Raw genomic sequence first — 72089 nt, forward strand, 5'->3', positions numbered from 1 at the left:
AGCAACATGAGTCACTGAAACAACATGAGCAATGTAAACAACATCAACAACATGAGCAACATGATCAATGTGATCAAAATAAACAACATCAACAACGTAAACAACATGTACAACTTGAGCAATGTGAACAACATAAACATTACGAGCAACATGAGCCACAGAACAACATGACTAATGTAAACAACATGAACAACATGAGCAACATGAACAACATGAGCCACATGGGCAACGTGAACATTATGAGCAACGTGAACAACATGAACAACATGAGTAACGTGAACAACATGGACAACATGAGCAACATAAACATTATGAGCTACATGAGCAACGTGAAGAACATGGACAACATGAACAACATGAACAACATGAGCAATATGAGTAAGGTGAACAACATGAACAACATGAGCAACGTGAACAACATGGACAACATGAGCAATATGAGTAAGGTGAACAACATGAACAACATGAGCAACGTGAACAACATGGACATTGTGAGCCACTGAACAACATAAACAATGTGAACAACATGAAGAACATGAGGAACATAAACAACATGAGCCACATGGGCAACGTGAACAACATGAACAACATGAGCAACATGAACAACATGAGCAATGTGAACAACATAAACAACATGAGTAATGTGAACAACATAAACAACATGACCTACAGGAACAACGTGAAAAACATGGACAACATGAGCAATGTAAACAACATAAACAACATGTACAACTTGAGCAACATTACGAGCAACATGAGCCACAGAACAACATGACTAATGTAAACAACATGAACAACATGAGCCACATGGGCAACGTGAACATTATGAGCAACGTGAACAACATGAACAACATGAGTAACGTGAACAACATGGACAACATGAGCAATGTGAACAACATAAACATTATGAGCTACATGAGCAACGTGAAGAACATGAACAACATGAGTAACGTGAACAACATGGACAACATGAGCAATGTGAACAACATAAACAACATGAGAAATGTGAACAACATAAACAACATCACCTACAGGAACAACGTGAAAAATGTAAACAACATAAACAACATGAACAACATGAGCCACATGGGCAACGTGAACATTATAAGCAACGTGAACAACATAAACAACATGAGTAACGTGAACAACATGGACAACATGAGCAATGTGAACAACATAAACATTATGAGCTACATGAGCAACGTGAACAACATGAACAACATGAGCAACGTGAACAAAATGGACAACATGAGCAATGTGAACAACATAAACAACATGAGCAATGTGAACAACATAAACATTATGAGCTACATGAGCAACGTGAACAACATGAACAACATGAGCAATGTAAACAACATGGACATCATGAGCAATGTGAACAACATAAACAACATGAGAAATGTGAACAACATAAACAACATGAGCAACATGGACAACATGAGCAATGTGAACAACATCGACAACATGAGCAATATGAGTAACGTGAACAGCATGAACAACATGAACAACATGAGCAACGTGAACAACATGGACAACATGAGCAATGTGAAAAACATAAACATTATGAGCAACATGAGTCACTGAAACAACATGATCAATGTGAAGAACATAAAAAACATGTGCAACATGAACAACATGAGCAACACTAACATTAACAACATGAGCAATGTGAACAACATGAACAACATGGACAACTTGAACAACATAAACAACATGATCAATGTCAATAACATAAACAACATGTGCAAGATGAACAACATGAGCAACGTGGGCAACATGAACAACATAAACAATATGAACAACATGAACAACATGAGCATTGTGAACAACATGAGCAACGTGAACAACATGTACAACTTGAGCAATGTGAACAACATGGACAACATGAGCAATATGAGTAACGTGAACAGCATGAACAACATGAACAAAATGAGCAACATGATCAACATGAGCCACATGGGCAACGTGAACAACATGAGCAATGTGAACAACATAAACATTATGAGCAACATGAACAACATCAACAACATGAGCAACATGAGCAATGTGAAAAACATGAGCAACGTAAACAACATGTACAACTTGAGCAATGTGAACAACATAAACAATACAAGCAACATGAGCCACAGAACAACATGACTAATGTAAACAATATGAACAACATGAGCCACATGGGCAACGTGAACATTATGAGCAACGTGAACAACATGAATAACATGGACAACATGAGCAATGTGAACAACATAAACATTATGAGCTACATGAGCAACGTGGACAACATGAGCAATGTGAACAACAAAAACAACATGAGCAATGTGAACAACATAAACATTATGAGCTACATGAGCAACATGAACAACATGAACAACATGAGCAACGTGAACAACATGGACAACCTGAGCAACGTGAACAACATGGACAACATGAGCAATGTGAACAACATAAACATTATGAGCTACATGAGCAACGTGAACAACATGAACAACATGAACAACATGGACATTATGAGCAATATGAGTAACGTGAACAACATGAGCAACGTGAACAACATAGACAACATGAGCAATATGAATAACGTGAACAACATGAGCAATGTGAACAACATGGACAACATGAGCAATATGAGTAACGTGAACAGCATGAACAACATGAACAACATGAGCAACGTGAACATTATGAGCAACATGAGCAACTAAACATGAGCAATGTGAACAACATAAACAACATGGACATTATGAGCAATGTGAACAATACGAGCAACATGAGCCACTAAACATGAGCGATGTGAACAACATAAACAACATAAACAACATGAGCAACGTGAACAACATGGACAACATGAGCAATGTGAAAAACATAAACATTATGAGCAACATGAGTCACTGAAACAACATGATCAATGTGAAGAACATAAAAAACATGTGCAACATGAACAACATGAGCAACGTGGGCAACACTAACATTAACAACATGAGCAATGTGAACAACATGAACAACATGGACAACATGAACAACATGAGCAACGTGAACAACATGGACAACCTGAGCAATCTGAACAACATAACAACATGAACAACATGAACAACATGAGCCACATGGGCAACGTGAACATTATGAGCAACGTGAACAACATGAACAACATGAGTAACGTGAACAACATGGACAACATGAGCAATGTGAACAACATAAACATTATGAGCTACATGAGCAACGTGAACAACATGAACAACATGAGCAACGTGAACAACATGGACATTATGAGCAATATGAGTAACGTGAACAAGATGAGCAACGTGAACAACTTAGACAACATGAGCAATATGAGTAACGTGAACAACATGGACAACATGAGCAATATGAGTAACGTGAACAGCATGAACAACATGAACAACATGAGCAACGTGAACATTATGAGCAACATGAGCAACTAAACATGAGCAATGTGAACAACATAAACAACATGAACAACATGAGTAACTTGAACAACATGGACATTATGAGCAATGTGAACAATACGAGCAACATGAGCCACTGAACAACATGACCAATGTGAACAACATGAGCAACATGAACAACATGAGCCACATGGGCAACGTGAACAACATGAGCAACGTGAACAACATGGACATTATGAGCAATGTGAACAACCTCGACAACATGAGCAATATGAGTAACATGAAGAGCATGAACAACATGAGCAACGTGAACATTATGAGCAACATGAGCCACTAAACATGAGCGATGTGAACAACATAAACAACATAAACAACATGAGCAACGTGAACAACATAAACATTATGAGCAACATGAGTCACTGAAACAACATGATCAATGTGAAGAACATAAAAAACATGTGCAACATGAACAACATGAGCAACGTGGGCAACACTAACATTAAAAACATGAGCAATGTGAACAACATGAACAACATGGACAACTTGAACAACATAAACAACATGATCAATGTCAATAACATAAACAACATGTGCAACATGTGCAAGATGAACAACATGAGCAACGTGGGCAACATGAACAACATAAACAATATGAACAACATGAACAACATGAGCATTGTTAACAACATGAGCAACGTGAACAACATGTACAACTTGAGCAATGTGAACAACATGGACAACATGAGCAATATGAGTAACGTGAACAGCATGAACAACATGAAAAATATAAGCAATGTGAACAACATAAACATTATGAGCTACATGAGCAACGTGAACAACATGAACAACATGAGCAACGTGAACAACATGGACATTATGAGCAATATGAGTAACGTGAACAACATAGACAACATGAGCAATATGAGTAACGTGAACAACATGGACAACATGAGCAATATGAGTAACGTGAACAGCATGAACAACATGAACAACATGAGCAACGTGAACATTATGAGCAACATGAGCAACTAAACATGAGCAATGTGAACAACATAAACAACATGAACAACATGAGCAACATGAACAACATGAGCCACATGGGCAACGTGAACAACATGAGCAACGTGAACAACATGGACATTATGAGCAATGTGAACAACCTCGACAACATGAGCAATATGAGTAACATGAAGAGCATGAACAACATGAGCAACGTGAACATTATGAGCAACATGAGCCACTAAACATGAGCGATGTGAACAACATAAACAACATAAACAACATGAGCAACGTGAACAACATAAACATTATGAGCAACATGAGTCACTGAAACAACATGATCAATGTGAAGAACATAAAAAACATGTGCAACATGAACAACATGAGCAACGTGGACAACACTAACATTAACAACATGAGCAATGTGAACAACATGGACAACTTGAACAACATAAACAACATGATCAATGTCAATAACATAAACAACATGTGCAACATGAACAACATGTGCAAGATGAACAACATGAGCAACATGAACAACATAAACAATATGAACAACATGAACAACATGAGCAACGTGAACAACATGTACAACTTGAGCAATGTGAACAACATGGACAACATGAGCAATATGAGTAACGTGAACAGCATGAACAACATGAAAAATATAAGCAATGTGAACAACATGAACAAAATGAGCCACATGGGCAACGTGAACAACATGGACAACAAGAGCAATGTCAACAACATAAACATTATGAACAACATGAGCAATGTGAACAACATCAACAACATGAGCAACATGATCAATGTGATCAAAATGAACAACATCAACAACATGAGCAATGTGAAAAACATGAGCAACGTAAACAACATGTACAACTTGAGCAATTTGAACAACATAAACAATACAAGCAACATGAGCCACAGAACAACATGACTAATGTAAACAATATGAACAACATGAGCAACATGAACAACATGAGCCACATGGGCAACGTGAACATTATGAGCAACGTGGACAACATAAACAACATGATCAATGTCAATAACATAAACAACATGTGCAAGATGAACAACATGAGCAACGTGGGCAACATGAACAACATAAACAATATGAACAACATGAACAACATGAGCATTGTGAACAACGTGAACAACATGTACAACTTGAGCAATGTGAACAACATGGACAACATGAGCAATATGAGTAACGTGAACAGCATGAACAACATGAACAAAATGAGCAACATGATCAACATGAGCCACATGGGCAACGTGAACAACATGAGCAACGTGAACAACATGGACAACAAGAGCAATGTGAACAACATAAACATTATGAGCAACATGAACAACATCAACAACATGAGCAACATGAGCAATGTGAAAAACATGAGCAACGTAAACAACATGTACAACTTGAGCAATGTGAACAACATAAACAATACAAGCAACATGAGCCACAGAACAACATGACTAATGTAAACAATATGAACAACATGGGCAACGTGAACATTATGAGCAACGTGAACAACATGAATAACATGAGTAACGTGAACAACATGGACAACATGAGCAATGTGAACAACATAAACATTATGAGCTACATGAGCAACGTGGACAACATGAGCAATGTGAACAACAAAAACAACATGAGCAATGTGAACAACATAAACATTATGAGCTACATGAGCAACATGAACAACATGAACAACATGAGCAACGTGAACAACATGGACAACCTGAGCAACGTGAACAACATGGACAACCTGAGCAATGTGAACAACATAAACATTATGAGCTACATGAGCAACGTGAACAACATGAACAACATGAACAACATGGACATTATGAGCAATATGAGTAACGTGAACAACATGAGCAACGTGAACAACATAGACAACATGAGCAATATGAATAACGTGAACAACATGAGCAATGTGAACAACATGGACAACATGAGCAATATGAGTAACGTGAACAGCATGAACAACATGAACAACATGAGCAACGTGAACATTATGAGCAACATGAGCAACTAAACATGAGCAATGTGAACAACATAAACAACATGGACATTATGAGCAATGTGAACAATACGAGCAACATGAGCCACTGAACAACATGACCAATGTGAACAACATGACCAATGTGAACAACATGAACAACATGAGCCACATGGGCAACGTGAACAACATGAGCAACGTGAACAACATGGACATTATGAGCAATGTGAACAACCTCGACAACATGAGCAATATGAGTAACATGAAGAGCATGAACAACATGAGCAACGTGAACATTATGAGCAACATGAGCCACTAAACATGAGCGATGTGAACAACATAAACAACATAAACAACATGAGCAACGTGAACAACATGGACAACATGAGCAATGTGAAAAACATAAACATTATGAGCAACATGAGTCACTGAAACAACATGAACAACATGAGCAACGTGGGCAACACTAACATTAACAACATGAGCAATGTGAACAACATGAGCAATCTGAACAACATAACAACATGAACAACATGAACAACATGAGCCACATGGGCAACGTGAACATTATGAGCAACGTGAACAACATGAACAACATGAGTAACGTGAACAACATGGACAACATGAGCAATGTGAACAACATAAACATTATGAGCTACATGAGCAACGTGAACAACATGAACAACATGAGCAACGTGAACAACATGGACATTATGAGCAATATGAGTAACGTGAACAAGATGAGCAACGTGAACAACTTAGACAACATGAGCAATATTTGTAACGTGAACAACATGGACAACATGAGCAATATGAGTAACGTGAACAGCATGAACAACATGAACAACATGAGCAACGTGAACATTATGAGCAACATGAGCAACTAAACATGAGCAATGTGAACAACATAAACAACATGAACAACATGAGTAACTTGAACAACATGGACATTATGAGCAATGTGAACAATACGAGCAACATGAGCCACTGAACAACATGACCAATGTGAACAACATGAACAACATGAGCAACATGAACAACATGAGCCACATGGGCAACGTGAACAACATGAGCAACGTGAACAACATGGACATTATGAGCAATGTGAACAACCTCGACAACATGAGCAATATGAGTAACATGAAGAGCATGAACAACATGAGCAACGTGAACATTATGAGCAACATGAGCCACTAAACATGAGCGATGTGAACAACATAAACAACATAAACAACATGAGCAACGTGAACAACATAAACATTATGAGCAACATGAGTCACTGAAACAACATGATCAATGTGAAGAACATAAAAAACATGTGCAACATGAACAACATGAGCAACGTGGGCAACACTAACATTAAAAACATGAGCAATGTGAACAACATGAACAACATGGACAACTTGAACAACATAAACAACATGATCAATGTCAATAACATAAACAACATGTGCAACATGTGCAAGATGAACAACATGAGCAACGTGGGCAACATGAACAACATAAACAATATGAACAACATGAACAACATGAGCATTGTTAACAACATGAGCAACGTGAACAACATGTACAACTTGAGCAATGTGAACAACATGGACAACATGAGCAATATGAGTAACGTGAACAGCATGAACAACATGAAAAATATAAGCAATGTGAACAACATAAACATTATGAGCTACATGAGCAACGTGAACAACATGAACAACATGAGCAACGTGAACAACATGGACATTATGAGCAATATGAGTAACGTGAACAACATGAGCAACGTGAACAACATAGACAACATGAGCAATATGAGTAACGTGAACAACATGGATAACATGAGCAATATGAGTAACGTGAACAGCATGAACAACATGAACAACATGAGCAACGTGAACATTATGAGCAACATGAGCAACTAAACATGAGCAATGTGAACAACATAAACAACATGAACAACATGAGTAACTTGAACAACATGGACATTATGAGCAATGTGAACAATACGAGCAACATGAGCCACTGAACAACATGAGCAACATGAACAACATGAGCCACATGGGCAACGTGAACAACATGAGCAACGTGAACAACATGGACATTATGAGCAATGTGAACAACCTCGACAACATGAGCAATATGAGTAACATGAAGAGCATGAACAACATGAGCAACGTGAACATTATGAGCAACATGAGCCACTAAACATGAGCGATGTGAACAACATAAACAACATAAACAACATGAGCAACGTGAACAACATAAACATTATGAGCAACATGAGTCACTGAAACAACATGATCAATGTGAAGAACATAAAAAACATGTGCAACATGAACAACATGAGCAACGTGGACAACACTAACATTAACAACATGAGCAATGTGAACAACATGGACAACTTGAACAACATAAACAACATGATCAATGTCAATAACATAAACAACATGTGCAACATGAACAACATGTGCAAGATGAACAACATGAGCAACATGAACAACATAAACAATATGAACAACATGAACAACATGAGCATTGTTAACAACATGAGCAACGTGAACAACATGTACAACTTGAGCAATGTGAACAACATGGACAACATGAGCAATATGAGTAACGTGAACAGCATGAACAACATGAAAAATATAAGCAATGTGAACAACATGAACAAAATGAGCAACATGAGCCACATGGGCAACGTGAACAACATGGACAACAAGAGCAATGTCAACAACATAAACATTATGAGCAACATGAGCAATGTGAACAACATCAACAACATGAGCAACATGATCAATGTGATCAAAATGAACAACATCAACAACATGAGCAATGTGAAAAACATGAGCAACGTAAACAACATGTACAACTTGAGCAATTTGAACAACATAAACAATACAAGCAACATGAGCCACAGAACAACATGACTAATGTAAACAATATGAACAACATGAGCAACATGAACAACATGAGCCACATGGGCAACGTGAACATTATGAGCAACGTGAACAACATGAATAACATGAGTAACGTGAACAACATGGACAACATGACCAATGTGAACAACATAAACATTATGAGCTACATGAGCAACGTGAACAACATGAACAACATGAGCAACGTGAACAACATGGACAACATGAGCAATGTGAACAACATGGACAACATGAGCAACGTGAACAACATGGACATTATGAGCAATATGAGTAACGTGAACAACATGAGCAACGTGAACAACATAGACAACATGAGCAATATGAGTAACGTGAACAACATGAGCAATGTGAACAACATGGACAACATGAGCAATGTGAAAAACATAAACATTATGAGCAACATGAGTCACTGAAACAACATGAACAACATGAGCAACGTGGGCAACACTAACATTAACAACATGAGCAATGTGAACAACATGAACAACATGGACAACATGAACAACATGATCAACGTGAACAACATGGACAACCTGAGCAATCTGAACAACATAACAACATGAACAACATGAGCCACATGAGCCACATGGGCAACGTGAACATTATGAGCAACGTGAACAACATGAACAACATGAGTAACGTGAACAACATGGACAACATGAGCAATGTGAACAACATAAACATTATGAGCTACATGAGCAACGTGAACAACATGAACAACATGAGCAACGTGAACAACATGGACATTATGAGCAATATGAGTAACGTGAACAAGATGAGCAACGTGAACAACTTAGACAACATGAGCAATATTTGTAACGTGAACAACATGGACAACATGAGCAATATGAGTAACGTGAACAGCATGAACAACATGAACAACATGAGCAACGTGAACATTATGAGCAACATGAGCAACTAAACATGAGCAATGTGAACAACATAAACAACATGAACAACATGAGTAACTTGAACAACATGGACATTATGAGCAATGTGAACAATACGAGCAACATGAGCCACTGAACAACATGACCAATGTGAACAACATGAACAACATGAGCAACATGAACAACATGAGCCACATGGGCAACGTGAACAACATGAGCAACGTGAACAACATGGACATTATGAGCAATGTGAACAACCTCGACAACATGAGCAATATGAGTAACATGAAGAGCATGAACAACATGAGCAACGTGAACATTATGAGCAACATGAGCCACTAAACATGAGCGATGTGAACAACATAAACAACATAAACAACATGAGCAACGTGAACAACATAAACATTATGAGCAACATGAGTCACTGAAACAACATGATCAATGTGAAGAACATAAAAAACATGTGCAACATGAACAACATGAGCAACGTGGGCAACACTAACATTAAAAACATGAGCAATGTGAACAACATGAACAACATGGACAACTTGAACAACATAAACAACATGATCAATGGCAATAACATAAACAACATGTGCAACATGTGCAAGATGAACAACATGAGCAACGTGGGCAACATGAACAACATAAACAATATGAACAACATGAACAACATGAGCATTGTTAACAACATGAGCAACGTGAACAACATGTACAACTTGAGCAATGTGAACAACATGGACAACATGAGCAATATGAGTAACGTGAACAGCATGAACAACATGAAAAATATAAGCAATGTGAACAACATAAACATTATGAGCTACATGAGCAACGTGAACAACATGAACAACATGAGCAACGTGAACAACATGGACATTATGAGCAATATGAGTAACGTGAACAACATGAGCAACGTGAACAACATAGACAACATGAGCAATATGAGTAACGTGAACAACATGGACAACATGAGCAATATGAGTAACGTGAACAGCATGAACAACATGAACAACATGAGCAACGTGAACATTATGAGCAACATGAGCAACTAAACATGAGCAATGTGAACAACATAAACAACATGAACAACATGAGTAACTTGAACAACATGGACATTATGAGCAATGTGAACAATACGAGCAACATGAGCCACTGAACAACATGAGCAACATGAACAACATGAGCCACATGGGCAACGTGAACAACATGAGCAACGTGAACAACATGGACATTATGAGCAATGTGAACAACCTCGACAACATGAGCAATATGAGTAACATGAAGAGCATGAACAACATGAGCAACGTGAACATTATGAGCAACATGAGCCACTAAACATGAGCGATGTGAACAACATAAACAACATAAACAACATGAGCAACGTGAACAACATAAACATTATGAGCAACATGAGTCACTGAAACAACATGATCAATGTGAAGAACATAAAAAACATGTGCAACATGAACAACATGAGCAACGTGGACAACACTAACATTAACAACATGAGCAATGTGAACAACATGGACAACTTGAACAACATAAACAACATGATCAATGTCAATAACATAAACAACATGTGCAACATGAACAACATGTGCAAGATGAACAACATGAGCAACATGAACAACATAAACAATATGAACAACATGAACAACATGAGCATTGTTAACAACATGAGCAACGTGAACAACATGTACAACTTGAGCAATGTGAACAACATGGACAACATGAGCAATATGAGTAACGTGAACAGCATGAACAACATGAAAAATATAAGCAATGTGAACAACATGAACAAAATGAGCAACATGAGCCACATGGGCAACGTGAACAACATGGACAACAAGAGCAATGTCAACAACATAAACATTATGAGCAACATGAGCAATGTGAACAACATCAACAACATGAGCAACATGATCAATGTGATCAAAATGAACAACATCAACAACATGAGCAATGTGAAAAACATGAGCAACGTAAACAACATGTACAACTTGAGCAATTTGAACAACATAAACAATACAAGCAACATGAGCCACAGAACAACATGACTAATGTAAACAATATGAACAACATGAGCAACATGAACAACATGAGCCACATGGGCAACGTGAACATTATGAGCAACGTGAACAACATGAATAACATGAGTAACGTGAACAACATGGACAACATGACCAATGTGAACAACATAAACATTATGAGCTACATGAGCAACGTGAACAACATGAACAACATGAGCAACGTGAACAACATGGACAACATGAGCAATGTGAACAACATGGACAACATGAGCAACGTGAACAACATGGACATTATGAGCAATATGAGTAACGTGAACAACATGAGCAACGTGAACAACATAGACAACATGAGCAATATGAGTAACGTGAACAACATGAGCAATGTGAACAACATGGACAACATGAGCAATGTGAAAAACATAAACATTATGAGCAACATGAGTCACTGAAACAACATGAACAACATGAGCAACGTGGGTAACACTAACATTAACAACATGAGCAATGTGAACAACATGAACAACATGGACAACATGAACAACATGATCAACGTGAACAACATGGACAACCTGAGCAATCTGAACAACATAACAACATGAACAACATGAGCCACATGAGCCACATGGGCAACGTGAACATTATGAGCAACGTGAACAACATGAACAACATGAGTAACGTGAACAACATGGACAACATGAGCAATGTGAACAACATAAACATTATGAGCTACATGAGCAACGTGAACAACATGAACAACATGAGCAACGTGAACAACATGGACATTATGAGCAATATGAGTAACGTGAACAAGATGAGCAACGTGAACAACTTAGACAACATGAGCAATATTTGTAACGTGAACAACATGGACAACATGAGCAATATGAGTAACGTGAACAGCATGAACAACATGAACAACATGAGCAACGTGAACATTATGAGCAACATGAGCAACTAAACATGAGCAATGTGAACAACATAAACAACATGAACAACATGAGTAACTTGAACAACATGGACATTATGAGCAATGTGAACAATACGAGCAACATGAGCCACTGAACAACATGACCAATGTGAACAACATGAACAACATGAGCAACATGAACAACATGAGCCACATGGGCAACGTGAACAACATGAGCAACGTGAACAACATGGACATTATGAGCAATGTGAACAACCTCGACAACATGAGCAATATGAGTAACATGAAGAGCATGAACAACATGAGCAACGTGAACATTATGAGCAACATGAGCCACTAAACATGAGCGATGTGAACAACATAAACAACATAAACAACATGAGCAACGTGAACAACATAAACATTATGAGCAACATGAGTCACTGAAACAACATGATCAATGTGAAGAACATAAAAAACATGTGCAACATGAACAACATGAGCAACGTGGGCAACACTAACATTAAAAACATGAGCAATGTGAACAACATGAACAACATGGACAACTTAAACAACATAAACAACATGATCAATGTCAATAACATAAACAACATGTGCAACATGTGCAAGATGAACAACATGAGCAACGTGGGCAACATGAACAACATAAACAATATGAACAACATGAACAACATGAGCATTGTTAACAACATGAGCAACGTGAACAACATGTACAACTTGAGCAATGTGAACAACATGGACAACATGAGCAATATGAGTAACGTGAACAGCATGAACAACATGAAAAATATAAGCAATGTGAACAACATAAACATTATGAGCTACATGAGCAACGTGAACAACATGAACAACATGAGCAACGTGAACAACATGGACATTATGAGCAATATGAGTAACGTGAACAACATGAGCAACGTGAACAACATAGACAACATGAGCAATATGAGTAACGTGAACAGCATGAACAACATGAACAACATGAGCAACGTGAACATTATGAGCAACATGAGCAACTAAACATGAGCAATGTGAACAACATAAACAACATGAACAACATGAGTAACTTGAACAACATGGACATTATGAGCAATGTGAACAATACGAGCAACATGAGCCACTGAACAACATGAGCAACATGAACAACATGAGCCACATGGGCAACGTGAACAACATGAGCAACGTGAACAACATGGACATTATGAGCAATGTGAACAACCTCGACAACATGAGCAATATGAGTAACATGAAGAGCATGAACAACATGAGCAACGTGAACATTATGAGCAACATGAGCCACTAAACATGAGCGATGTGAACAACATAAACAACATAAACAACATGAGCAACGTGAACAACATAAACATTATGAGCAACATGAGTCACTGAAACAACATGATCAATGTGAAGAACATAAAAAACATGTGCAACATGAACAACATGAGCAACGTGGACAACACTAACATTAACAACATGAGCAATGTGAACAACATGGACAACTTGAACAACATAAACAACATGATCAATGTCAATAACATAAACAACATGTGCAACATGAACAACATGTGCAAGATGAACAACATGAGCAACATGAACAACATAAACAATATGAACAACATGAACAACATGAGCATTGTTAACAACATGAGCAACGTGAACAACATGTACAACTTGAGCAATGTGAACAACATGGACAACATGAGCAATATGAGTAACGTGAACAGCATGAACAACATGAAAAATATAAGCAATGTGAACAACATGAACAAAATGAGCAACATGAGCCACATGGGCAACGTGAACAACATGGACAACAAGAGCAATGTCAACAACATAAACATTATGAGCAACATGAGCAATGTGAACAACATCAACAACATGAGCAACATGATCAATGTGATCAAAATGAACAACATCAACAACATGAGCAATGTGAAAAACATGAGCAACGTAAACAACATGTACAACTTGAGCAATTTGAACAACATAAACAATACAAGCAACATGAGCCACAGAACAACATGACTAATGTAAACAATATGAACAACATGAGCAACATGAACAACATGAGCCACATGGGCAACGTGAACATTATGAGCAACGTGAACAACATGAATAACATGAGTAACGTGAACAACATGGACAACATGACCAATGTGAACAACATAAACATTATGAGCTACATGAGCAACGTGAACAACATGAACAACATGAGCAACGTGAACAACATGGACATTATGAGCAATATGAGTAACGTGAACAACATGAGCAACGTGAACAACATAGACAACATGAGCAATATGAGTAACGTGAACAACATGAGCAATGTGAACAACATGGACAACATGAGCAATGTGAAAAACATAAACATTATGAGCAACATGAGTCACTGAAACAACATGAACAACATGAGCAACGTGGGCAACACTAACATTAACAACATGAGCAATGTGAACAACATGAACAACATGGACAACATGAACAACATGATCAACGTGAACAACATGGACAACCTGAGCAATCTGAACAACATAACAACATGAACAACATGAACAACATGAGCCACATGGGCAACGTGAACATTATGAGCAACGTGAACAACATGAACAACATGAGTAACGTGAACAACATGGACAACATGAGCAATGTGAACAACATAAACATTATGAGCTACATGAGCAACGTGAACAACATGAACAACATGAGCAACGTGAACAACATGGACATTATGAGCAATATGAGTAACGTGAACAAGATGAGCAACGTGAACAACTTAGACAACATGAGCAATATTTGTAACGTGAACAACATGGACAACATGAGCAATATGAGTAACGTGAACAGCATGAACAACATGAACAACATGAGCAACGTGAACATTATGAGCAACATGAGCAACTAAACATGAGCAATGTGAACAACATAAACAACATGAACAACATGAGTAACTTGAACAACATGGACATTATGAGCAATGTGAACAATACGAGCAACATGAGCCACTGAACAACATGACCAATGTGAACAACATGAACAACATGAGCAACATGAACAACATGAGCCACATGGGCAACGTGAACAACATGAGCAACGTGAACAACATGGACATTATGAGCAATGTGAACAACCTCGACAACATGAGCAATATGAGTAACATGAAGAGCATGAACAACATGAGCAACGTGAACATTATGAGCAACATGAGCCACTAAACATGAGCGATGTGAACAACATAAACAACATAAACAACATGAGCAACGTGAACAACATAAACATTATGAGCAACATGAGTCACTGAAACAACATGATCAATGTGAAGAACATAAAAAACATGTGCAACATGAACAACATGAGCAACGTGGGCAACACTAACATTAAAAACATGAGCAATGTGAACAACATGAACAACATGGACAACTTGAACAACATAAACAACATGATCAATGTCAATAACATAAACAACATGTGCAACATGTGCAAGATGAACAACATGAGCAACGTGGGCAACATGAACAACATAAACAATATGAACAACATGAACAACATGAGCATTGTTAACAACATGAGCAACGTGAACAACATGTACAACTTGAGCAATGTGAACAACATGGACAACATGAGCAATATGAGTAACGTGAACAGCATGAACAACATGAAAAATATAAGCAATGTGAACAACATAAACATTATGAGCTACATGAACAACATGAACAACATGAGCAACGTGAACAACATGGACATTATGAGCAATATGAGTAACGTGAACAACATGAGCAACGTGAACAACATAGACAACATGAGCAATATGAGTAACGTGAACAACATGGATAACATGAGCAATATGAGTAACGTGAACAGCATGAACAACATGAACAACATGAGCAACGTGAACATTATGAGCAACATGAGCAACTAAACATGAGCAATGTGAACAACATAAACAACATGAACAACATGAGTAACTTGAACAACATGGACATTATGAGCAATGTGAACAATACGAGCAACATGAGCCACTGAACAACATGAGCAACATGAACAACATGAGCCACATGGGCAACGTGAACAACATGAGCAACGTGAACAACATGGACATTATGAGCAATGTGAACAACCTCGACAACATGAGCAATATGAGTAACATGAAGAGCATGAACAACATGAGCAACGTGAACATTATGAGCAACATGAGCCACTAAACATGAGCGATGTGAACAACATAAACAACATAAACAACATGAGCAACGTGAACAACATAAACATTATGAGCAACATGAGTCACTGAAACAACATGATCAATGTGAAGAACATAAAAAACATGTGCAACATGAACAACATGAGCAACGTGGACAACACTAACATTAACAACATGAGCAATGTGAACAACATGGACAACTTGAACAACATAAACAACATGATCAATGTCAATAACATAAACAACATGTGCAACATGAACAACATGTGCAAGATGAACAACATGAGCAACATGAACAACATAAACAATATGAACAACATGAACAACATGAGCATTGTTAACAACATGAGCAACGTGAACAACATGTACAACTTGAGCAATGTGAACAACATGGACAACATGAGCAATATGAGTAACGTGAACAGCATGAACAACATGAAAAATATAAGCAATGTGAACAACATGAACAAAATGAGCAACATGAGCCACATGGGCAACGTGAACAACATGGACAACAAGAGCAATGTCAACAACATAAACATTATGAGCAACATGAGCAATGTGAACAACATCAACAACATGAGCAACATGATCAATGTGATCAAAATGAACAACATCAACAACATGAGCAATGTGAAAAACATGAGCAACGTAAACAACATGTACAACTTGAGCAATTTGAACAACATAAACAATACAAGCAACATGAGCCACAGAACAACATGACTAATGTAAACAATATGAACAACATGAGCAACATGAACAACATGAGCCACATGGGCAACGTGAACATTATGAGCAACGTGAACAACATGAATAACATGAGTAACGTGAACAACATGGACAACATGACCAATGTGAACAACATAAACATTATGAGCTACATGAGCAACGTGAACAACATGAACAACATGAGCAACGTGAACAACATGGACAACATGAGCAACGTGAACAACATGGACATTATGAGCAATATGAGTAACGTGAACAACATGAGCAACGTGAACAACATAGACAACATGAGCAATATGAGTAACGTGAACAACATGAGCAATGTGAACAACATGGACAACATGAGCAATGTGAAAAACATAAACATTATGAGCAACATGAGTCACTGAAACAACATGAACAACATGAGCAACGTGGGCAACACTAACATTAACAACATGAGCAATGTGAACAACATGAACAACATGGACAACATGAACAACATGATCAACGTGAACAACATGGACAACCTGAGCAATCTGAACAACATAACAACATGAACAACATGAGCCACATGAGCCACATGGGCAACGTGAACATTATGAGCAACGTGAACAACATGAACAACATGAGTAACGTGAACAACATGGACAACATGAGCAATGTGAACAACATAAACATTATGAGCTACATGAGCAACGTGAACAACATGAACAACATGAGCAACGTGAACAACATGGACATTATGAGCAATATGAGTAACGTGAACAAGATGAGCAACGTGAACAACTTAGACAACATGAGCAATATTTGTAACGTGAACAACATGGACAACATGAGCAATATGAGTAACGTGAACAGCATGAACAACATGAACAACATGAGCAACGTGAACATTATGAGCAACATGAGCAACTAAACATGAGCAATGTGAACAACATAAACAACATGAACAACATGAGTAACTTGAACAACATGGACATTATGAGCAATGTGAACAATACGAGCAACATGAGCCACTGAACAACATGACCAATGTGAACAACATGAACAACATGAGCAACATGAACAACATGAGCCACATGGGCAACGTGAACAACATGAGCAACGTGAACAACATGGACATTATGAGCAATGTGAACAACCTCGACAACATGAGCAATATGAGTAACATGAAGAGCATGAACAACATGAGCAACGTGAACATTATGAGCAACATGAGCCACTAAACATGAGCGATGTGAACAACATAAACAACATAAACAACATGAGCAACGTGAACAACATAAACATTATGAGCAACATGAGTCACTGAAACAACATGATCAATGTGAAGAACATAAAAAACATGTGCAACATGAACAACATGAGCAACGTGGGCAACACTAACATTAAAAACATGAGCAATGTGAACAACATGAACAACATGGACAACTTGAACAACATAAACAACATGATCAATGTCAATAACATAAACAACATGTGCAACATGTGCAAGATGAACAACATGAGCAACGTGGGCAACATGAACAACATAAACAATATGAACAACATGAACAACATGAGCATTGTTAACAACATGAGCAACGTGAACAACATGTACAACTTGAGCAATGTGAACAACATGGACAACATGAGCAATATGAGTAACGTGAACAGCATGAACAACATGAAAAATATAAGCAATGTGAACAACATAAACATTATGAGCTACATGAGCAACGTGAACAACATGAACAACATGAGCAACGTGAACAACATGGACATTATGAGCAATATGAGCAACGTGAACAACATAGACAACATGAGCAATATGAGTAACGTGAACAACATGGACAACATGAGCAATATGAGTAACGTGAACAGCATGAACAACATGAACAACATGAACATTATGAGCAACATGAGCAACTAAACATGAGCAATGTGAACAACATAAACAACATGAACAACATGAGTAACTTGAACAACATGGACATTATGAGCAATGTGAACAATACGAGCAACATGAGCCACTGAACAACATGAGCAACATGAACAACATGAGCCACATGGGCAACGTGAACAACATGAGCAACGTGAACAACATGGACATTATGAGCAATGTGAACAACCTCGACAACATGAGCAATATGAGTAACATGAAGAGCATGAACAACATGAGCAACGTGAACATTATGAGCAACATGAGCCACTAAACATGAGCGATGTGAACAACATAAACAACATAAACAACATGAGCAACGTGAACAACATAAACATTATGAGCAACATGAGTCACTGAAACAACATGATCAATGTGAAGAACATAAAAAACATGTGCAACATGAACAACATGAGCAACGTGGACAACACTAACATTAACAACATGAGCAATGTGAACAACATGGACAACTTGAACAACATAAACAACATGATCAATGTCAATAACATAAACAACATGTGCAACATGAACAACATGTGCAAGATGAACAACATGAGCAACATGAACAACATAAACAATATGAACAACATGAACAACATGAGCATTGTTAACAACATGAGCAACGTGAACAACATGTACAACTTGAGCAATGTGAACAACATGGACAACATGAGCAATATGAGTAACGTGAACAGCATGAACAACATGAAAAATATAAGCAATGTGAACAACATGAACAAAATGAGCAACATGAGCCACATGGGCAACGTGAACAACATGGACAACAAGAGCAATGTCAACAACATAAACATTATGAGCAACATGAGCAATGTGAACAACATCAACAACATGAGCAACATGATCAATGTGATCAAAATGAACAACATCAACAACATGAGCAATGTGAAAAACATGAGCAACGTAAACAACATGTACAACTTGAGCAATTTGAACAACATAAACAATACAAGCAACATGAGCCACAGAACAACATGACTAATGTAAACAATATGAACAACATGAGCAACATGAACAACATGAGCCACATGGGCAACGTGAACATTATGAGCAACGTGAACAACATGAATAACATGAGTAACGTGAACAACATGGACAACATGACCAATGTGAACAACATAAACATTATGAGCTACATGAGCAACGTGAACAACATGAACAACATGAGCAACGTGAACAACATGGACATTATGAGCAATATGAGTAACGTGAACAACATGAGCAACGTGAACAACATAGACAACATGAGCAATATGAGTAACGTGAACAACATGAGCAATGTGAACAACATGGACAACATGAGCAATGTGAAAAACATAAACATTATGAGCAACATGAGTCACTGAAACAACATGAACAACATGAGCAACGTGGGCAACACTAACATTAACAACATGAGCAATGTGAACAACATGAACAACATGGACAACATGAACAACATGATCAACGTGAACAACATGGACAACCTGAGCAATCTGAACAACATAACAACATGAACAACATGAACAACATGAGCCACATGGGCAACGTGAACATTATGAGCAACGTGAACAACATGAACAACATGAGTAACGTGAACAACATGGACAACATGAGCAATGTGAACAACATAAACATTATGAGCTACATGAGCAACGTGAACAACATGAACAACATGAGCAACGTGAACAACATGGACATTATGAGCAATATGAGTAACGTGAACAAGATGAGCAACGTGAACAACTTAGACAACATGAGCAATATTTGTAACGTGAACAACATGGACAACATGAGCAATATGAGTAACGTGAACAGCATGAACAACATGAACAACATGAGCAACGTGAACATTATGAGCAACATGAGCAACTAAACATGAGCAATGTGAACAACATAAACAACATGAACAACATGAGTAACTTGAACAACATGGACATTATGAGCAATGTGAACAATACGAGCAACATGAGCCACTGAACAACATGACCAATGTGAACAACATGAACAACATGAGCAACATGAACAACATGAGCCACATGGGCAACGTGAACAACATGAGCAACGTGAACAACATGGACATTATGAGCAATGTGAACAACCTCGACAACATGAGCAATATGAGTAACATGAAGAGCATGAACAACATGAGCAACGTGAACATTATGAGCAACATGAGCCACTAAACATGAGCGATGTGAACAACATAAACAACATAAACAACATGAGCAACGTGAACAACATAAACATTATGAGCAACATGAGTCACTGAAACAACATGATCAATGTGAAGAACATAAAAAACATGTGCAACATGAACAACATGAGCAACGTGGGCAACACTAACATTAAAAACATGAGCAATGTGAACAACATGAACAACATGGACAACTTGAACAACATAAACAACATGATCAATGTCAATAACATAAACAACATGTGCAACATGTGCAAGATGAACAACATGAGCAACGTGGGCAACATGAACAACATAAACAATATGAACAACATGAACAACATGAGCATTGTTAACAACATGAGCAACGTGAACAACATGTACAACTTGAGCAATGTGAACAACATGGACAACATGAGCAATATGAGTAACGTGAACAGCATGAACAACATGAAAAATATAAGCAATGTGAACAACATAAACATTATGAGCTACATGAGCAACGTGAACAACATGAACAACATGAGCAACGTGAACAACATGGACATTATGAGCAATATGAGTAACGTGAACAACATGAGCAACGTGAACAACATAGACAACATGAGCAATATGAGTAACGTGAACAACATGGATAACATGAGCAATATGAGTAACGTGAACAGCATGAACAACATGAACAACATGAGCAACGTGAACATTATGAGCAACATGAGCAACTAAACATGAGCAATGTGAACAACATAAACAACATGAACAACATGAGTAACTTGAACAACATGGACATTATGAGCAATGTGAACAATACGAGCAACATGAGCCACTGAACAACATGAGCAACATGAACAACATGAGCCACATGGGCAACGTGAACAACATGAGCAACGTGAACAACATGGACATTATGAGCAATGTGAACAACCTCGACAACATGAGCAATATGAGTAACATGAAGAGCATGAACAACATGAGCAACGTGAACATTATGAGCAACATGAGCCACTAAACATGAGCGATGTGAACAACATAAACAACATAAACAACATGAGCAACGTGAACAACATAAACATTATGAGCAACATGAGTCACTGAAACAACATGATCAATGTGAAGAACATAAAAAACATGTGCAACATGAACAACATGAGCAACGTGGACAACACTAACATTAACAACATGAGCAATGTGAACAACATGGACAACTTGAACAACATAAACAACATGATCAATGTCAATAACATAAACAACATGTGCAACATGAACAACATGTGCAAGATGAACAACATGAGCAACATGAACAACATAAACAATATGAACAACATGAACAACATGAGCATTGTTAACAACATGAGCAACGTGAACAACATGTACAACTTGAGCAATGTGAACAACATGGACAACATGAGCAATATGAGTAACGTGAACAGCATGAACAACATGAAAAATATAAGCAATGTGAACAACATGAACAAAATGAGCAACATGAGCCACATGGGCAACGTGAACAACATGGACAACAAGAGCAATGTCAACAACATAAACATTATGAGCAACATGAGCAATGTGAACAACATCAACAACATGAGCAACATGATCAATGTGATCAAAATGAACAACATCAACAACATGAGCAATGTGAAAAACATGAGCAACGTAAACAACATGTACAACTTGAGCAATTTGAACAACATAAACAATACAAGCAACATGAGCCACAGAACAACATGACTAATGTAAACAATATGAACAACATGAGCAACATGAACAACATGAGCCACATGGGCAACGTGAACATTATGAGCAACGTGAACAACATGAATAACATGAGTAACGTGAACAACATGGACAACATGACCAATGTGAACAACATAAACATTATGAGCTACATGAGCAACGTGAACAACATGAACAACATGAGCAACGTGAACAACATGGACATTATGAGCAATATGAGTAACGTGAACAACATGAGCAACGTGAACAACATAGACAACATGAGCAATATGAGTAACGTGAACAACATGAGCAATGTGAACAACATGGACAACATGAGCAATGTGAAAAACATAAACATTATGAGCAACATGAGTCACTGAAACAACATGAACAACATGAGCAACGTGGGCAACACTAACATTAACAACATGAGCAATGTGAACAACATGAACAACATGGACAACATGAACAACATGATCAACGTGAACAACATGGACAACCTGAGCAATCTGAACAACATAACAACATGAACAACATGAACAACATGAGCCACATGGGCAACGTGAACATTATGAGCAACGTGAACAACATGAACAACATGAGTAACGTGAACAACATGGACAACATGAGCAATGTGAACAACATAAACATTATGAGCTACATGAGCAACATGAACAACATGAGCAACGTGAACAACATGGACATTATGAGCAATATGAGTAACGTGAACAAGATGAGCAACGTGAACAATTAGACAACATGAGCAATATTTGTAACGTGAACAACATGGACAACATGAGCAATATGAGTAACGTGAACAGCATGAACAACATGAACAACATGAGCAACGTGAACATTATGAGCAACATGAGCAACTAAACATGAGCAATGTGAACAACATAAACAACATGAACAACATGAGTAACTTGAACAACATGGACATTATGAGCAATGTGAACAATACGAGCAACATGAGCCACTGAACAACATGACCAATGTGAACAACATGAACAACATGAGCAACATGAACAACATGAGCCACATGGGCAACGTGAACAACATGAGCAACGTGAACAACATGGACATTATGAGCAATGTGAACAACCTCGACAACATGAGCAATATGAGTAACATGAAGAGCATGAACAACATGAGCAACGTGAACATTATGAGCAACATGAGCCACTAAACATGAGCGATGTGAACAACATAAACAACATAAACAACATGAGCAACGTGAACAACATAAACATTATGAGCAACATGAGTCACTGAAACAACATGATCAATGTGAAGAACATAAAAAACATGTGCAACATGAACAACATGAGCAACGTGGGCAACACTAACATTAAAAACATGAGCAATGTGAACAACATGAACAACATGGACAACTTGAACAACATAAACAACATGATCAATGTCAATAACATAAACAACATGTGCAACATGTGCAAGATGAACAACATGAGCAACGTGGGCAACATGAACAACATAAACAATATGAACAACATGAACAACATGAGCATTGTTAACAACATGAGCAACGTGAACAACATGTACAACTTGAGCAATGTGAACAACATGGACAACATGAGCAATATGAGTAACGTGAACAGCATGAACAACATGAAAAATATAAGCAATGTGAACAACATAAACATTATGAGCTACATGAGCAACGTGAACAACATGAACAACATGAGCAACGTGAACAACATGGACATTATGAGCAATATGAGTAACGTGAACAACATGAGCAACGTGAACAACATAGACAACATGAGCAATATGAGTAACGTGAACAACATGGACAACATGAGCAATATGAGTAACGTGAACAGCATGAACAACATGAACAACATGAGCAACGTGAACATTATGAGCAACATGAGCAACTAAACATGAGCAATGTGAACAACATAAACAACATGAACAACATGAGTAACTTGAACAACATGGACATTATGAGCAATGTGAACAATACGAGCAACATGAGCCACTGAACAACATGAGCAACATGAACAACATGAGCCACATGGGCAACGTGAACAACATGAGCAACGTGAACAACATGGACATTATGAGCAATGTGAACAACCTCGACAACATGAGCAATATGAGTAACATGAAGAGCATGAACAACATGAGCAACGTGAACATTATGAGCAACATGAGCCACTAAACATGAGCGATGTGAACAACATAAACAACATAAACAACATGAGCAACGTGAACAACATAAACATTATGAGCAACATGAGTCACTGAAACAACATGATCAATGTGAAGAACATAAAAAACATGTGCAACATGAACAACATGAGCAACGTGGACAACACTAACATTAACAACATGAGCAATGTGAACAACATGGACAACTTGAACAACATAAACAACATGATCAATGTCAATAACATAAACAACATGTGCAACATGAACAACATGTGCAAGATGAACAACATGAGCAACATGAACAACATAAACAATATGAACAACATGAACAACATGAGCATTGTTAACAACATGAGCAACGTGAACAACATGTACAACTTGAGCAATGTGAACAACATGGACAACATGAGCAATATGAGTAACGTGAACAGCATGAACAACATGAAAAATATAAGCAATGTGAACAACATGAACAAAATGAGCAACATGAGCCACATGGGCAACGTGAACAACATGGACAACAAGAGCAATGTCAACAACATAAACATTATGAGCAACATGAGCAATGTGAACAACATCAACAACATGAGCAACATGATCAATGTGATCAAAATGAACAACATCAACAACATGAGCAACGTAAACAACATGTACAACTTGAGCAATTTGAACAACATAAACAATACAAGCAACATGAGCCACAGAACAACATGACTAATGTAAACAATATGAACAACATGAGCAACATGAACAACATGAGCCACATGGGCAACGTGAACATTATGAGCAACGTGAACAACATGAATAACATGAGTAACGTGAACAACATGGACAACATGACCAATGTGAACAACATAAACATTATGAGCTACATGAGCAACGTGAACAACATGAACAACGTGAACAACATGGACAACAGGAGCAATGTGAACAACATAAACAACATGAGCAATGTGAACAACATAAACATTATGACCTACATGAGCAACGTGAACAACATGGACAACATGAGCAATGTGAACAACATAAGCAATGTGAACAACATAAACAACATGAGAAATGTGAACAACATAAACAACATGACCTACAGGAACAACGTGAAAAACATGGACAACATGAGCAATGTAAACATCATGGACAACATGAGCAACGTGAACAACATGAGCAACATGGACAACATGAGCAATGTGAACAACATCGACAACATGAGCAATATGAGTAACGTGAACAGCATGAACAACATGAGCAACGTGAACAACATGGACAACATGATCAATGTGAACAACATAAACATTATGAGCAACATGAGCAACATGAACATGAGCAACGTGAACAACATGGACAACATGAGCAATGTGAACAACATGGACAACATGAGCAATGTGAACAACATGGACAACATGAGCAATATGAGTAAGGTGAACAACATGAACAACATGAGCAACGTGAACAACATGGACAACATGAGCAACATGGACAACATTAGCAATATGAGTAACGTGAACAACATGAGCAACATGGACAACATGAGCAATGTGAACAACATGGGCAATATGAGTAACTTGAACAGCATGAACAACATGAGCAATGTGAACAACATGAACAACATGAGCAACATGGACAAAATGAGCAATATGAGTAACGTGAACAACATGAGCAACGTGAACAACATGGACAACATGAGCAATGTGAACAACTAGGACAACATAAGCAATATGAGTAACGTGAACAGCATGAACAACATGAACAACATGTGCAACTTGAACAACATGGACATTATGAGCAATGTGAACAACATAAACAATACGAGCAACATGAGCCACTGAACAACATGACCAATATGAACAAGATGAACAACATAAGCAACATGAACAATATGAGCCACATGGGCAACGTGAACAACATGAGCAACGTGTACAACATGGACATTATGAGCAATATGAACAACCTGGACAATATGAGCAATATGAGTAACATGAAGAGCATGAACAACATGAGCAACGTAAACATTATGAGCAACATGAGCCACTAAACATGAGCGATGTGAACAACATAAACAACATGGACAACATGAGCAACGTGAACAACGTGAACAACATGAGCAACGTGAACAACATAGACAACATGAGCAATATGAGTAACGTGAACAACATGAGCAATGTGAACAACATGGACAACGTGAACAGCATGAACAACATGAACAACATGAGCAACGTGAACATTATGAGCAACATGAGCAACTAAACATGAGCAATGTGAACAACATAAACAACATGAGTAACTTGAACAACATGGACATTATGAGCAATGTGAACAATACGAGCAACATGAGCCACTGAACAACATGACCAGTTTGAACAACATGAACCACATGGGCAACGTGAACAACATGGACATTATGAGCAATGTGAACAACCTCGACAACATGAGCAATATGAGTAACATGAAGAGCATGAACAACATGAGCAACGTGAACATTATGAGCAACATGAGCCACTAAACATGAGCGATGTGAACAACATAAACAACATAAACATTATGAGCAACATGAGCAATGTGAACAACATCAACAACATGAGCAACATGATCAATGTGATCAAAACTAACAACATCAACAACATGAGCAATGTGAAAAACATGAGCAACGTAAACAACATGTACAACTTGAGCAATGTGAACAACATAAACAATACAAGCAACATGAGCCACAGAACAACATGACTAATGTAAACAACATGAACAACATGAGCAACATGAACAACATGAGCCACATGGGCAACGTGAACATTATGAGCAACGTGAACAACATGAATAACATGAGTAACGTGAACAACATGGACAACATGAGCAATGTGAACAACATAAACATTATGAGCTACATGAGCAACGTGAAGAACATGGACAAAATGAGCAATATGAGTAACGTGAACAACATGAGCAATGTGAACAACATGGACAACATGAGCAATATGAGTAACGTGAACAGCATGAACAACATGAGCAACGTGAACAACATGGACAACATGAGCAATGTGAACAACATAAACATTATGAGCAACATGAGTCACTGAAACAACATGATCAATGTGAAGAACATAAAAAACATGTGCAACATGAACAACAGGAGCAACGTGGGCAACATGAACAACATAAACAATATGAACAACATTAACAACATGAGCAATGTGAACAACATGAGCAACGTGAACAACATGTACAACATGGACAACTTGAACAACATAAACAACATGATCAATGTCAATAACATAAAAAACATGTGCAACATGAACAACATGTGCAAGATGAACAACATGAGCAACGTGGGCAACATGAACAACATGAACAATATGGACAACATGAGCAATATGAGTAACGTTAACAGCATGAACAACATGAAAAACATAAGCAATGTGAACAACATGAACAAAATGAGCAACATGATCAACATGAGCCACATGGGCAACGTGAACAACATGAACAACTTGAGCAATGTGAACAACATAAACAATACGAGCAACATGAGCCACAGAACAACATGACAAATGTAAACAACATGAACAACATGAGCAACATGAACAACATGAGCCACATGGGCAACGTGAACATTATGAGCACCGTGAACAACATGAATAACATGAGTAACGTGAACAACATAAACATTATGAGCTACATGAGCAACTTGAAGAACATGAACAACATGATCAACATGAGCAACGTGAACAACATGAACAACATGAGTAACGTGAACAACATAGACAACATGAGCAATGTGAACAACATAAACATTATGAGCTACATGAGCAACGTGAACAACATGAACAACGTGAACAACATGGACAACAGGAGCAATGTGAACAACATAAACAACATGAGCAATGTGAACAACATAAACATTATGACCTACATGAGCAACGTGAACAACATGGACAACATGAGCAATGTGAACAACATAAGCAATGTGAACAACATAAACAACATGAGAAATGTGAACAACATAAACAACATGACCTACAGGAACAACGTGAAAAACATGGACAACATGAGCAATGTAAACATCATGGACAACATGAGCAACGTGAACAACATGAGCAACATGGACAACATGAGCAATGTGAACAACATCGACAACATGAGCAATATGAGTAACGTGAACAGCATGAACAACATGAGCAACGTGAACAACATGGACAACATGATCAATGTGAACAACATAAACATTATGAGCAACATGAGCAACATGAACATGAGCAACGTGAACAACATGGACAACATGAGCAATGTGAACAACATGGACAACATGAGCAATATGAGTAAGGTGAACAACATGAACAACATGAACAACATGAGCAACGTGAACAACATGGACAACATGAGCAACATGGACAACATTAGCAATATGAGTAACGTGAACAACATGAGCAACGTGAACAACATGGACAACATGAGCAATGTGAACAACATGGGCAATATGAGTAACTTGAACAGCATGAACAACATGAGCAATGTGAACAACATGAACAACATGAGCAACATGGACAAAATGAGCAATATGAGTAACGTGAACAACATGAGCAACGTGAACAACATGGACAACATGAGCAATGTGAACAACTAGGACAACATAAGCAATATGAGTAACGTGAACAGCATGAACAACATGAACAACATGTGCAACTTGAACAACATGGACATTATGAGCAATGTGAACAACATAAACAATACGAGCAACATGAGCCACTGAACAACATGACCAATATGAACAAGATGAACAACATAAGCAACATGAACAATATGAGCCACATGGGCAACGTGAACAACATGAGCAACGTGTACAACATGGACATTATGAGCAATATGAACAACCTGGACAATATGAGCAATATGAGTAACATGAAGAGCATGAACAACATGAGCAACGTAAACATTATGAGCAACATGAGCCACTAAACATGAGCGATGTGAACAACATAAACAACATGGACAACATGAGCAACGTGAACAACATGAACAACATGAGCAACATGGGCAACATGAACAACATAAACAATATGAACAACATTAACAACATGAGCAATGTGAACAACATGAGCAACGTGAACAACATGTACAACATGATCAACTTGAACAACATAAACAACATGATCATTGTGAATAACATAAACAACATGTGCAACATGAACAACATGTGCAAGATGAACAACATGATCAACGTGGACAACATGAACAACATAAACAATATGAACAACATGAGCAACATCAACAACATGAGCAATGTGAACAACATGAGCAACGTGAACAACATGTACAACTTGAGCAATGTGAAAAACATGGACAACATGAGCAATATGAGTAACGTGAACAGCATGAAAAACATAAGCAATGTGAACAACATGAACAAAATGAGCAACATGATCAACATGAACAACATGAGCCACATGGGCAACGTGAACAACATGAACAACATGAGCAACATGAACAACATGGACAACATGAGCAATGTGAACAACATGAACAACATGAGTAATGTGAACAACATGGACAACATGAGCAATATGAGTAACGTGAACAGCATGAAAAACATGAGCAATGTGGACAACATGGACAACATGAGCAACATGGACAAAATGAGCAATATGAGTAATGTGAACAACATGAGAAACGTGAACAACATGGACAACATGAGCAATGTGAACAACGTGGACAGCATGAACAACATGAACAACATGTGCAACTTGAACAACATGGACATTATGACCAATTTGAACAACATGAACAACATGAGCAACATGAACAACATGAGCCACATGGGCAACGTGAACAACATGTGCAACGTGAACAACATGGACAAAATGAGCAATATGAGTAATGTGAACAACATGAGAAACGTGAACAACATGGACAACATGAGCAATGTGAACAACATGGACAACATGAGCAATTTGAGTAACGTGAACAGCATGAACAACATGAACAACATGTGCAACGTGAACATGGACAAAATGAGCAATATGAGTAATGTGAACAACATGAGAAACGTGAACAACATTGACAACATGAGCAATGTGAACAACATGGACAACATGAGCAATATGAACAACATTAACAACATGAGCAATGTGAACAACATGAGCAACGTGAACAACATGTACAACATGATCAATGTGAATAACATAAACAACATGTGCAACATGAACAACATGTGCAAGATGAACAACATGAGCAACGTGGACAACATGAACAACATGAGCAACATCAACAACATGAGCAATGTGAACAACAGGAGCAACGTGAACAACATGTACAACTTGAACAACATAAACAACATGATCAATGTGAATAACATAAACAACATGTGCAAAATGAACAACATGAGCAACGTGGACAACATGAACAACATAAACAATATGAACAACATGAGCAACATCAACAACATGAGCAATGTGAACAACAGGAGCAACGTGAACAACATGGACAACATGAGCAATATGAGTAACGTGAACAGCATGAACAACATGAAAAACATAAGCAATGTGAACAACATGAACAACATGGACAACTTGAACAACATAAACAACATGATCAATGTCAATAACATAAACAACATGTGCAACATGAACAACATGTGCAAGATGAACAACATGAGCAACGTGGGCAACATGAACAACATGAGCATTGTGAACAACATGAGCAACGTGAACAACATGGACAACATGATCAATATGAGTAACGTGAACAGCATGAACAACATGAGCCACATGGGCAACGTGAACAACATGAACAACATGAGCCACATGGGCAACGTGAACAACATGAACAACATGAGCAACGTGAACAACATGGACAACATGAGAAATGTGAACAACATAAACAACATGATCAACAGGAGCAAAGTGAAAAACATGGACAACATGAGCAACGTGAACAACATGAACAACATGGACAAAATGAGCAATATGAGTAACGTGAACAACATGAGAAACGTGAACAACATGGACAACATGAGCAATGTGAACAACATGGACAACATGAGCAATATGAGTAACGTGAACAGCATGAACAACATGAACAACATGTGCAACTTGAACAACATGGACATTATGAGCAATGTGAACAACATAAACAATACGAGCAACATGAGCCACTGAACAACATGACCAATGTAAACAACATGAACAACATGAGCAACATAAACAACGTGATCCACATGGGCAACTTGAACATTATGAGCAACGTGAACAATATGAACAACATGAGCAACGTGAACAACATGAACAACATGAGTAACGTGAACAACATGGACAACATAAGCAATGTGAACAACATGGACAACATGAGCAATGTGAACAACATAAACAACATGAGAAATGTGAACAACATAAACAACATGACCTACAGGAGCAACGTGAAAAACATGGACAACATGAGCAATATGAGTAACGTGAACAGCATGAACAACATGAGCAACGTGAACAACATAAACATTATGAGCAACATGAGTCACTGAAACAACATGAGCAATGTGAACACCATAAACATCATGTGCAACATGAACAACACGTGCAAGATGAACAACATGAGCAACTTGGGCAACATGGACATTATGAGCAATGTGAACAACATAAACAATACGAGCAACATGAGCCACTGAACAACATGACCAATGTAAACAACATGAACAACATGAGCAACGTGAACAACATGAACAACATGACCAATGTAAACAACATGAACAACATGAGCAACGTGAACAACATGAACAACATGAGCAACGTGAACAACATGAGCAACGTGAACAACATGAGTAACGTGAACAACATGAGTAACGTGAACAACATTAACAACATGAGCAACGTGAACAATATGAACAACATGAGCAACGTGAACAACATGGACAACATGAGCAATGTGAACAACATAATCAACATGAGAAAAGTGAACAACATATACAACAGGAGCAACATGAGCAATGTGAACAACATGGACAACATGAGCAACGTGAACAACATGAACAACATGAGCAACATGGACAACATGAGCAATATGAGTAACGTGAACAACATGAGCAACGTGAACAACATGGACAACATGAGCAATGTGAACAACATGGACAACATGAGCAATATGAGTAACGTGAACAGCATGAACAACATGAACAACATGAGCAACTTGAACAACATGGACATTATGAGCAATGTGAACAACATAAACAATACGATTAACATGAGCCACTGAACAACATGACCAATGTGAATAACATGAACAACATGAGCAAGATGAACAACATGAGCTACATGGGCAACGTGAACAACATGGACATTATGAGCAATGTGAACAACATGGACAACATGAGCAATATGAGTAACATGAACAGCATGAACAACATGAGCAACGTGAACATTATGAGCAACATGAGCCACTAAACATAAACGATGTGAACAACATAAACAACATGAACAAAATGAACAACATGAGTAACGTGAACAACATGGACAACATGAGCAATGTGAACAACATAAACATTATGAGTAACATGAGCAACGTGAACAACATGAACAACATGAGCAACGTGAACAACATGGACAACATGATCAATGTGATAAACATAAACAACATGTGCAAAATGAACAACATGAGCAACGTGGGCAACATGAACAACATGAACAACATGAACAACATGAGCAATGTGAACAACATGAGCAACGTGAACAACATGTAGAACATGGACAACGTGAACAACATGAGCCACATGGGCAACGTGAACATTATGAACAACGTGAACAACATGAATAACATGAGTAACGTGAACAACATGGACAACATGAGCAACGTGAACAACATGGACAACATGAGAAATGTGAACAACATAAACAACATGATCAACAGGTGCAACGTGAAAAACATGGAAAACATGAGCAATGTAAACAACATAAACAACATGAGCAATATGAGTAACGTGAACAACATGGACAACATGAGCAATGTGAATAACATGAACAACATGAGCAAGAAGAACAACATGAGCTACATGGGCAACGTGAAAAACATGAGCAACGTGAACAACATGGACATTATGAGCAATGTGAACAACATGGACAACATGAGCAATATGAGTAACATGAACAGCATGAACAACATGAGCAACGTGAACATTATGAGCAACATGAGCCACTAAACATAAACGATGTGAACAACATGAACAAAATGAACAACATGAGTAATGTGAACAACAAGGACAACATGAGCAATGTGAACAACATAAACTTTATGAGCAACATGAGCAACGTGAACAACATGGACAACATGATCAATGTGAAAAACATAAACAATATGTGCAACATGAACAACATGAGCAACGTGGGCAACATGAACAATATGAACAATATGAGCAACGGGAACAACATGGACAACATGTGCAACATGAACAACACGTGCAACATGAACAACACGTGCAACATGAACAACACGTGCAAGATGAACAACATGAGCAACCTGGGCAACATGGACATTATGAGCAATGTGAATAACATAAACAATACGAGCAACATGAGCCACTGAACAACATGACCAATGTAAACAACATGAACAACATGAGCCACATGGGCAACGTGAACATTATGAGCAACGTGAACAACATGAGTAACGTGAACAACATGGACAACATCAGCAATGTGAACAACATAAACATTATGAGCTACATGAGCAACGTGAACAACATGAAAAAACATTAGCAATGTGAACAACATAAACATCATGAGCAACATGAGTCACTGAAACAACATCATCAATGTGAACAACATAAACAACATGAACAACATGAGCAATGTGAACAACATAAACATCATGAGCAACATGAGTCACTGAAACAACATCATCAATGTGAACAACATAAACAACATGAACAACATGAGCAACGTGAACAACATGTACAACTTGAGCAATGTGAACAACATGGACAACATGAGCAATATGGGCAACGTGGACAACATGAACAACATGAGCAACGTGAACAACATGACAAGCCTTCCTCTTAACAGTCCGTTTTAGCTGCTTACTCCTTCTGGCAACGCTTTGAAAGTAACAATAATGGTCAAAAAGTAGTTGAGTGAATCAGGATCTACAACTATACCTAATCCTTCATACCATAATGATAATGATGAAAATAGTTCATTTGCTTGATAGAAACAGTGTAAGGTAAAGCATTCTTCATAACAGTCCGTTTTATCTGTTTTCTCCTTCTGGCAACGCTTTGAAAGTAAGAATAAAGGTCAAAAAGTAGTTGAGTGAATCAGGATCTACAACTATACCTAATCCTTCATACGATAATGATAATGATGAAAATAGTTCATTTGCTTGATAGAAACAGTGTAAGCTAAAGCATTCTTCATAACAGTCCGTTTTAACTGTTTACTCCTTCTGCAAAAGCTTTGAAAGTAACAATAATGGTCAAAACGTAGTTGAGTGAATCAGGTTCTACAACTACACCTAATCCTTCATACCATAATACCTGTAGCGACAATTTACCATCTTGTCACTAGTAGAGGTGTTTTGTAGGGCTATCTGACGCGTGGTTCCAAATGAATCCAGTTACAGTCCAATACTGCATTTTATCTTCTTTATTTTTTGCTCAGTTCTGATGCTCAAACATGTTACAATCCATAGTTCTGATCCACCATGACTCTTGATCCTCACCCTTGATCCTCACGCTTGATCCTCACGGTCAAAAACTGTTTGCTTCCCCAACACCCCCATTCCCTTGCTCTCTGATTATCTATATACACCTTAAACCCAACACCTGGCTTCCCTTGCTCTCTGATTATCTATATACCTTTTAACCCATACTCCACCCAGTGTTCTCCAGTGGAACTACAACAGTCAAAAAGAGAGCATAATGGCTCTTACACTCCGGCCCCTAATTGTACATGACAAGTAGACATTACTATTCAATACAATATTTATACAAAGAGCCTTTAAAGTCCAAAGCGACACTGTATAACATTGCATTTAAACAATCTTCCATTTTTAGAACATAAGTCTTTGCAATCAGTCCTTTAATTTTCCAGGTTGTCATACATAGACAAAGCTTTGTCACAGGTCTCTCAAGTATATTGGTTTTAGTTTGTACTCGCACAAGTCCATTTTTATCAGGAAAAACTTCCAAGACTCGTCCCATCAACCAGGATCCACGTCTGAACTCCAGGTGGAGGAGGTGGAGGCGGCTCTGCCCCCCCCTGCGGAAGAAGGACGTGCCGTTGGAGGTGGACTTCTTCTGAGGATGCTCCATCTGCTGCTGGGACCTGAGCTGCTGGTTGATAACGATCTGGATATCGTCCTGCCAGGCTTCCAGTTCCTGTGACAACTCCAGCTTACGTTGGATGGCTTCTTATAACTGGTTGTTGAGAGATATCATGTCACTTTTACTTCTCACCAACTCCGCCTCCATCAGGTTTTTCTTGGCTATGGCTTCATCTCGATCTCTGATGGTCTGTTGGACGACGTCGGCCTCCTCCTCCACGTCCTGCAGCTTACGTTTCAACTCAGCGTTTTCCTGCTGCAGATGGACGTTCTGATCTCTCAGCTCATGCGCTGCACTCGGATTCCCACACTGATCGCCCGTCCTGTCGACAAAAGCTCGATTCAGCTCCTGAGGGCCCCACGTCAGTGCCAGAGTCTGGGCCACTCCCTTCAGCTGATGCAGCATTGTGTGCAGGTCTTCCTTTTGATCCACGACCTCTGACCTCCCCGAGTTGTTCAGTTTCGGTGTCAGTGGGAGCAGCAACTGAAGACTGGACCACATTTCTTGTGTAATCTCTTCTTTGCTGACCCCGAGGCTCGTCGTCTCCATGCTGCTCTCCAGCTCGGACACCAGGGAGGCGTCTCCGTGGCTCCTGCCTTCCTGCAGGGACACCTCCTCCTGAAGCTCCTCCACCTGGGTCTGCAGCTGCCGTGAGCGACCCTGTGCAGCCTCCGCCTCTTGCAGCGCCCCAGCTAGCTGCTGGCTGTGCTGCTGGTTGAGTTGGTCTTGTAGAGCCAGGCGTGTGTGCAAAGAGGCCAAACTGGCCCTCAGCTCGGTGTTTTCTTGACACACACTCTCCAAACGCTCCTCCAGCACCTGCTCCTTCTGGGTGAGACGCAGAACCTGCTCTCTCATCGCACTGATAAGCTCCTCCTCCTGCAGCCTGTTGTGGCTTCCTTTTTGTTGGAGCTCCTGTTTCAGCTCCTCCAGCTTGTCTGCGTATCTATTAACAGTAACATCCGGACATTCAATTGTGTTCCCATTGTCCTTGCTTCCTTGTAATGGTCCATTCACGACCCATCCCAGTAGGGTTCTAACTGCATAAGGTCCTTCTCCATCACTGTTTTTAACCTCCCAGGGCTCCATTACCTTGGAAGCATTTGCTCCAATTAGCAAATCCACATCAGCAGGAATATGAGGGATCTTAACACCTTTCAGGTATGGCCATTTATCCAAATCCTCTTCGGTAACCATGTTATCTTTGGACACAGGCATTTTCTCCTGAGTGAAAACTTCCGGAAGACTGTAAAAGATGTCATTATAAAGGCTAGACACTTCCAATCCAGTCAGAATAGAACTACTAACAGACCTTTGATTGCCCATTGTTTTCAAAAGAATATTAGTTTTCTTTCCTTTTAATTTCAAACGGTGCATTAAGTGTTCTGAACAAAATGTGGCAGATCTACCAGGATCCAAGAATGCATATGTTTGAATTACCTTTTGTCCTTTACAGGATTTGACTTGAACTGGTACAATTGATAATGCACATTCTCCATTACCGGCCCCTGTTTGACCACATGCTTGAAGGGCAACAAGCGCACTACTTAGTGATGGACGATTTTGTTCTTGAGTGCATGTTCTCTCCTTCTGTTGAATATGCAGAATGCTGGGATGCATTTGGCCACATACTGTGCAAGTCAAGCGCTTTTCACAATCTCTGCTCATGTGTCCAACACAAAGACAGCCAAAGCAGATACCTTTCTCCTTTAGAAAGTTCAGTTTTTCCTTGTGCATCTTGTTTTGCATTTGTGTACACTGCTCCAATAAGTGATCACGTTTGCAACACAAACATACAACTTGAGATTTTGATCTGAAATCAGACTTGCTGTTAGTAACAACAGTTGTTGCAAAGCTGTTTCTAATTGTATTCCTTGGCTGAGGTTTCTGTTGTACAATTTGAGTACTCTGGATATCCCCAAAAAGTGGATCAGATGACATTTTAACTTGACGTTCCACAAATGTTACGATATCTCTGAACTTTGCCCTTCGATTGTGCCTTTCCAATAGCTCACAAGCAACAGTTCTCCAGTTCTCCCTTAATTTGTAAGGCAGCTTCGTGATGACTGTTTTCAAATTGCTTGGCATCTCCAGCTCCTCCATGTACTCAATTTCTTCCATTGCATTACAGCATCCACGCAAAAAGAGAGCATAACTCTGCAGTGAACTTACATCCTCTGATTTTACTGAAGGCCATCCAAGTACTTTCTCTATATATGCAGCAGCTATTTTGAACTCATTGCCAAAATGTTCCTTTAACAATGCTTTAGCTTGCACATATCCTCTTTGTGCATCCATGTGCTGACAACTGCGCACAAGTTCCTTAGGTTGACCTTGTGTGTACTGTTCCAGAAAGTACAAACAATCTCGATAATTGTTGGTTTTGTCCTCTATTCCATGTTCAAATGCTCTGATGAAAGCTCTATATTGCAAAGGATTACCATCAAACACAAGAATATCTCTTTGAGGCAGTGTGCTGGATTGTTGTTGTTGTACAAGAAGAGCAGTAATCTCATTTTGTTTTTGCATAATACTGCAGATGTTTGAAGTTGATGTTCCATTGCTGTTCGGCATTACATTTGATGTTTGCATTTGTGACACAGAATGAAGATCAGATTGCAGTGCACTGTGAGTTTGCTGAACCACATTCCTTTGGTTCGCTTGCTGGAAACAATTCCTTGGTCTATATTCCTCAACATGAGGGTTAAGAATAACTTCTTTGCCACCCATTGTAGTTCCTTTATCATAATATGCATTCATACCATCAGAAAAGGTTTTACGATGCTGGCCGTCAGAATTGTTTAAAACCGCAATTTTAGCAGTAGCAGCAGCAATATCTGCATCAATATCCATTTGCTCTTGTCTTTGCCTCAGTTGTTCCTGTTGTACCTCCAAGGCATGTTTCTCCTTTAAAGCAGTTGCACGTGCAATTAATGCAGCCTTTTCTGCCTCTGCTATAATTCGTGCTGAAGAAGCAGAAGATCTCCCAGTACGCACACTGCTAGAACATTTCCTACTGGATGGTTTAGTTGACACTCGTGAGGAAATGTTTGAAACGCTATCATTTGGTTCAATGTCATCTTGACAAGCATTGTCATCAACACCAGAACATGAAACTTGACTTTCAGTACTCAACCATTTGTTAACATCATCTTTAAACCCATTATAAATTAACATCTTTCCATTGAACCATGTTTGTTGTCTTTCCTTTTCTTCATTGGGCAAAATAACCATCACAGAATTGTGCATTTCTTTTGCTTCATCACACAGCTTTATGAATTTCTCAAAAGAACATTGCACTTCCTTTTCATACTCAAGGTTACACATCAAATCTCTTATGATAACCATCAAGTTGTTTGCTTTATTTAATTTAGTCTTTCTTGTTTTCTGCAACTTTTCCAATTTTTCCAGTAATGCCCTTGGAGTAAGTTTGATGCCCCGTTTTTCTTTCACCGACTCCATTTCAACTCTCTCAACCGGCACATTAGTCTCTGGTGGTTTACCAGCAGCCATAAAGTCTTCACCACAATTACTCACACTCATTTTCACAGAGTGTTGATTTCATTCAACTTGTCAGTAACTGTAAACTTAAGCAACCAATGCATTGGATTCATGCTATTAAAGGTGTGCACACAAGAGCCATTCATAGGTAGCAGTACACATACCTTGAATTAATTCGCTCGCTTCGTCGCGACTGGTCCTTGATTCATACGTCCAATTATATCCAAATCCACAGCGGAATCCAGTGCTTAGTTCAAAAAAAGTTCCAAAGCGATGCGTGATAATCCACAAAGAAGTAGTTTTTGACAAAGTGTAGCGACAATTTACCATCTTGTCACTAGTAGAGGTGTTTTGTAGGGCTATCTGACGCGTGGTTCCAAATGAATCCAGTTCCAGTCCAATACTGCATTTTATCTTCTTTATTTTTTGCTCAGTTCTGATGCTCAAACATGTTACAATCCATAGTTCTGATCCACCATGACTCTTGATCCTCACCCTTGATCCTCACGCTTGATCCTCACGGTCAAAAACTGTTTGCTTCCCCAACACCCCCATTCCCTTGCTCTCTGATTATCTATATACACCTTAAACCCAACACCTGGCTTCCCTTGCTCTCTGATTATCTATATACCTTTTAACCCATACTCCACCCAGTGTTCTCCAGTGGAACTACAACAGTCAAAAAGAGAGCATAATGGCTCTTACACTCCGGCCCCTAATTGTACATGACAAGTAGACATTACTATTCAATACAATATTTATACAAAGAGCCTTTAAAGTCCAAAGCGACACTGTATAACATTGCATTTAAACAATCTTCCATTTTTAGAACATAAGTCTTTGCAATCAGTCCTTTAATTTTCCAGGTTGTCATACATAGACAAAGCTTTGTCACAGGTCTCTCAAGTATATTGGTTTTAGTTTGTACTCGCACAAGTCCATTTTTATCAGGAAAAACTTCCAAGACTCGTCCCATCAACCAGGATCCACGTCTGAACTCCAGGTGGAGGAGGTGGAGGCGGCTCTGCCCCCCCCTGCGGAAGAAGGACGTGCCGTTGGAGGTGGACTTCTTCTGAGGATGCTCCATCTGCTGCTGGGACCTGAGCTGCTGGTTGATAACGATCTGGATATCGTCCTGCCAGGCTTCCAGTTCCTGTGACAACTCCAGCTTACGTTGGATGGCTTCTTATAACTGGTTGTTGAGAGATATCATGTCACTTTTACTTCTCACCAACTCCGCCTCCATCAGGTTTTTCTTGGCTATGGCTTCATCTCGATCTCTGATGGTCTGTTGGACGACGTCGGCCTCCTCCTCCACGTCCTGCAGCTTACGTTTCAACTCAGCGTTTTCCTGCTGCAGATGGACGTTCTGATCTCTCAGCTCATGCGCTGCACTCGGATTCCCACACTGATCGCCCGTCCTGTCGACAAAAGCTCGATTCAGCTCCTGAGGGCCCCACGTCAGTGCCAGAGTCTGGGCCACTCCCTTCAGCTGATGCAGCATTGTGTGCAGGTCTTCCTTTTGATCCACGACCTCTGACCTCCCCGAGTTGTTCAGTTTCGGTGTCAGTGGGAGCAGCAACTGAAGACTGGACCACATTTCTTGTGTAATCTCTTCTTTGCTGACCCCGAGGCTCGTCGTCTCCATGCTGCTCTCCAGCTCGGACACCAGGGAGGCGTCTCCGTGGCTCCTGCCTTCCTGCAGGGACACCTCCTCCTGAAGCTCCTCCACCTGGGTCTGCAGCTGCCGTGAGCGACCCTGTGCAGCCTCCGCCTCTTGCAGCGCCCCAGCTAGCTGCTGGCTGTGCTGCTGGTTGAGTTGGTCTTGTAGAGCCAGGCGTGTGTGCAAAGAGGCCAAACTGGCCCTCAGCTCGGTGTTTTCTTGACACACACTCTCCAAACGCTCCTCCAGCACCTGCTCCTTCTGGGTGAGACGCAGAACCTGCTCTCTCATCGCACTGATAAGCTCCTCCTCCTGCAGCCTGTTGTGGCTTCCTTTTTGTTGGAGCTCCTGTTTCAGCTCCTCCAGCTTGTCTGCGTATCTATTAACAGTAACATCCGGACATTCAATTGTGTTCCCATTGTCCTTGCTTCCTTGTAATGGTCCATTCACGACCCATCCCAGTAGGGTTCTAACTGCATAAGGTCCTTCTCCATCACTGTTTTTAACCTCCCAGGGCTCCATTACCTTGGAAGCATTTGCTCCAATTAGCAAATCCACATCAGCAGGAATATGAGGGATCTTAACACCTTTCAGGTATGGCCATTTATCCAAATCCTCTTCGGTAACCATGTTATCTTTGGACACAGGCATTTTCTCCTGAGTGAAAACTTCCGGAAGACTGTAAAAGATGTCATTATAAAGGCTAGACACTTCCAATCCAGTCAGAATAGAACTACTAACAGACCTTTGATTGCCCATTGTTTTCAAAAGAATATTAGTTTTCTTTCCTTTTAATTTCAAACGGTGCATTAAGTGTTCTGAACAAAATGTGGCAGATCTACCAGGATCCAAGAATGCATATGTTTGAATTACCTTTTGTCCTTTACAGGATTTGACTTGAACTGGTACAATTGATAATGCACATTCTCCATTACCGGCCCCTGTTTGACCACATGCTTGAAGGGCAACAAGCGCACTACTTAGTGATGGACGATTTTGTTCTTGAGTGCATGTTCTCTCCTTCTGTTGAATATGCAGAATGCTGGGATGCATTTGGCCACATACTGTGCAAGTCAAGCGCTTTTCACAATCTCTGCTCATGTGTCCAACACAAAGACAGCCAAAGCAGATACCTTTCTCCTTTAGAAAGTTCAGTTTTTCCTTGTGCATCTTGTTTTGCATTTGTGTACACTGCTCCAATAAGTGATCACGTTTGCAACACAAACATACAACTTGAGATTTTGATCTGAAATCAGACTTGCTGTTAGTAACAACAGTTGTTGCAAAGCTGTTTCTAATTGTATTCCTTGGCTGAGGTTTCTGTTGTACAATTTGAGTACTCTGGATATCCCCAAAAAGTGGATCAGATGACATTTTAACTTGACGTTCCACAAATGTTACGATATCTCTGAACTTTGCCCTTCGATTGTGCCTTTCCAATAGCTCACAAGCAACAGTTCTCCAGTTCTCCCTTAATTTGTAAGGCAGCTTCGTGATGACTGTTTTCAAATTGCTTGGCATCTCCAGCTCCTCCATGTACTCAATTTCTTCCATTGCATTACAGCATCCACGCAAAAAGAGAGCATAACTCTGCAGTGAACTTACATCCTCTGATTTTACTGAAGGCCATCCAAGTACTTTCTCTATATATGCAGCAGCTATTTTGAACTCATTGCCAAAATGTTCCTTTAACAATGCTTTAGCTTGCACATATCCTCTTTGTGCATCCATGTGCTGACAACTGCGCACAAGTTCCTTAGGTTGACCTTGTGTGTACTGTTCCAGAAAGTACAAACAATCTCGATAATTGTTGGTTTTGTCCTCTATTCCATGTTCAAATGCTCTGATGAAAGCTCTATATTGCAAAGGATTACCATCAAACACAAGAATATCTCTTTGAGGCAGTGTGCTGGATTGTTGTTGTTGTACAAGAAGAGCAGTAATCTCATTTTGTTTTTGCATAATACTGCAGATGTTTGAAGTTGATGTTCCATTGCTGTTCGGCATTACATTTGATGTTTGCATTTGTGACACAGAATGAAGATCAGATTGCAGTGCACTGTGAGTTTGCTGAACCACATTCCTTTGGTTCGCTTGCTGGAAACAATTCCTTGGTCTATATTCCTCAACATGAGGGTTAAGAATAACTTCTTTGCCACCCATTGTAGTTCCTTTATCATAATATGCATTCATACCATCAGAAAAGGTTTTACGATGCTGGCCGTCAGAATTGTTTAAAACCGCAATTTTAGCAGTAGCAGCAGCAATATCTGCATCAATATCCATTTGCTCTTGTCTTTGCCTCAGTTGTTCCTGTTGTACCTCCAAGGCATGTTTCTCCTTTAAAGCAGTTGCACGTGCAATTAATGCAGCCTTTTCTGCCTCTGCTATAATTCGTGCTGAAGAAGCAGAAGATCTCCCAGTACGCACACTGCTAGAACATTTCCTACTGGATGGTTTAGTTGACACTCGTGAGGAAATGTTTGAAACGCTATCATTTGGTTCAATGTCATCTTGACAAGCATTGTCATCAACACCAGAACATGAAACTTGACTTTCAGTACTCAACCATTTGTTAACATCATCTTTAAACCCATTATAAATTAACATCTTTCCATTGAACCATGTTTGTTGTCTTTCCTTTTCTTCATTGGGCAAAATAACCATCACAGAATTGTGCATTTCTTTTGCTTCATCACACAGCTTTATGAATTTCTCAAAAGAACATTGCACTTCCTTTTCATACTCAAGGTTACACATCAAATCTCTTATGATAACCATCAAGTTGTTTGCTTTATTTAATTTAGTTTTTCTTGTTTTCTGCAACTTTTCCAATTTTTCCAGTAATGCCCTTGGAGTAAGTTTGATGCCCCGTTTTTCTTTCACCGACTCCATTTCAACTCTCTCAACCGGCACATTAGTCTCTGGTGGTTTACCAGCAGCCATAAAGTCTTCACCACAATTACTCACACTCATTTTCACAGAGTGTTGATTTCATTCAACTTGTCAGTAACTGTAAACTTAAGCAACCAATGCATTGGATTCATGCTATTAAAGGTGTGCACACAAGAGCCATTCATAGGTAGCAGTACACATACCTTGAATTAATTCGCTCGCTTCGTCGCGACTGGTCCTTGATTCATACGTCCAATTATATCCAAATCCACAGCGGAATCCAGTGCTTAGTTCAAAAAAAGTTCCAAAGCGATGCGTGATAATCCACAAAGAAGTAGTTTTTGACAAAGTGTAGCGACAATTTACCATCTTGTCACTAGTAGAGGTGTTTTGTAGGGCTATCTGACGCGTGGTTCCAAATGAATCCAGTTCCAGTCCAATACTGCATTTTATCTTCTTTATTTTTTGCTCAGTTCTGATGCTCAAACATGTTACAATCCATAGTTCTGATCCACCATGACTCTTGATCCTCACCCTTGATCCTCACGCTTGATCCTCACGGTCAAAAACTGTTTGCTTCCCCAACACCCCCATTCCCTTGCTCTCTGATTATCTATATACACCTTAAACCCAACACCTGGCTTCCCTTGCTCTCTGATTATCTATATACCTTTTAACCCATACTCCACCCAGTGTTCTCCAGTGGAACTACAACAGTCAAAAAGAGAGCATAATGGCTCTTACAATACCATTCGCTTGATAGAAACAGTGTAAGCTAAGCATTCCTCTTAATAGTCCGTTTGAGCTGTTTTCTCCTTCTGCAAAAGCTTTGAAAGTAACAATAATGGTCAAAACGTAGTTGAGTGAATCAGGTTCTACAACTATACCTAATCCTTCATACCATAATGATAATGATGAAAATAGTTCATTTGCTTGATAGAAACAGTGTAAGGTAAAGCATTCTTTATACAGTCCGTTTTAGCTGTTTTCTCCTTCTGCAAAAGCTTTGAAAGTAACAATAATGGTCAAATCGTAGTTGAGTGAATCAGGTTCTACAACTATACCTAACGCTTCATACCATGATAAAAAAGATGAAGAAAGTTCATTTGCTTGATAGAAACAGTTTAAGCTAAAGCCTTCCTCTTAATAGTCCGTTTTAGCTGTTTACTCCTTCTGCAAAAGCTGAATTATTCTTTGCTTGATAGAAACAGTGTAAGCTAAAGCATTCTTTATACAGTCCGTTTTTGCTGTTTTCTCCTTCTGCAAAAGCTTTTAAAGTAACAATAATGGTCAAAACGTAGTTGAGTGAATCAGGTTCTACAACTATACCTAATCCTTCATACCATAATACCATTCGCTTGATAGAAACAGTGTAAGCTAAAGCATTCTTCATAACAGTCCGTTTTATCTGTTTTCTCCTTCTGCAAAAGCTTTGAAAGTAACAATAATGGTCAAAACGTAGTTGAGTGAATCAGGTTCCACAACTATACCTAATCCTTCGTACAATTATGGAAATGATGAAAAAAGTTCATTTGCTTGATAGAAACACTTTAAGCTAAAGCCTTACTCTTAATAGTCCGTTTCAGCTGTTTACTCCTTCTGCAAAAGCTGAATTATTCTTTGCTTGATAGAAACAGTGTAAGCTAAAGCATTCTTTATACAGTCCGTTTTGCTGTTTTCTCCTTCTGCAAAAGCTTTGAAAGTAACAATAATGGTCAAAAGGTAGTTGAGTGAATCAGCTTCTACAACTATACCTAATCCTTCATACCATAATGATAATGATGAAAATAGTTCATTTGCTTGATAGAAACAGTGTAAGCTAAGCATTCCTCTTAATAGTCCGTTTTAGCTGTTTTCTCCTTCTGCAAAGCTTTGAAAGTAACAATAATGGTCAATACGTAGTTGAGTGAATCAGGTTCCACAACTATACCTAATCCTTCGTACCATAATGGAAATGATGAAAAAAGTTCATTTGCTTGATAGAAACAGTGTAAGCTAAAGCATTCGTCATAACAGTCCGATATAGCTGTTTTCTCCTTCTGCAAAAGCTTTGAAAGTAACAATAATGGTCAAAACGTAGTTGAGTGAATCAGGTTCCAAAACTATACCTAATCCTTCGTACCATAATGATAATGATGAAAATAGTTCATTTGCTTGATAGAAACAGTGTAAGCTAAAGCATTCTTTATACAGTCCGTTTTAGCTGTTTTCTCCTTCTGCAAAAGCTTTGAAAGTAACAATAAAGGGTCAAAACGTAGTTGAGTGAATCAGGTTCTACAACTATACCTAATCCTTCATACCATAATACCATTCGCTTGATAGAAACAGTGTAAGCTAAGCATTCCTCTTAATAGTCCGTTTGAGCTGTTTTCTCCTTCTGCAAAAGCTTTGAAAGTAACAATAATGGTCAAAACGTAGTTGAGTGAATCAGGTTCCACAACTATACCTAATCCTTCGTACCATAATGATAATGATGAAAATAGTTAATTTGCTTGATAGAAACAGTGTAAGCTAAAGCATTCCTCTTAACAGTCTGTTTTAGCTATTTACTCCTTCTGCAAAAGCTGAATTATTCTTTGCTTGATAGAAACAGTGTAAGCTAAAGCATTCTTTATACAGTCCGTTTTTGCTGTTTTCTCCTTCTGTAAAAGCTTTGAAAGTAACAATAATGGTCAAAACGTAGTTGAGTGAATCAGGTTCTACAACTATACCTAATCCTTCATACCATAATACCATTCGCTTGATAGAAACAGTGTAAGCTAAGCATTCCTCTTAATAGTCCGTTTGAGCTGTTTTCTCCTTCTGCAAAAGCTTTGAAATTAACAATAATGGTCAAATCGTAGTTGAGTGAATCAGGTTCTACAACTATACCTAACGCTTCATACCATAATGATAATGATGAAAATAGTTCATTTGCTTGATAGAAACAGTGTAAGCTAAAGCATTCTTCATTACAGTCCGTTTTAGCTGTTTTCTCCTTCTGCAAAGCTTTGAAAGTAACAATAATGGTCAAATCGTAGTTGAGTGAATCAGGTTCGACAACTATACCTAACGCTTCATAACATGATGAAAAAAGATGAAGAAAGTTCATTTGCTTGATAGAAACAGTGTAAGCTAAAGCATTCATCATAACAGTCCGTTTTAGCTGTTTTCTCCTTCTGCAAAAGCTTTGAAAGTAACAATAATGGTCAAAACGTAGTTGAGTGAATCAGGTTCCACAGCTATACCTAATCCTTCGTACCATAATGGAAATGATGAAAAAAGTTCATTTGCTTGATAGAAACAGTTTAAGCTAAAGCCTTCCTCTTAATAGTCCGTTTGAGCTGTTTTCTCCTTCTGCAAAAGCTTTGAAATTAACAATAATGGTCAAATCGTAGTTGAGTGAATCAGGTTCTACAACTATACCTAACGCTTCATACCATAATGATAATGATGAAAATAGTTCATTTGCTTGATAGAAACAGTGTAAGCTAAAGTATTCTTCATTACAGTCCGTTTTAGCTGTTTTCTCCTTCTGCAAAAGCTTTGAAAGTAACAATAATGGTCAAATCGTAGTTGAGTGAATCATTTGCTTGATAGCAACAGTGTAAGCTAAAGCATTCTTCATAACAGTCCGTTTTAGCTGTTTACTCCTTCTGCAAAAGCTTTGAAAGTAACAATAATGGTCAAAACGTAGTTGAGTGAATCAGGTTCTACAACTATACCTAATCCTTCATACCATTATGAAAATGATGAAAATAGTTCATTTGCTTGATAGAAACAGTGTAAGCTAAAGCATTCTTCATAACAGTCCGTTTTAGCTGTTTACTCCTTCTGCAAAAGCTTTGAAAGTAACAATAATGGTCAAAACGTAGTTGAGTGAATCAGGTTCTACAACTATACCTAATCCTTCATACCATTATGAAAATGATGAAAATAGTTCATTTGCTTGATAGAAACAGTGTAAGCTAAAGCATTCTTCATAACAGTCCGTTTTAGCTGTTTACTCCTTCTGCAAAAGCTTTGAAAGTAACAATAATGGTCAAAACGTAGTTGAGTGAATCAGGTTCTACAACTTTACCTAATCCTTCATACCATGATGAAAATGATGAAAATAGTTCATTTGCTTGATAGAAACAGTGTAAGCTAAAGCATTCTTCATAACAGTCCGTTTTAGCTGTTTACTCCTTCTGCAAAAGCTTTGAAAGTAACAATAATGGTCAAAACGTAGTTGAGTGAATCAGGTTCTACAACTATACCTAATCCTTCATACCATAATGAAAATGATGAAAAAAGTTCATTTGCTTTATAGAAACAGTGTAAGCTAAAGCCTTCCTCTTAATAGTCCATTTTAGCTGTTTACTCCTTCTGCAAAAGCTGAATTATTCTTTGCTTGATAGAAACAGTGTAAGCTAAATCATTCTTTATACAGTCCTTTTTAGCTGTTTTCGCCTTCTGCAAAAGCTTTGAAAGTAATAATAATGGTCAAAACGTAGTTGAGTGAATCAGGTTCTACAACTATACCTAATCCTTCATACCATTATGAAAATGATGAAAATAGTTCATTTGCTTGATAGAAACAGTGTAAGCTAAAGCATTCTTCATAACAGTCCGTTTTAGCTGTTTACTCCTTCTGCAAAAGCTTTGAAAGTAACAATAATGGTCAAAACGTAGTTGAGTGAATCAGGTTCTACAACTATACCTAATCCTTCATACCATGATGAAAATGATGAAAATAGTTCATTTGCTTGATAGAAACAGTGTAAGCTAAAGCATTCTTCATAACAGTCCGTTTTAGCTGTTTACTCCTTCTGCAAAAGCTTTGAAAGTAACAATAATGGTCAAAACATAGTTGAGTGAATCAGGTTCTACAACTATACCTAATCCTTTATACCTTAATGAAAATAGTTCATTTCCTTGATAGAAACAGTGTAAGCTAAAGCATTCTTCATAACAGTCCGTTTTAGCTGTTTTCTCCTTCTGAAAAAGCTTTGAAAGTAACAATAATGGTCAAAACGTAGTTGAGTGAATCAGGTTCTACAACTATACCTAATCCTTCATACCATGATGAAAATGATGAAAATAGTTCATTTGCTTGATAGAAACAGTGTAAGCTAAAGCATTCTTCATAACAGTCCGTTTTAGCTGTTTACTCCTTCTGCAAAAGCTTTGAAAGTAACAATAATGGTCAAAACGTAGTTGAGTGAATCAGGTTCTACAACTATACCTAATCCTTTATACCATAATGAAAATAGTTCATTTCCTTGATAGAAACAGTGTAGCTAAGCATTCCTCTTAATAGTCCGTTTGAGCTGTTTTCTCCTTCTGCAAAAGCTTTGAAAGTAACAATAATGGTCAAAACGTAGTTGAGTGAATCAGGTTCTACAACTATACCTAATCCTTCATACCATGATGAAAATGATGAAAATAGTTCATTTGCTTGATAGAAACAGTGTAAGCAAAAGCATTCTTTACACAGTCCGTTTTAGCTGTTTTCTCGTTCTGAAAAAGCTTTGAAAGTAACAATAATGGTCAAAACGTAGTTGAGTGAATCAGGTTCTACAACTATACCTAATCCTTTATACCATAATGAAAATAGTTCATTTGCTTGATAGAAACAGTGTAAGCTAAAGCATTCTTCATAACAGTCCGTTTTAGCTGTTTACTCCTTCTGCAAAAGCTTTGAAAGTAACAATAATGGTCAAAACGTAGTTGAGTGAATCAGGTTCTACAACTATACCTAATCCTTTATACCATAATGAAAATGATGAAAATAGTTCATTTGCTTGATAGAAACAGTGTAAGCTAAAGCATTCTTCATAACAGTGCGTTTTAGCTGTTTACTCCTTCTGCAAAAGCTTTGAAAGTAACAATAATGGTCAAAACGTAGTTGAGTGAATCAGGTTCTACAACTATACCTAATCCTTTATACCATAATGAAAATAGTTCATTTCCTTGATAGAAACAGTTTAAGCTAAAGCATTCTTCATAACAGTCCGTTTTAGCTGTTTTCTCCTTCTGAAAAAGCTTTGAAAGTAACAATAATGGTCAAAACGTAGTTGAGTGAATCAGGTTCTACAACTATACCTAATCCTTCATACCATGATGAAAATGATGAAAATAGTTCATTTGCTTGATAGAAACAGTGTAAGCTAAAGCATTCTTCATAACAGTCCGTTTTAGCTGTTTACTCCTTCTGCAAAAGCTTTGAAAGTAACAATAATGGTCAAAACGTAGTTGAGTGAATCAGGTTCTACAACTATATCTAATCCTTCATACCATGATGAAAATGATGAAAATAGTTCATTTGCTTGATAGAAACAGTGTAAGCAAAAGCATTCTTTACACAGTCCGATTTAGCTGTTTTCTCCTTCTGAAAAAGCTTTGAAAGTAACAATAATGGTCAAAACGTAGTTGAGTGAATCAGTTTCTACAACTATACCTAATCCTTCATACCATGATGAAAATGATGAAAATAGTTCATTTGCTTGATAGAAACAGTGTAAGCAAAAGCATTCTTTACACAGTCCGCTTTAGCTGTTTTCTCCTTCTGAAAAAGCTTTGAAAGTAACAATAATGGTCAAAACGTAGTTGAGTGAATCAGGTTCTACAACTATATCTAATCCTTCATACCATGATGAAAATGATGAAAATAGTTCATTTGCTTGATAGAAACAGTGTAAGCAAAAGCATTCTTTACACAGTCCGATTTAGCTGTTTTCTCCTTCTGAAAAAGCTTTGAAAGTAACAATAATGGTCAAAACGTAGTTGAGTGAATCAGCTTCTACAACTATACCTAATCCTTCATACCATGATGAAAATGATGAAAATAGTTCATTTGCTTGATAGAAACAGTTTAAGCAAAAGCATTCTTTACACAGTCCGATTTAGCTGTTTTCTCCTTCTGAAAAAGCTTTGAAAGTAACAATAATGGTCAAAACGTAGTTGAGTGAATCAGCTTCTACAACTATACCTAATCCTTCATACCATGATGAAAATGATGAAAATAGTTCATTTGCTTGATAGAAACAGTGTAAGCTAAAGCATTCTTCATAACAGTCCGTTTTAGCTGTTTACTTCTTCTGCAAAAGCTTTGAAAGTAACAATAATGGTCAAAACGTAGTTGAGTGAATCAGGTTCTACAACTATACCTAATCCTTCATACCATGATGAAAATGATGAAAATAGTTCATTTGCTTGATAGCAACAGTGTAAGCTAAAGCATTCTTCATAACAGTCCGTTTTAGCTGTTTACTCCTTCTGCAAAAGCTTTGAAAGTAACAATAATGGTCAAAACGTAGTTGAGTGAATCAGGTTCTACAACTATACCTAATCCTTCATACCATGATGAAAATGATGAAAATAGTTCATTTGCTTGATAGAAACAGTGTAAGCAAAAGCATTCTTTACACAGTCCGTTTTAGCTGTTTTCTCCTTCTGAAAAAGCTTTGAAAGTAACAATAATGGTCAAAACGTAGTTGAGTGAATCAGGTTCTACAACTATACCTAATCCTTTATACCATAATGAAAATAGTTCATTTGCTTGATAGAAACAGTGTAAGCTAAAGCATTCTTCATTACAGTCCGTTTTAGCTGTTTTCTCCTTCTGCAAAGCTTTGAAAGTAACAATAATGGTCAAATCGTAGTTGAGTGAATCAGGTTCGACAACTATACCTAACGCTTCATAACATGATGAAAAAAGATGAAGAAAGTTCATTTGCTTGATAGAAACAGTGTAAGCTAAAGCATTCATCATAACAGTCCGTTTTAGCTGTTTTCTCCTTCTGCAAAAGCTTTGAAAGTAACAATAATGGTCAAAACGTAGTTGAGTGAATCAGGTTCCACAGCTATACCTAATCCTTCGTACCATAATGGAAATGATGAAAAAAGTTCATTTGCTTGATAGAAACAGTTTAAGCTAAAGCCTTCCTCTTAATAGTCCGTTTGAGCTGTTTTCTCCTTCTGCAAAAGCTTTGAAATTAACAATAATGGTCAAATCGTAGTTGAGTGAATCAGGTTCTACAACTATACCTAACGCTTCATACCATAATGATAATGATGAAAATAGTTCATTTGCTTGATAGAAACAGTGTAAGCTAAAGTATTCTTCATTACAGTCCGTTTTAGCTGTTTTCTCCTTCTGCAAAAGCTTTGAAAGTAACAATAATGGTCAAATCGTAGTTGAGTGAATCATTTGCTTGATAGCAACAGTGTAAGCTAAAGCATTCTTCATAACAGTCCGTTTTAGCTGTTTACTCCTTCTGCAAAAGCTTTGAAAGTAACAATAATGGTCAAAACGTAGTTGAGTGAATCAGGTTCTACAACTATACCTAATCCTTCATACCATTATGAAAATGATGAAAATAGTTCATTTGCTTGATAGAAACAGTGTAAGCTAAAGCATTCTTCATAACAGTCCGTTTTAGCTGTTTACTCCTTCTGCAAAAGCTTTGAAAGTAACAATAATGGTCAAAACGTAGTTGAGTGAATCAGGTTCTACAACTATACCTAATCCTTCATACCATTATGAAAATGATGAAAATAGTTCATTTGCTTGATAGAAACAGTGTAAGCTAAAGCATTCTTCATAACAGTCCGTTTTAGCTGTTTACTCCTTCTGCAAAAGCTTTGAAAGTAACAATAATGGTCAAAACGTAGTTGAGTGAATCAGGTTCTACAACTTTACCTAATCCTTCATACCATGATGAAAATGATGAAAATAGTTCATTTGCTTGATAGAAACAGTGTAAGCTAAAGCATTCTTCATAACAGTCCGTTTTAGCTGTTTACTCCTTCTGCAAAAGCTTTGAAAGTAACAATAATGGTCAAAACGTAGTTGAGTGAATCAGGTTCTACAACTATACCTAATCCTTCATACCATAATGAAAATGATGAAAAAAGTTCATTTGCTTTATAGAAACAGTGTAAGCTAAAGCCTTCCTCTTAATAGTCCATTTTAGCTGTTTACTCCTTCTGCAAAAGCTGAATTATTCTTTGCTTGATAGAAACAGTGTAAGCTAAATCATTCTTTATACAGTCCGTTTTAGCTGTTTTCGCCTTCTGCAAAAGCTTTGAAAGTAATAATAATGGTCAAAACGTAGTTGAGTGAATCAGGTTCTACAACTATACCTAATCCTTCATACCATTATGAAAATGATGAAAATAGTTCATTTGCTTGATAGAAACAGTGTAAGCTAAAGCATTCTTCATAACAGTCCGTTTTAGCTGTTTACTCCTTCTGCAAAAGCTTTGAAAGTAACAATAATGGTCAAAACGTAGTTGAGTGAATCAGGTTCTACAACTATACCTAATCCTTCATACCATGATGAAAATGATGAAAATAGTTCATTTGCTTGATAGAAACAGTGTAAGCTAAAGCATTCTTCATAACAGTCCGTTTTAGCTGTTTACTCCTTCTGCAAAAGCTTTGAAAGTAACAATAATGGTCAAAACATAGTTGAGTGAATCAGGTTCTACAACTATACCTAATCCTTTATACCTTAATGAAAATAGTTCATTTGCTTGATAGAAACAGTGTAAGCAAAAGCATTCTTTACACAGTCCGATTTAGCTGTTTTCTCCTTCTGAAAAAGCTTTGAAAGTAACAATAATGGTCAAAACGTAGTTGAGTGAATCAGCTTCTACAACTATACCTAATCCTTCATACCATGATGAAAATGATGAAAATAGTTCATTTGCTTGATAGAAACAGTTTAAGCAAAAGCATTCTTTACACAGTCCGATTTAGCTGTTTTCTCCTTCTGAAAAAGCTTTGAAAGTAACAATAATGGTCAAAACGTAGTTGAGTGAATCAGCTTCTACAACTATACCTAATCCTTCATACCATGATGAAAATGATAAAAAATAGTTCATTTGCTTGATAGAAACAGTGTAAGCTAAAGCATTCTTCATAACAGTCCGTTTTAGCTGTTTACTTCTTCTGCAAAAGCTTTGAAAGTAACAATAATGGTCAAAACGTAGTTGAGTGAATCAGGTTCTACAACTATACCTAATCCTTCATACCATGATGAAAATGATGAAAATAGTTCATTTGCTTGATAGCAACAGTGTAAGCTAAAGCATTCTTCATAACAGTCCGTTTTAGCTGTTTACTCCTTCTGCAAAAGCTTTGAAAGTAACAATAATGGTCAAAACGTAGTTGAGTGAATCAGGTTCTACAACTATACCTAATCCTTCATACCATGATGAAAATGATGAAAATAGTTCATTTGCTTGATAGAAACAGTGTAAGCAAAAGCATTCTTTACACAGTCCGTTTTAGCTGTTTTCTCCTTCTGAAAAAGCTTTGAAAGTAACAATAATGGTCAAAACGTAGTTGAGTGAATCAGGTTCTACAACTATACCTAATCCTTTATACCATAATGAAAATAGTTCATTTGCTTGATAGAAACAGTGTAAGCTAAAGCATTCTTCATTACAGTCCGTTTTAGCTGTTTTCTCCTTCTGCAAAGCTTTGAAAGTAACAATAATGGTCAAATCGTAGTTGAGTGAATCAGGTTCGACAACTATACCTAACGCTTCATAACATGATGAAAAAAGATGAAGAAAGTTCATTTGCTTGATAGAAACAGTGTAAGCTAAAGCATTCATCATAACAGTCCGTTTTAGCTGTTTTCTCCTTCTGCAAAAGCTTTGAAAGTAACAATAATGGTCAAAACGTAGTTGAGTGAATCAGGTTCCACAGCTATACCTAATCCTTCGTACCATAATGGAAATGATGAAAAAAGTTCATTTGCTTGATAGAAACAGTTTAAGCTAAAGCCTTCCTCTTAATAGTCCGTTTGAGCTGTTTTCTCCTTCTGCAAAAGCTTTGAAATTAACAATAATGGTCAAATCGTAGTTGAGTGAATCAGGTTCTACAACTATACCTAACGCTTCATACCATAATGATAATGATGAAAATAGTTCATTTGCTTGATAGAAACAGTGTAAGCTAAAGTATTCTTCATTACAGTCCGTTTTAGCTGTTTTCTCCTTCTGCAAAAGCTTTGAAAGTAACAATAATGGTCAAATCGTAGTTGAGTGAATCATTTGCTTGATAGCAACAGTGTAAGCTAAAGCATTCTTCATAACAGTCCGTTTTAGCTGTTTACTCCTTCTGCAAAAGCTTTGAAAGTAACAATAATGGTCAAAACGTAGTTGAGTGAATCAGGTTCTACAACTATACCTAATCCTTCATACCATTATGAAAATGATGAAAATAGTTCATTTGCTTGATAGAAACAGTGTAAGCTAAAGCATTCTTCATAACAGTCCGTTTTAGCTGTTTACTCCTTCTGCAAAAGCTTTGAAAGTAACAATAATGGTCAAAACGTAGTTGAGTGAATCAGGTTCTACAACTATACCTAATCCTTCATACCATTATGAAAATGATGAAAATAGTTCATTTGCTTGATAGAAACAGTGTAAGCTAAAGCATTCTTCATAACAGTCCGTTTTAGCTGTTTACTCCTTCTGCAAAAGCTTTGAAAGTAACAATAATGGTCAAAACGTAGTTGAGTGAATCAGGTTCTACAACTTTACCTAATCCTTCATACCATGATGAAAATGATGAAAATAGTTCATTTGCTTGATAGAAACAGTGTAAGCTAAAGCATTCTTCATAACAGTCCGTTTTAGCTGTTTACTCCTTCTGCAAAAGCTTTGAAAGTAACAATAATGGTCAAAACGTAGTTGAGTGAATCAGGTTCTACAACTATACCTAATCCTTCATACCATAATGAAAATGATGAAAAAAGTTCATTTGCTTTATAGAAACAGTGTAAGCTAAAGCCTTCCTCTTAATAGTCCATTTTAGCTGTTTACTCCTTCTGCAAAAGCTGAATTATTCTTTGCTTGATAGAAACAGTGTAAGCTAAATCATTCTTTATACAGTCCGTTTTAGCTGTTTTCGCCTTCTGCAAAAGCTTTGAAAGTAATAATAATGGTCAAAACGTAGTTGAGTGAATCAGGTTCTACAACTATACCTAATCCTTCATACCATTATGAAAATGATGAAAATAGTTCATTTGCTTGATAGAAACAGTGTAAGCTAAAGCATTCTTCATAACAGTCCGTTTTAGCTGTTTACTGCTTCTGCGAAAGCTTTGAAAGTAACAATAATGGTCAAAACGTAGTTGAGTGAATCAGGTTCTACAACTATACCTAATCCTTCATACCATGATGAAAATGATGAAAATAGTTCATTTGCTTGATAGAAACAGTGTAAGCTAAAGCATTCTTCATAACAGTCCGTTTTAGCTGTTTACTCCTTCTGCAAAAGCTTTGAAAGTAACAATAATGGTCAAAACATAGTTGAGTGAATCAGGTTCTACAACTATACCTAATCCTTTATACCTTAATGAAAATAGTTCATTTCCTTGATAGAAACAGTGTAAGCTAAAGCATTCTTCATAACAGTCCGTTTTAGCTGTTTTCTCCTTCTGAAAAAGCTTTGAAAGTAACAATAATGGTCAAAACGTAGTTGAGTGAATCAGGTTCTACAACTATACCTAATCCTTCATACCATGATGAAAATGATGAAAATAGTTCATTTGCTTGATAGAAACAGTGTAAGCTAAAGCATTCTTCATAACAGTCCGTTTTAGCTGTTTACTCCTTCTGCAAAAGCTTTGAAAGTAACAATAATGGTCAAAACGTAGTTGAGTGAATCAGGTTCTACAACTATACCTAATCCTTTATACCATAATGAAAATAGTTCATTTCCTTGATAGAAACAGTGTAGCTAAGCATTCCTCTTAATAGTCCGTTTGAGCTGTTTTCTCCTTCTGCAAAAGCTTTGAAAGTAACAATAATGGTCAAAACATAGTTGAGTGAATCAGGTTCTACAACTATACCTAATCCTTCATACCATGATAAAAATGATGAAAATAGTTCATTTGCTTGATAGAAACAGCATAGAAAAGCATTCTTTATACAGTCCGTTTTAGCTGTTTTCTCCTTCTGAAAAAGCTTTGAAAGTAACAATAATGGTCAAAACGTAGTTGAGTGAATCAGGTTCTACAACTATACCTAATCCTTTATACCATAATGAAAATAGTTCATTTCCTTGATAGAAACAGTGTAGCTAAGCATTCCTCTTAATAGTCCGTTTGAGCTGTTTTCTCCTTCTGAAAAAGCTTTGAAAGTAACAATAATGGTCAAAACGTAGTTGAGTGAATCAGGTTCTACAACGATACCTAATCCTTCATACCATGATGAAAATGATGAAAATAGTTCATTTGCTTGATAGAAACAGTGTAAGCAAAAGCATTCTTTACACAGTCCGATTTAGCTGTTTTCTCCTTCTGAAAAAGCTTTGAAAGTAACAATAATGGTCAAAACGTAGTTGAGTGAATCAGCTTCTACAACTATACCTAATCCTTCATACCATGATGAAAATGATGAAAATAGTTCATTTGCTTGATAGAAACAGTTTAAGCAAAAGCATTCTTTACACAGTCCGATTTAGCTGTTTTCTCCTTCTGAAAAAGCTTTGAAAGTAACAATAATGGTCAAAACGTAGTTGAGTGAATCAGCTTCTACAACTATACCTAATCCTTCATACCATGATGAAAATGATGAAAATAGTTCATTTGCTTGATAGAAACAGTGTAAGCAAAAGCATTCTTTACACAGTCCGTTTTAGCTGTTTTCTCGTTCTGAAAAAGCTTTGAAAGTAACAATAATGGTCAAAACGTAGTTGAGTGAATCAGGTTCTACAACTATACCTAATCCTTTATACCATAATGAAAATAGTTCATTTGCTTGATAGAAACAGTGTAAGCTAAAGCATTCTTCATAACAGTCCGTTTTAGCTGTTTACTCCTTCTGCAAAAGCTTTGAAAGTAACAATAATGGTCAAAACGTAGTTGAGTGAATCAGGTTCTACAACTATACCTAATCCTTCATACCATGATGAAAATGATGAAAATAGTTCATTTGCTTGATAGAAACAGTGTAAGCTAAAGCATTCTTCATAACAGTCCGTTTTAGCTGTTTACTCCTTCTGCAAAAGCTTTGAAAGTAACAATAATGGTCAAAACATAGTTGAGTGAATCAGGTTCTACAACTATACCTAATCCTTTATACCTTAATGAAAATAGTTCATTTGCTTGATAGAAACAGTGTAAGCAAAAGCATTCTTTACACAGTCCGATTTAGCTGTTTTCTCCTTCTGAAAAAGCTTTGAAAGTAACAATAATGGTCAAAACGTAGTTGAGTGAATCAGCTTCTACAACTATACCTAATCCTTCATACCATGATGAAAATGATGAAAATAGTTCATTTGCTTGATAGAAACAGTTTAAGCAAAAGCATTCTTTACACAGTCCGATTTAGCTGTTTTCTCCTTCTGAAAAAGCTTTGAAAGTAACAATAATGGTCAAAACGTAGTTGAGTGAATCAGCTTCTACAACTATACCTAATCCTTCATACCATGATGAAAATGATGAAAATAGTTCATTTGCTTGATAGAAACAGTGTAAGCTAAAGCATTCTTCATAACAGTCCGTTTTAGCTGTTTACTTCTTCTGCAAAAGCTTTGAAAGTAACAATAATGGTCAAAACGTAGTTGAGTGAATCAGGTTCTACAACTATACCTAATCCTTCATACCATGATGAAAATGATGAAAATAGTTCATTTGCTTGATAGCAACAGTGTAAGCTAAAGCATTCTTCATAACAGTCCGTTTTAGCTGTTTACTCCTTCTGCAAAAGCTTTGAAAGTAACAATAATGGTCAAAACGTAGTTGAGTGAATCAGGTTCTACAACTATACCTAATCCTTCATACCATGATGAAAATGATGAAAATAGTTCATTTGCTTGATAGAAACAGTGTAAGCAAAAGCATTCTTTACACAGTCCGTTTTAGCTGTTTTCTCCTTCTGAAAAAGCTTTGAAAGTAACAATAATGGTCAAAACGTAGTTGAGTGAATCAGGTTCTACAACTATACCTAATCCTTTATACCATAATGAAAATAGTTCATTTGCTTGATAGAAACAGTGTAAGCTAAAGCATTCTTCATTACAGTCCGTTTTAGCTGTTTTCTCCTTCTGCAAAGCTTTGAAAGTAACAATAATGGTCAAATCGTAGTTGAGTGAATCAGGTTCGACAACTATACCTAACGCTTCATAACATGATGAAAAAAGATGAAGAAAGTTCATTTGCTTGATAGAAACAGTGTAAGCTAAAGCATTCATCATAACAGTCCGTTTTAGCTGTTTTCTCCTTCTGCAAAAGCTTTGAAAGTAACAATAATGGTCAAAACGTAGTTGAGTGAATCAGGTTCCACAGCTATACCTAATCCTTCGTACCATAATGGAAATGATGAAAAAAGTTCATTTGCTTGATAGAAACAGTTTAAGCTAAAGCCTTCCTCTTAATAGTCCGTTTGAGCTGTTTTCTCCTTCTGCAAAAGCTTTGAAATTAACAATAATGGTCAAATCGTAGTTGAGTGAATCAGGTTCTACAACTATACCTAACGCTTCATACCATAATGATAATGATGAAAATAGTTCATTTGCTTGATAGAAACAGTGTAAGCTAAAGTATTCTTCATTACAGTCCGTTTTAGCTGTTTTCTCCTTCTGCAAAAGCTTTGAAAGTAACAATAATGGTCAAATCGTAGTTGAGTGAATCATTTGCTTGATAGCAACAGTGTAAGCTAAAGCATTCTTCATAACAGTCCGTTTTAGCTGTTTACTCCTTCTGCAAAAGCTTTGAAAGTAACAATAATGGTCAAAACGTAGTTGAGTGAATCAGGTTCTACAACTATACCTAATCCTTCATACCATTATGAAAATGATGAAAATAGTTCATTTGCTTGATAGAAACAGTGTAAGCTAAAGCATTCTTCATAACAGTCCGTTTTAGCTGTTTACTCCTTCTGCAAAAGCTTTGAAAGTAACAATAATGGTCAAAACGTAGTTGAGTGAATCAGGTTCTACAACTATACCTAATCCTTCATACCATTATGAAAATGATGAAAATAGTTCATTTGCTTGATAGAAACAGTGTAAGCTAAAGCATTCTTCATAACAGTCCGTTTTAGCTGTTTACTCCTTCTGCAAAAGCTTTGAAAGTAACAATAATGGTCAAAACGTAGTTGAGTGAATCAGGTTCTACAACTTTACCTAATCCTTCATACCATGATGAAAATGATGAAAATAGTTCATTTGCTTGATAGAAACAGTGTAAGCTAAAGCATTCTTCATAACAGTCCGTTTTAGCTGTTTACTCCTTCTGCAAAAGCTTTGAAAGTAACAATAATGGTCAAAACGTAGTTGAGTGAATCAGGTTCTACAACTATACCTAATCCTTCATACCATAATGAAAATGATGAAAAAAGTTCATTTGCTTTATAGAAACAGTGTAAGCTAAAGCCTTCCTCTTAATAGTCCATTTTAGCTGTTTACTCCTTCTGCAAAAGCTGAATTATTCTTTGCTTGATAGAAACAGTGTAAGCTAAATCATTCTTTATACAGTCCGTTTTAGCTGTTTTCGCCTTCTGCAAAAGCTTTGAAAGTAATAATAATGGTCAAAACGTAGTTGAGTGAATCAGGTTCTACAACTATACCTAATCCTTCATACCATTATGAAAATGATGAAAATAGTTCATTTGCTTGATAGAAACAGTGTAAGCTAAAGCATTCTTCATAACAGTCCGTTTTAGCTGTTTACTGCTTCTGCGAAAGCTTTGAAAGTAACAATAATGGTCAAAACGTAGTTGAGTGAATCAGGTTCTACAACTATACCTAATCCTTCATACCATGATGAAAATGATGAAAATAGTTCATTTGCTTGATAGAAACAGTGTAAGCTAAAGCATTCTTCATAACAGTCCGTTTTAGCTGTTTACTCCTTCTGCAAAAGCTTTGAAAGTAACAATAATGGTCAAAACATAGTTGAGTGAATCAGGTTCTACAACTATACCTAATCCTTTATACCTTAATGAAAATAGTTCATTTCCTTGATAGAAACAGTGTAAGCTAAAGCATTCTTCATAACAGTCCGTTTTAGCTGTTTTCTCCTTCTGAAAAAGCTTTGAAAGTAACAATAATGGTCAAAACGTAGTTGAGTGAATCAGGTTCTACAACTATACCTAATCCTTCATACCATGATGAAAATGATGAAAATAGTTCATTTGCTTGATAGAAACAGTGTAAGCTAAAGCATTCTTCATAACAGTCCGTTTTAGCTGTTTACTCCTTCTGCAAAAGCTTTGAAAGTAACAATAATGGTCAAAACGTAGTTGAGTGAATCAGGTTCTACAACTATACCTAATCCTTTATACCATAATGAAAATAGTTCATTTCCTTGATAGAAACAGTGTAGCTAAGCATTCCTCTTAATAGTCCGTTTGAGCTGTTTTCTCCTTCTGCAAAAGCTTTGAAAGTAACAATAATGGTCAAAACGTAGTTGAGTGAATCAGGTTCTACAACTATACCTAATCCTTCATACCATGATAAAAATGATGAAAATAGTTCATTTGCTTGATAGAAACAGCATAGAAAAGCATTCTTTATACAGTCCGTTTTAGCTGTTTTCTCCTTCTGAAAAAGCTTTGAAAGTAACAATAATGGTCAAAACGTAGTTGAGTGAATCAGGTTCTACAACTATACCTAATCCTTTATACCATAATGAAAATAGTTCATTTCCTTGATAGAAACAGTGTAGCTAAGCATTCCTCTTAATAGTCCGTTTGAGCTGTTTTCTCCTTCTGAAAAAGCTTTGAAAGTAACAATAATGGTCAAAACGTAGTTGAGTGAATCAGGTTCTACAACGATACCTAATCCTTCATACCATGATGAAAATGATGAAAATAGTTCATTTGCTTGATAGAAACAGTGTAAGCAAAAGCATTCTTTACACAGTCCGATTTAGCTGTTTTCTCCTTCTGAAAAAGCTTTGAAAGTAACAATAATGGTCAAAACGTAGTTGAGTGAATCAGCTTCTACAACTATACCTAATCCTTCATACCATGATGAAAATGATGAAAATAGTTCATTTGCTTGATAGAAACAGTTTAAGCAAAAGCATTCTTTACACAGTCCGATTTAGCTGTTTTCTCCTTCTGAAAAAGCTTTGAAAGTAACAATAATGGTCAAAACGTAGTTGAGTGAATCAGCTTCTACAACTATACCTAATCCTTCATACCATGATGAAAATGATGAAAATAGTTCATTTGCTTGATAGAAACAGTGTAAGCAAAAGCATTCTTTACACAGTCCGTTTTAGCTGTTTTCTCGTTCTGAAAAAGCTTTGAAAGTAACAATAATGGTCAAAACGTAGTTGAGTGAATCAGGTTCTACAACTATACCTAATCCTTTATACCATAATGAAAATAGTTCATTTGCTTGATAGAAACAGTGTAAGCTAAAGCATTCTTCATAACAGTCCGTTTTAGCTGTTTACTCCTTCTGCAAAAGCTTTGAAAGTAACAATAATGGTCAAAACGTAGTTGAGTGAATCAGGTTCTACAACTATACCTAATCCTCCATACCATGATGAAAATGATGAAAATAGTTCATTTGCTTGATAGAAACAGTGTAAGCAAAAGCATTCTTTACACAGTCCGTTTTAGCTGTTTTCTCCTTCTGAAAAAGCTTTGAAAGTAACAATAATGGTCAAAACGTAGTTGAGTGAATCAGGTTCTACAACTATACCTAATCCTTTATACCATAATGAAAAAAGTTCATTTGCTTGATAGAAACAGTGTAAGCTAAAGCATTCTTCATAACAGTCCGTTTTAGCTGTTTACTCCTTCTGCAAAAGCTTTGAAAGTAACAATAATGGTCAAAACGTAGTTGAGTGAATCAGGTTCTACAACTATACCTAATCCTTCATACCATGATGAAAATGATGAAAATAGTTCATTTGCTTGATAGAAACAGTGTAAGCTAAAGCATTCTTCATAACAGTGCGTTTTAGCTGTTTACTCCTTCTGCAAAAGCTTTGAAAGTAACAATAATGGTCAAAACGTAGTTGAGTGAATCAGGTTCTACAACTATACCTAATCCTTTATACCATAATGAAAATAGTTCATTTCCTTGATAGAAACAGTTTAAGCTAAAGCATTCTTCATAACAGTCCGTTTTAGCTGTTTTCTCCTTCTGAAAAAGCTTTGAAAGTAACAATAATGGTCAAAACGTAGTTGAGTGAATCAGGTTCTACAACTATACCTAATCCTTCATACCATGATGAAAATGATGAAAATAGTTCATTTGCTTGATAGAAACAGTGTAAGCTAAAGCATTCTTCATAACAGTCCGTTTTAGCTGTTTACTCCTTCTGAAAAAGCTTTGAAAGTAACAATAATGGTCAAAACGTAGTTGAGTGAATCAGCTTCTAGAACTATACCTAATCCTTCATACCATGATGAAAATGATAAAAATAGTTCATTTGCTTGATAGAAACAGTGTAAGCTAAAGCATTCTTCATAACAGTCCGTTTTAGCTGTTTACTCCTTCTGCAAAAGCTTTGAAAGTAACAATAATGGTCAAAACGTAGTTGAGTGAATCAGGTTCTACAACTATATCTAATCCTTCATACCATGATGAAAATGATGAAAATAGTTCATTTGCTTGATAGAAACTGTAGTGGCTAAAGTTCCCTTTTTTGCGTAAGTCAGATGTTTCTTTTCATTTAACCACTTCACAACGGAAAGAACGAGTCTACGCGTGTTTATGGGTTGAACAACGGTAGAAAACGGTGTGTTCGCTCCGTTTGCTTTACTGAAAAAGATCTGGCCAGCATAACGTTACACAGGGTTTCTTACGTCATAAAGGGTGCGCGCACTCGCGCAGCTCCAATGTATCAAAACAAAGCATGCACACCACACATGCATCAACCAACATGCATATTCATATCCATTTTTTGTAATCATACTTATAATGTAATAAATCATAATAGAACATAAATCAAAATGATCATAATTTAAACCTAAATTATAACGTGGAAAATGGCACTAACATTTCCGGCCCCTAATTGCTCATTATGGGAATGACAATTACATACTAACTAACTAAATAGACATTTTCTGCATCCAAATCCTCACATGTACTTCTTTACTAGGTCTAATACAACATGAACAGCCTAGGTACATTCAGGTGAAACTTACAAGATAGACAATTATAGAAAATAACAAAGTCTAAGTAATAATGTCCTTCATTGCCCGCGAGATTCTTCCATCTCAAGCAGGAGACACAACTTGTTTATAGGTCTCTCCAAGGTGTTGGTCTTTGTTTTGACGAGGACCCGACGGACAAAACCTGAGGAGTCGGGAATTGTCTTCTCCACTCTTCCCATCAACCAGGACCCTCTTGGAGCCCTCTCATCCACAATGAGTACGACGTCTCCCTCTTTCACATTTCTCTTTGTCTCCAGCCACTTCTGCCTTTCTTGTAGAAGGGGCAAGTATTCTCTGGACCAACGCTTCCAGAAGATGTCAGAGATATACTGCACCTGCCTCCATCGTCGTTTGGAGTGCAGATCCTCCTTCTGAAACATGCCTGGAGGGAGTGCCGGTTTTCCTTTGAGAAGGAGAAGGTGGTTTGGTGTCAATGGCTCGAGGTCGTCCACATCATCAGACGATTTGGTAAGGGGTCTGCTGTTGATCACCGATTCTACTTCACACATCACCGTTTGCAGACATTCGTCGTCGAGTGACTGAAGCTTCAGAAGGTTGGTGAGTACCTTTCGGACTGTTCTTATCTGTCGCTCCCAGATGCCACCGTGGTGCGACCCGGCAGGTGGGTTGAAGATCCAGGTGACTCCTCTCTGCAGTAGGGCCTCTGAGATCTGGGATTTGTTCCATTCCTTCATCGCCTGGCGGATCTCGTGATCTGTGGCTACCAGGTTTGTTCCATTGTCAGATCTCATGACCTCCACTTGCCCTCTTCTGGCTATGAAACGTCTCATTGCGTTTATGCATGAATCGGTGTCGAGAGAATGTGCAATTTCTAAGTGGATTGCCCTGACTGTGAGACAAGTGAACAATACTCCATAACGCTTGACTTGCACACGTCCACGCTTTGCCTCAAAGGGGCCAAAATAGTCTACACCGACGTTGGTAAATGGTGGATGGTCGGGCAGTAGACGGTCAGGTGGTAGATTCGCCATCTTCTGTTCACTCACGGCGGCTTGATTCTTCCGACATTTCACACACTTTGAGAGCACACTTCTCACGGCTGTGTTGCCTTTGCAGATCCAGACCCTTTGTCTCAGCCGAGCAAGGGTGTGGTTTCTCCCTCCATGTCCAATTTCTTTGTGAGCATTCCTGATGATCAGGGTTGTGACGTGGTGATCCTTGGCCAGGATGGCTGGATGCTTAGTGTGTTCTGGCAAAGCTGCCTGGTGCAACCTTCCACCAACCCGGAGAACCCCGTCTTGGAGGAAAGGATCCAGCTTCACAATAGAGCTGCTTCTTTTGACCTTTTCAAATCTCAGCAGTGCGCCAAGCTCTTCATGGAAGGTTTGACTTTGGCTAAAGTGAATGATGGCAGTTTCTGCTCTTCTGACGTCCTTGACGGTCAAATGAGTTCCTTTCAGGGTTGATCTCAGTTTCTGCATGTGATTCTCAACTGTTCTGATTTTCACATCTTGACTTTCCGAAGACTGGGCTTGAGACTCAAACGTCTTCCTTGCTTTGCACAGACTTCGAAGCAACTCCTTCAACCTCAACATCCAGGCGACCGCCTTCTTCAGACTGTGCCAGTCGGAGTAGTGATGAGTCAGCTTGAAGAGAGGGTCTGTGCTTAAGTCGATGGTCTCGATGATGTTCACGCTGGCCGTACGCTTCACCTCAGCATCGTCTTCACTTATCTCTCTTGAGAACTCTGATAAGACCGGCCAGTGAGATTCACTCTTGGCTAGGAAGTCAGGACCTTCAATCCAACTCCGACACCTCATGAAGTGCTCTGCCTTCATTCCTCTTGAAGCGTGGTCAGCTGGGTTAGAAGCCGTGTTGACATACTTCCACTGTTCTGGCCTTGTGTTCTCTCTGATTATCGACACTCTGTTTGCCACGAAGGTTTTAAACCGAGCGCCGTCGTTGTCGATGTATCGAAGAACGGTGGTGCTATCTGTCCATAGCACGGACTCTTTGAGGTCCATCCGAAGCTCTCGCTTCATGAGTTTATCCATTTTCACCGCAACGGTAGCCGCGGTGAGCTCAAGGCGTGGTACTGTAACTGGTTTAAGCGGCGTCACTCTGGATTTTCCGAGAATAAATGAGCAATGGACTCGACCATGGCTGTTCTGGATGCGGAGGTAAGTGACGACGCCGTAGCCCTTCTCGCTAGCGTCGGAAAAATGGTGCAGTTGTGCTGACGTTACTGGCCCAAATCCCTCAGGCTTGACGCACCTCCTGACAGAAAAGCTGGCGAACTGGCTCAAGTCAGACAGCCAAGCGAACCACCTGTTCGCCACATCTTCTGGAATCTCTTCGTCCCAGGTAAGCTTCATTTGACAGAGACTCTGGACGAGGGTCTTCGCGAGAAGAATGAACGGCGACAGGAATCCAAGGGGGTCGTATATTGAGCTTACGACCGAGAGGATACCCCGTCTTGTTATGGGCATGTTCTTCACGTGGATCCGGAACTTAAAGGAATCTGATTCTATGCACCAGTCCACTCCAAGGGCCCTTTCCATGGGTAGTTCATCTCTGTCCAGGTCTAGATTCTTGATCTCCTTTGCTCGCTCTTGTTCGGGAAGTGATGACAGCACTTCGCGACTGTTGCTTGACCACTTAGTTAAGTGAAATCCTCCACTTTCACAAAGTTCAATGAGGTCTTTGGTCAAGGTCGTAGCCTCCTTCTCGCCGGACGTTGAAACCAGGCAGTCATCGACGTAGAAGTGCTCTAGGACTGTAGTTACTGCTTCAGGTGATGAGCTGCCTTTCCCATCCTCTGCCGTCCGTCTTAAAGCGTAGTTGGCACAGCTTGGGCTTGACTTGGCCCCGAACAGGTGAACCACCATCTTGTACTCGTGCAGAGGCTGGCTCAGATCCCCCTGTGGCCACCAAAGGAATCGTAGAAGATCAGAGTCCTCGTCGGGGACTCTTACTTGATGGTACATCGCTTCGATGTCGGAGATGAGTGCGATGTGTTTGTGTCGAAACCTCGTCAGGACTCCAACCAGACTATTAGTTAGGTCCGGACCCTGCAACAGTTCATCGTTCAGTGACTTCCCTTGAAACGAAGCGGCACAATCGAAAACAACCCGCAGCTTTCCCTTTTGTGGATGGACCACGCCGTGATGGGGAATGTACCATACTCTGCCGTCGTTGCGGTTGCGCTCGTCTTCAGGAACTTCCACTGCATAGCCTTTGCTCAGCAGGTCCAGCATGAAGGTCTTGTAGTCGTCATGGAAGCTGGAGTTTTTGGCGAGTTTCCTTTTCAGGTTTGATGCTCGTTGCTCAGCAACACACTTGTTGCTCGGCATCACCACATTTTTGTTTCTGAGAGGCATCCTGATGCTGTAGTGCCCATTGACTTTCTTGATTGTCTCAGTCACAGACTTCATGAACTGCACGTCTTCTCGCGACATTTCTGACTTCTCTTCACAGGCTTGTTCTGGAAAGTCGTGATTGTATTGCTGCAGTAGCATACTGTCTACACCGCTGACTGAGATTCTGTTGACTGAAGCCCGTTGACTGTAGTGGTCTGACTTGTGGTAATCGTCACCTCTCTTGAGAGGACCATTAACTACCCAACCGAGGGTCGTCTTCACTGCATAAGGCCCATTGTCTTTGCTGTGGATTATCTTCCACGGCTCCATCGCAGAGTGAGCGTTCATTCCGATTAGCATCTCAACACCCGCGTCGATCTGTGGTAGCTGCACTTCTTTCCGCAGGTACGGCCATCTTTCCAAGTCTTTTTCAACAGGAACATTGTCCTTCGTTACGGGTATGTCTGTGTGGGTATAAACATCTGGCAGGCTTATGTACTCGTTCTCTGTCAGACCGCACACTTCTAAATCTGAGAGCACGTAGCAGGACACAGGCTTCTCCTGACCCATAGTACGGAGTAGCACTTGAGTCTTCTTGCCATGGACGCCAAGCTGTCTCATCAGTCTTTCGGAGCAAAATGTAGCTGAACTTCCTGAGTCCATGAATGCGTACGTTTCTATTGTCGTGTTGCTCCTCTTAGATTTGATGCGGACAGGCACGATGGACAGGATACAGTTGCTGCCTCCGGCCCCGGTGACTGCCGTGACTTCACTCTTGGCTAACGCGTCTTCTCGTGGAGTTGAGTGTCCACTGGTAGAGCTTTGACCTCTCCCAGGCCTGGTGTTCTCTTGGTCGGTGCTCTCGTCCCTTTTACTATGAAGCAGGCTTGGGTGTTTCTTACTGCAGAATTCACACGTGGCTCTCCTTTTGCAGTCCTTTCCCATGTGCCCTTGGGTCAAACACCCGAAACAAAGTCCTTTACCTTTAAGGAACTCGATTCTCTCCTTGTTTGGCAGACTTCTTATTTTGTTACATGCGCTCAGGGTGTGTCTTTTGTTGCAGTACAAGCATGGCTCTTGAAACGCATTGCTTGTCTGGCTGCTCGTACTTGGTTCTGAGGCATCCACTTCGTCTAGCTTAACACTTGTAGCAAAGCCAGTGGTTCTTTTAGGTCCGCCCCTCTTGACAGGTCGAAAGCTTGACTTGCCCTTTTCGTTTACTTCGAAGGACTCTTTCACATCACCAAACAGTGGGTCTGAAGCTATCTTTGCTTGTCTGTTGATGAATTTCACGAGATCTGAGAACCTTGCCCTTCTTCCTTCCCTTTCCTGTATGTCAAAGGCTATGACTCTCCATCTTTCGCGGAGTCTGAAGGGCAATTTTGAGATGACAATCCGAAGATTACTTGAGCTGTTCATCTCCTCAAGATATTCCATGCTCTTCATGACATTGTTGCAACCAGTGAGAAAGATGGAGAAGCTGTGAAGTGACTTGGCGTCTTCTGCTTTGATCTGAGGCCAGTTGATAGCCTTGTCCGCGTAGGCCGCAGCTATTTTGTGTTCATTGCCAAAGTGATGGCTCAAGAGCTTTCTTGCTTCAATGTAGCCTTGTTGTGCGCTCATATGTTGGCAGCTTCTCACGAGTTCTTTTGGTTCGCCGCTGGTGAATTGTTCAAGATAGTATAAGCGGTCTTCATCATTGTCTGTGCGACTGTGAATGATGTGCTCAAATGCCCTCATGAATGGCAGGAACTCGAAAGGATCGCCACTGAATACAGGGACTTCTCGTTGAGGTAGGTTGGCTAGTCTCTGTTGTGTGACTAACATCTCGGTGATATCCTTCTGGTTCAATATCACTTCTTCTGGTTCAACTGGCTTTCCATAGCAACTTGCACTTGTGTTATTGTCGTGTTCGTTACTCTTTTGGACATACAACGTGTGTCTAGTTGGACTGTGAGATGCATTGTTGTCCTGGATAACTTGAAAACTGCTGGTCGACTTTGGTTTGACATCTGGAGCATGATGTTTGACAATTGCTGCTGTAGCCACGGTCTTGCTAAGGTAAGAATTCATACCGTCGTCATCAGAGTTTTCGTTATCGAAAGCTTCCAGAGCTTGTAGCTTTGCTGTGGACTCTGCGATAGCAGTTTCGATGTCTAGCTCTTCCATTCGAGCCTCCAGCTGAATCTTCTTGGCTTTCATCTGTGCTTCTTCCAACTGCAGTGCCCGTTTCTTTGTAAACGCGGCTGCGCGTGCGAGTAGGGCTGCACGATTAGCTTCCTCTATCCTACGCAGAGACGAAGCATGAGAGGACGCTTTGGATGACCTTGAGTGTCTACTGCATACACTACGTGCTGTGACTGAAATATATTTTTCTTGTATAGCAGAAGCACTGTCACCTGGATCCACATCTTCGACGACAGACTCAGCTTGCTGTGTCGTCGCGTCATTTCTTGCAGCTTGTTTGTTAGTGGCGTTGGCGTGCCGTTTTGCATTAATTATCCACTGCTCCAATTTAACCAGAAAGTTCTCATGCTTTGAGCGGTTTGGGTCACTCCAATACTGCTGGTCGGCCTTTCTTTCATCATCTGATAGCAGTTTGCTAACTACATTATTTACTTCAATAAACTCATTCAGGAATTTTGAGTAATCACTAAGATGATCCTTTTCCACCAGAAGTGCATTGGACTCGATTTTCATGAGATTTTCTATTTCTTCTGCTTTGGAGACAAGGCGTGCTAACACACGTTTCCTAAGTTTCATCTGTGTATCAAGTTTCTCTTCTAAGGCCTTTGTGGTCAACTTGATCCTTCTTTTCGTGTTTAGCTCGACGTTGCCCTCCATCTTAGTTTCTTCATCAGACATTTCAGCTGGCTACTAGCGCTACGACAGTCTCTTATAGCAAGCTCTTGCAAACTTCTGAAATCCAGATTAACAGTCCTTTAACCTCAAAGCACGTTGATGCCTTCCACAAATGAGATTTCAGAGCCGTATTTATTTCCAGAATTTACGGAGAGCTTCTTATGGGCTAATATGACTGGCTAGCAATAGCACTTGTAGCAAAATGTCCTGTGTGGCTAGTGGCAATAGCTCGGCCACGTTGATTACGTTGGCAAAACTATCCGTATTTCGCCGTAACTAGCAGGGTCCGCTGGCTATAGCTTATCCGTTCATTCGGTTCCGTTCATTGTTTACTCAACCATCATCGTTGAAGTCGTCTGGAAATCCGGTCGGGTGCACGG

The 72089-nt window shown here is 38.4% G+C and overlaps 2 pseudogenes; both read right to left on the bottom strand.

The window, feature by feature from the left end:
• Nucleotides 1–37238: 37238 nt before the first annotated feature.
• LOC119225366 (BICD family-like cargo adapter 1) lies at nt 37239–39159 on the bottom strand (annotated as a pseudogene).
• A 2676-nt stretch (nt 39160–41835) lies between these two features.
• LOC119223758 (BICD family-like cargo adapter 1) lies at nt 41836–43756 on the bottom strand (annotated as a pseudogene).
• Between the last annotated feature and the right edge of the window lie 28333 nt (nt 43757–72089).

The sequence above is a fragment of the Pungitius pungitius genome, chromosome 5, assembly GCF_949316345.1.
Source record: "Pungitius pungitius chromosome 5, fPunPun2.1, whole genome shotgun sequence".
Lineage (NCBI taxonomy): Eukaryota > Metazoa > Chordata > Actinopteri > Perciformes > Gasterosteidae > Pungitius > Pungitius pungitius.